The sequence below is a fragment of the Phyllobates terribilis genome, unplaced genomic scaffold, assembly GCF_046119375.1.
Source record: "Phyllobates terribilis strain yellow unplaced genomic scaffold, ASM4611937v1 Scaffold_5__5_contigs__length_657084704, whole genome shotgun sequence".
Lineage (NCBI taxonomy): Eukaryota > Metazoa > Chordata > Amphibia > Anura > Dendrobatidae > Phyllobates > Phyllobates terribilis.
The window spans coordinates 220,089,577-220,153,119 of record NW_027362765.1 but is presented as its reverse complement, the minus strand read 5'-3'; the positions used below and the strand labels follow the sequence as shown (position 1 = coordinate 220,153,119).

Below are 63,543 nucleotides of genomic sequence, written 5' to 3'. Positions count from 1 at the left end.
GGAAGTGGTCATCCGAGCGGGAGAAGGAGGTATGTGGGGTTAGGGGACCTTAGTCTTTGTCCCATTCCTTTACTTGGAGGCTTAGTGTTCATCGGGGTGGGGGCAGAGGGGGGATCGTGGGCACCATTGACTTAATCTGTCTAGGGCACCAAAAATACTTTGTCCCAGCCCGAACTACAGGGTATGACTCAACTCCAAAAAAGAAAGCCGATTGATGTGCTACATGTAATTGGAAACTACCAGAAGCATATAAGAAGCAGTTATATCCAGATTTCATTGCCACAATTGTCAGGAATAAACAATCCTCTTATGGCAGACATGATGTCGATGATAAGGGCAGAGGGGCAGAGCACGGTGTCCAATCTTGTTTCCCCTCAGCCAATCCAGATTATGCCCTGTCATAAGAGGACTCAAATGGAAGATATAGTTGAGCTCAAAAGAGGGTGAAGTTATACTATTCTAACTAAGACCTAGAAAAGGGAGTAAGTGAAACTGCAGTAGTTCCGGAAGAGAAGAAAAAAAAAAAAATACTACTTTTCGTCAGAAAATATGGATGAGCTGCTGCAGGCGGTTAGCAGCACCGTAAAAATTGAGGAAACTCATGATGCCCAGTCAATTCAGGATGAAATGTTTGTGGCCTTAGGACTCAAAGAAATAGGATCTTGTCAATAAGCACATTAAGACTATGATACTCGAGGAATAGGAGGATGCGGAGAAAAGGCTGGTTATACCAAAATATTTTAAAATCAGTCTCCCCTTTGAATCTGAGGCTATCATGGTTTGCGAAGAAATACAATCCTGAAAATTGATGTCCTGGTGGTTAGAGTGGCAAAAAACACATCTATCTTGTTTGAAGATTCCTCGAGCCTTAGAGACCCTATTGATAGGAAGGCAGAAGGTTTACTTAAAAGGACCTGGGAAGCCTCTGCTGCCATAATCAGGGCGAATACAACTGCCACCTCTGTGGTTAGATCTATGCATCGACGAACTGGAAAATCAATCAAGATGCCGAGAGAAGTTCTATTGGAACCTATCTCGAAATTGCAACAGGTTTCATGGCTGATGCTGCAGCAGAGTCTGTTAGATTCGTTGCTAGAAACAGTGCACTTTACAAATCAGTTCGACGGGCCATGTGGCTTAGAATCTGGTCTGTTACAACCATTCCAAGAACAAATCATGTTTAATTCCCTTCTCAGGTCTTTAAGTGTCCAGTCCGGTGCTAGATGAGATCCTCGGATAACAAAAAAGGTTTCCTGGAGGAAAGACCAAAGAGATTTCCTTTCTTTTGTAGATCCTGTCCATTTTAGAGACAGGACTAAAAGAGGAAAGACCTTCAGAGGGAGCTACACAAAGGGGGGTACAGGTAGAGGATCCCTGTTTGGTTCAGGCCCTAGCACAAGAAGACCATGATACCAGAGAGGTATAGGCAGTAGGCTTCGTTATGTTTTGAGGGGATGGCAGGAAATTACTCTAAATCATTGGGTACTGCACACTATTTTACAGGGCTACAAAACAGAATTTACCTAGTTTCCACCGGAAAGGTTTCAACTAACAACTACTCATTCCCCAAAGATCCTTCAAAGACTAATAAGGGACATAGGGAAACCATTAAAATTCGGAGCAATCATACCCATTCCTCAATCAGAATGATTCCAGAACCATCACTCAGCCTCTCCTCCAAAAAGAAACCCGCAGGCGACTTTCGAACTATAATAAACCTAAAACCCTTGAAACAGTGGGTTTCATACAAGAGATTCAGAATAGAATCAATAAGATTGGCAGTGTCCTTGATAAGGAAGAATGCGGTAATGTGTATTCTGGACTTAAAAGATGCCTATTACCATATAGCCATTCATCCCTCTCTTCAGAAGTACCTGCGGTTTGCAATAAAGGATCAGGATGTGATTCCGCACTTTCAGTTACAGTGCCTCCCATTTGGTCTACCCTCCACTCCGCATATCTTCACCAAACTGATTACCGAACTTGTGGCCTTTCTGAGAGAGACTTGAGTACTCATCATTCCATATCTGGACAGCTTCCTCTTAGTAGCAGACTCTATACAAGAATTGGAGAGCCATCTAGCTATTACCATCTCCTCTTTGAAGAGATTGGGCTGGATAATAAACTGGAAGAAGTCGGATTTAAGGTTATGTGCCCACGTAGCGTTTTACAAGCGTATTTGATGCGGAATTTCCGCAGCGGAAATGCTTGTAAAACGCTTGGTATTCCGCACCCCATGGTCCCCAATGAGAATCCGTAAGTTCTATGCCCATGCTGCGGATTTTTCCACAGCGTTTTTGATGCGCACAAAAATCCGCAGCATGTCAATTAATTTTGTGTTTCCGCATGCGGAATTGCCTTTGCAATGCAATAAAAAACGCAAGGCAATTCCGCATGTCGAAAACGCGCGATAAACGCATGCGTTTTTCCGGGAAAGGACATGCGGAAATGAAGCGCAAATTTTCCGCTTCATTTCCGCAACGTGGGCACATCCCTAAGTCCGGAAAGGCAAAAGGTTTTTCTAGGGGTCCTCTTGGATTTGCACTGCAATTCATCTTTGTTCCTCTACCTGCTTGGTTTCTGGAAGTAGATTTCAGTCCTTTCAAAGGAAATGACAAAGTTCTGTCAGATCTGCAATGAGTACTTTGGGTATTTAATGATATCCTGTATGCCCATTGTACGATGGAGCCAATACCATACAAGAGAGCTTCAGTAGGCAATTCTATCCTCCTGGGACAGATGGCTGTTGGGTCTAAACAAGAAAATAAGACTCTGCGACAGTAAAAAATTCCCTAATTTGGTGGATTTCTCTGAAAAATCTTCAGAGAGGAAGTCGCTGGGTATTGTTTCTCTGTGTCACAGCCACCACTGATGCAAATCTAGGCGGTTGGGGAGCTCAAATAGAGAGGATCAATACCTGCAGGGCATCAGGCCCATCAAGATTCTGTCAGAAACATCACAGTATAATTTTTTCCTTACTGTTGGGCCTGAAGCATTCTCTTCTCCAATCTTTGGCCTTAGAGATAGTCCCCTGGGCAAAAAGGACAGTTCTTTCACTCTTAGCAGTGCACCTAAAGGTATGGCAAAATCAGGTGGTGGGTTTCCTCAGCAGAGAGAGAATGCGGTCTTTGGAATGGGCGTTGAACACAGCAATGTTCCAAGAGTTAACTCAGCATTAGGGTGTCCCTCATGTGGATCTATTCGCCTCTAAGAAGAATGCAAAGGTAAAGAGATTATTTTCCCTACATCCAGGAGACAATCCTGTGGGGGGGTAGATGGATCTATCATGCGCCCTTCCACCATTTACCATTATAACGAAGGTACTAAGGAAAGTTCAAGGGGACTAGGCTAGAGTAATCTTGATAGGCCGAAAAGGAGCTGGTTTCCCGTTCTGAACAAGATGGCTCTGGAGAACCCCATCCGGCTACCTTTGAGAGATGTTTTCCTGTTTTAGGGCCCTCTACATTATCACAACATGAAGCTATTACATCTGTCAGCTTGGATCCTTAGAGCCAGAGCCTAAGGGCACAAGGCCTCTCAGATCCAGTAATATCTACAGTTCAGGAGAGTAGGAAGCTGGTAACCTCTGCCATATATGCCAAGGTTTGGAATACGTTTTGTTCTCAATACGAAGAAAACATCACAAACATCTCCAGTCCAAATATTCCAAAGATCTTAGACTTCCTTCAATCAGTGTTCAACAAAGGTCTGAAGCCTAGTACTCTGAATGTCAATTAGCTTTGAGCATCTTTTTTGATTACCCTCTGGCCAGTTATCCCTGGGTCACCAGATTCACTAAAGCTGTCATCAGGCTGAGGGCCACAATATTGATTTCCGTTCCCCCATTGGACTTAAACCTAGTGTTGAACGCTCTTTGTAAAGCCCCTTATGAGCCTTCAGATGAAGCAATCCTTAAAGATAACCTACCATCAAGATCAGGCATGATAAACTAAAGATGTGGGTATAAAGTCGCTGTTCTTCTGATTTAATAGTTGCATTCATTGTAGAAATGTGCAGCCTGGTGATTCTTTAATCAACAATAGAAGTTTTGGTGCAATAAGCTGTTTGTGTATCGGGGCGGGACTGTGGGTAGGGTCTTCATCTCTGCCACGACCCTCAGCTGCCTGTGGTATAAGGATCTACATACTGTTTAAAATTCCGTGCCGACGCAAACCTAGCCAAAGTGCATGTGTGACGCCCAGCTGCGCTTGGTATCACAAATCCTAGAAGGGTGTATTGAAGGATTCCTCCACCAGAGGGCTCTCTAAGCATTCACACACCTCCACCTTCCACCTCAGACCACCAGAGGGAGCCTGTTTTGGATATTTAAAGGGAAGGTGGAGCCAGGCAGCTCAGTGAGTGATTCAGCAAGTTCCTGCTCAGACACAAAAGCAATCAGTGCAGTCAAGCCAGAGCCTAGCAGTTCCTGCAGAAAGAGTTCAGTACAGTCTGTAGAGTGTGTCCAGACTAGAACTCACAGAGCTCAGGATAGAAAGCTAGGAGTGTGCCGACACTCTGAGAGCGGCGAAGAAGAGCAGTGTCCCGGCTGCAGTGTGTGTAGCCTAGTGAGGGCCCAGAGTAGGCCGAAGGCTAGTGGAAAGTGAGTAACATAGGGGGCAGAGGAGCTTAACCAGCTCACCCCGAAGTTATAGCGGACACCGGGTCCGAATCTACGTGGATCTCCATGACCAGTAGAAAACTACCGGAACCCCTGGCGAACTACATGTCCCAGGATCACCAAAAGCTGATACGTACCAGGGTCAGGAATCACAGAGACCCCAAAGAATAGGGAGAGTGATCTCCAACAGAAGGCCCTACCACAAGGTCGGCAGGTGCAGAACAGAGACTAAGTTAGGCCTAGCTCCAGGCAGGTCAGAAACTTACCACACAAAGACCAGAGACAGGAGGCCCTATCCCCGCTCCGTGGGGGGGGAAAATCCGGCAATGCACCCTTCACCCTATAGTGCTCCGGGATGTGCCTGAACTTCCATCAGTAAAAGGTACGGAAGTGACTATCGTGTCTGTCCCTGTTCTTGCTCTGACCCGGCGGGTCCCGTCTGTCCTGCATCCTTACATCATAAGCTGCCCTGAGGCCTAGCTCTACCTGTGGGGAGCTATACCACCAAGCTGCCTTACCACCGGCCTCAATGGACTGCCGCAGCGCTGGTGATTTTCACCAGATACCACAGGTGGCGTCACGAACTCTCCCATATAAACTATTCCCTTTTTGTTTTGTCCCTTTCTTTTTACTGACCACCCTGGGTCACGAACCGGGCCAGCCACCGTGATAATCCCCGCAAGCAGCCATCGGCCCGGCTGTCGAGTACCCCACGGCCCAGGGGGCGCGTCACATGCGGAGAGGAACGAATGCTCATCAGACAATGGTTTGTTCTAGCTTAACCCTCAACTATCAACTGATTTAGATAAAATGAATATGGCCATTTTGTGTCTACCTGTTTCTTTACTTATTAGTCACTCAACATCTTCCGTAACCTACTACTCTGCACATATATTTAAAGAGTGGGGAAGAGGTAGTAGAGGGATCTGCTGTAGAGACACTTACTCTTTTAGTAAGTGTTCTGCTATGTTACCCTCAGTGCTGGATTCTCAGCTGCCCTGCTTACTGCTGATACTTCTGACTATGTGAAAGAGTAAGCAGTATCTCCTCTTATCTGTGTATGCTGTGTATTGGATACAACATAGTAGTAAGACTTTATGTATCATAGTGCCGTAATCCTTTTTTCTTTTGTCCATTCTTTTCTAGTTTTCTAAATGTACCCAGTCATAAATGTTCTCAATCACTGACATCAATAGTCTTGGCAGAACATGCAGGTATCAGTGCTGAGGTCATTGCTTTCCTGCAGCATATATAGCACGTCATCACTATAGGACAGGGATGTGAAACTCAAATACACAGGGGTCCAAAATTAAAAACTTGGACAAAGTCTCTGGCCAACCTTGATATTTCTAAAAAAAAAATGTCTAAAATTGAAGTTTTTCCTTATCAAATAAAACAATGAATCTTTTCATATGGAAACAAACTTAAAGGGGTTATCCAAAGAGCAAAGTACATTTTAATTAATAGATCTTAGAATAAAATAAACAGATAATCACAAATGGGGCATTCTGGAATAATATATGTAATGTAAGAGCAGTAAAAAGCATATGACCCAGTGGCCTAATCTAAATATGCAATAAAGGATAAAAAAAAACCCTTAAATTAATAAATACAGTAGGATGCCAACAAATTTACCCCCCAAACACAGTATGATACTCCCACAGTGAATTAGTCCACAGTACCCTCCACACGCACAGTATGATGACCCTACTGTACTCCACAGAAAAGTATAGTGACTCCCAAACAACTGATCCCCACACAGCCCTCCATACAGTATAACGGCCCCACATAGTCCTCCATACAGTATAAAGGCCCCACATAGTCCTCCATACAGTATAATGGCCTCACATAACCTTTATAGAGGACTAACAGTCCACATTACCTTCCATACAGTATAATGGGCCCCACATAGTCCTCCATACAGAATAATGGGCCTCACATAGTCCTCCATACAGTATAATGGGCCTCACATAGCCCTTCATACAGTATAATGGACCCACATAGTCCTCCATACAGAATAATGGCCCCACATAGTTCTTCATACAGTATAATGGTCCCCACATAGTCCTCCCTACAGTATAATGGGCCCCACATAGTACTTCATACAGTATAATGGGCCCCCCACATAGTCCTCTATACAGTATAACGGCACTACATTGCCCTTCATACAGTATAGTGGGTCCCACATAGTCCTCCATACAGTATCATGGCCCCACATAGTCCTCCATACAATTTAACGGCCTCACATTGCCTTCCATACAATATAATGGTCCCACATTGCCTTCCACGGGCAAGAGTTTGACATGTGTGCTGTAGGACAAGTCAAAATTACTCTTATGATCACTGATGCGCCTGCATTCTTGTGAGTGAGGATTTACCACAACAATTCCCGACAAATACCCTTTAACTGCATTTTTAACAGGTAACACATATTTTGCAAAAAAGTTAAAAGCAAAACCTCTGACATTATATATCGGGTGACATAAATATATAACAGGTTGAAGGTCTGCATTTCTTTTAGACCTGTAAATTCCATATGGTTTTATCCTGAAAAAACTAAGATCAAGGAGAGAACTGTCTCAGCAGACCAGTAATGCTATTATCACTAAGCACAAACTGTCTGATGTTGGTCTTCTCAAACTCCTGAGGCTGGCATCTCCATTGACGTGTCTCCTAGTTGTTGGTGAGGCACAGATGGGGAAGCCGTTTTCGCAGTAGTGATCATATATTTCACAGTCCTTTCTTTAGCTGCTGAAATTTGGTTAATCAACATAATTGTCTATTTCTATACCTTGTGACAAAGTCTCCAGCAAAATGCTGGAGGGGAGGTATATTTCACTGACCCTATTAGCTTCAGTAATTTGAAACCCAGAAGTTTTGCTAAGTGCTGTGAGGGGTCAAGCTGACATTTTAAGGGGTGGGTTTTTGAGAACAACCATAGAGCGGGTGGGAGGTTGTTCTCCATATCTCCACCCCAGGGTGTGGTCTGCGGTTTAAATAGACGGCTTGCTGAGGCATTCAGTGTTTAGTGTCTATGGAGAGGTTAGCTCCAGAGAGGTGGTCGTGGTTTGTTGGTAACCTGAACCGTTTGTTTGCTAAACCCTGAGCGGGCGGATCCCCGCTACTACAAGGACTGTGCTTTGTGTTTTGTTTTCCTTTTTGCCCAAAGGGCAGTGTTTATTTTTACTTCACCATGGTTTATGTCGCCTGTATAATAAACCAGGGAAGGATTTAAAGAGACAGTGTTTCTGTGTCTGCCTCCGTGTACAGCTCAGCGAGCCGATCTACACGATCGTATTTTTGGTTCGAGTGCTGTCCGTGAAAAAAAATTAGACAGAACTTAAATCAATGTTATTCAATGGGGCAGTGCAGATGGGTGATTTTTTTCACTGACTGAATCTGTGTATGAAAAAACTTGCAGCATGCAGTAGTTTCTTCTGTAAATTGAATGAGACTCACTCATTCAAGTCTATGAGTGTGAGAAAAAAAATCAGATGCCATATGGAGCCACAGTATAGAAAATTATTTTCTCTGATACATTTCAATTCTGTAACATAGGAAACTATAAATGGTCTTGTAAATGATTAATAGCCGCTGCTGTAAAGAAGTGGATTGCATATGAGTGACAAGTGAGAAAGAAATTGTCCCAACTTTCTGGATGAAACTCTGAATGATTTTTCAAATGCTTGTATGAACCTACCCTAAAAAAGGCAAATTGTGAGATTTTTAATTTGAGCATCAGCTTCCACTACCAATAGTGGGGCCCAGCCATTATATTGGTATATTTGGTGTGGCCCCATTAGAAAAAGTTTGAGAAGCCTTGATTTAAAGGGTACATGACTATTTCAAAAGACCATAGCATCCCGACTTCAACAGATCGAAATGCTATTAAGAATTTTGTGCCTCATAGACTGGGCAAAAACCTTCCATGATGTGCTTAAAAGAGAAAGCTAAATTGCATGGTGAGACACAGCCATTACGCAGTACACAGCAGGGGCACATTTATAAGATTATCTCAGCACAGGAACATTTTTGTTTATACATCTAATTGTGGAACTTATTATTCCAAGATCTATTGATTAAAATGTACTTTATTTGTAGGAAAACCCCTTTAAGATTTGTCTTCTCTAGAACTAAGGGACCTGGGTCTTCTCCTGGAAAACAAACCCATAGCATTATCCCTCCACCAGTGCACATTTCTGTGCTAATGTTAATGCCAAATGAGGCCTGGAACTCCAGAACTATGAGTGACAACTTTTTTAAGTGGAATTTAAAGTAGTTTTAGTAATACAATATTTAAAGGCAATTTAACATTGAGCACCTTGTTTCACATTTTTGCAGCCCATCTTAACTGCATGTTGTATGTGTGTTTTTATTAAACTTTTATTAATATATTTATACTGTGTATGTATATGTGTGTGTATATATATAAATTAATATATTTATACTGTGTGTATATATAGTTTATTTATTTATTTAAGTATATTAGAGTTGGTGAGTATGGGTTGACATGACCCTGGACCTGGTCCATCGACCATGTCCGTAGTCTGGCTGCTCGACGGGAGCCCTGTGAATCGCCTCCTACCTCCTGACATCTGCAGCTCTTCTTTACATTAACCAGCCTGCCTCAATGTCACATATGTGTGATGCTGCAATGATGACATTGCCCCAGGCAGACTAATCAAAAGAAGATCCATGGATGCCTGGAGGTAAGAGGCGGTTCTCAGAACTCCCACCCAGCGGCCACAGACTACTGATGTGACTCATGGACCAAGTCCTATGAACTGATTTGCACCAAGTTTTAGAGAAATGTAAAAATTCTGCTACAAAGTAAGAATGCTTTAAAAAATACAAATGTTAATAGTTTATTTTCGTTATCAATCAACAAAATGCAAGACCATTTTTGAAGGAACTAGGCAGGGAGGTTTTTCCAAACAACTTGGAGGACTAACCACAGATCTTCTATGGATGTAGGTTTGTGCAAAACCTTCTGTGTCTTCATGTTATCGAAGACAGACTTGATACTGTTGAGATCATGGTCTGTGGGGGCCATATTACCACTTCCAGGACTCCTTGTTCTTTATGCTGAAGATAGTTCTTAATTACGTTAGCAGTATGTTTGGGGTTGTTGTCCTGCTGCAGAATATATTTGGAGCCAGACGCCTCCCTGATGGTATTGCATGATGTACAATTATCTGTCTGTATTCACTTTGATGGGCTGGGAAAGAACTACGGTAACTATAACTAATGTATGATATTCATTTGAAAACACTGTTGCCTTGATGCTATCTGACCACTAGATGGCAGCTTTGTCCAACTTCTCAACATATTTAGTAAAAAGAAAAGCTTTTGCATATGAGCTTGAATCCGTAATTTATGCCGTTACAGGGATTTGCACCTCTCTTGGACACAGCTGACGTCCGTATACTTTATTGCATCTCTAATTTGTTGTTTTGATATTTTCTTTCTATCATTTTCCATTATCATTATAATTGTATTGGTGAGGTAGCCTGAAAATGATGTATTATTTGTGTGTGTTCCTTGGCTTTGAGTCACATTGTGTTTCTTTTTAATTTTTTATTTGTCCTAAGGCAACTGAAAGTTTCTGCTCATTGACATCATTATCTGGCAGAATCTGAATTATAGGGCATGATCTATGCCAATATTCCCCACCATCAAAAATTCCCATTTGGCCGTGCTCCAGAAGAGATCAGATGGACACCTGTTATGTATGAAGCCATGAAAAGTCATCATATGCCATCCTACCTTTTATTTTTTATTTTTTGCAGACGTTTAAGATTCCATTTGATGTGTGTTCAAATTTCGGGAGCACAGTAACAAGAAAAGAGATGGAATGAACAAAACTGCAAGCTGTCTTAGAGCATCAATCTACTTCGAGAACCCAAGAGAGAAATGTAGGGATTTATGTCATTATTAATATAATTTCTGTACTATATTGTGGAAAGATGGAAGACATTCTTACATCTGGGAAGATGCACATTTTACGTTTTGAATTGACACCTCTGACCTGTACCAGTTCTCCACTCATTGGTCATAGAAATACTTTGGGGATCTTCACATGGAGGGTTGTTTCTTCATGCCGGAGCAACTGTCTATAGAATGGCTCCCACTGTTTTAAATGGGAAATCCATGTTGCCATTCGTACACTAAGGCCACGGCCCCACTAGCAGTATTCGGTCAGTATTTTTTCTCAGGAGTGGGAGCCAAAACCAGGTGAGGAACAATCAGAGAAAAAGGTATAATAGAAACAAGTCACCAATTCTGCATTTATCACCTGCTCCTGGTGTTGTCTCCCACTCCTGAGAAAAATACTGACCAAATACTGATACTGGGGCCGTGGCCTTGGAATCCAAGTCGATGTAATGATGAAATAGACATTATTTTTACGCGTTTCGTGGTGATCACACCACTTCCTCTGGACTGACGTATAGACCATAGATCACCACGAAACGCGTAGAAATAAAGTCTATTTCATCATTACATGGACTTGGATTCCTCTGGTACATAATTCTGACAGGCGAGCAGCGCTGTCTGATGCCCCATTCTCTTCACCCAACAAAGGATCATTGCTTCAGAGGTTTGCTGCAGCCGCCAATGCTAAGCACAGTGCTTGTGTCTTACACAACCCTAATAAGTGAGTGAATTTGAATTATCTTTCATGAATATTCCTTTTATCGCGGATAAGACCCTATGTGCGCTCTATATTCCTTCTAGTTACCTTGTTTCACAGATGTGTGAGACTCTATGAGACAGGACGTGGAGATTTCACATGGATGTGTGAATGCACCTTTAGTTTTTACTATCAATGTTTCATACGTTTTTGTCATATGCCCCTCAAAACTGATGATGGAGGCTTTACAAACTTCTCAGGAAAAACGGACAGGAATAGGGTGTAACAAGGTTGGCATCGGTGGCTGTCCGGGTTTTTTTTTACGCCACGTCTCAGTTTTTTCCTTTTTTTGGGACACTCATTCCTCAAAAAAACACTGATTTGAGAACAGCCCCATCTGCGACAAACATGGATAGAATATGTGGATGAAACACAGATATCTGAAGGAGTCTTAGGCTAAGGTGAGTAGAAAAAGGTATATGTGTATAGTTCATGTTGCAGGTTATAGTATAGGCCAAGAACATCGCATCTGATATTTTTGGAGGAAGAAAAGGAAAAGTAGGGAGTCAGAGATCAACCATTCAACGTCTGGTTTCGTATACTTACTGCTGACTTATCCATAAAGCATTGACTGCAAAGAGATGGTGTCATCCATAGTCCTTCCCAAATAACCCTACACCATGACTCTGCACTGTCATCCCTTTGTGACATTAATCTTTTGCTTACTAGTGATAATGAAGTGAAACATTGAATTTCACGGTAGACTGTAAAATGAGATGTTTTTCTAGATTCTGTCTGCAGTGTGGCTGTATGACCACCAGATGGCAGCACATGAGACCATGTCACTCATATTATTTCCTATGCAGAACAAAATACGTACAACTTGCAGTTATTGCTAAAAAATACGGTATGGATGAGGATGTATTCTACTGAGCATAATCATTGCGGTACTACCGTACCAAGAGGGCATAAAGTATTTCGGAATCTTCCAGATCCTAATGGATGAGCTTATCAATAGAGATTAGTATAGATGAGGGGAGCCAGGGGAATAATATAATTGACAAGTTGGGGCTAAATTATCTTCAATATCCATAGTATTAAGCAACTTTGGCCACGACACAGGCCAAATACTGCTACGTGTTACTGCTACATCAAAGCATAATGAGGGTACAGCGACCGTAATGAGAAAATCACAAGACATCCAACTTGGTCCAGCCTAAGAATATACTGGAAATTGCTGGTGGGCACATTAAAAGTATATATTTTGAAAATACAGTAAACCTGATTACTACTAAATATTATGTATACATTAAATCCACTTACATTGTACAGTTCATTGCATTTTTAGGATCCAATGATCCTGTTGATTTTTTAGAATAGACTTTTTGACAGCAGTGGTCAGGGGATGTTAAGGGTTATTCTCAGATAGGAAAAGTTATCCCTTATCCAAAAGATAGTGGATAACATACTGATTGCTGGGGGTTGGGAACCAGGCTCTGCAGAGCCCAGTCTTGAATGGATGCTTGACCTCCGCTTCATTCATTGCCTATGGGACTGCTGGAGAAAGATGAATACAGTCCTCTGATATTTACGGCACTCTCACAGGCAATGAATGGAGTGAAGTTTGAACATGTGCACCTCCGATCCATTCAAGAAGGGTCTCTGCAGAGTCTGGTTCTTCCCGGGATCCAGAGCCCTTTTCTTAGGATCATTGATGCTTCTTGCAGTATACGATCACCCCAGATCTCCCAGTCTGTACTGGACTCTACCCAGCCTGTGCTCTAACCTGCCTGTTCCTGTATTCCCCGGTGTGGGTCAACAGCCGTGTCCGGGGTCTGACCTGGAGTCGCACCTGGTCCCTCTGCTCGGTTTCTCCCTGGTGCACGGCGTCGTAGCCGTCGTGCTACCTGGGTCCGATCGGGTTGATACTTAGTTACGCAGACGTCCTTCCTAATGGTAGGGTTACACTCTAAATGCACAAATCATCTATAAAACGCAAGGATGATGTTGGATAGATGGTACTTTACACCATATAGATTATCGCAGATCTACCGCAACTCCCCAGGCGTGTGCAGGAGGTGCGGAGACGCTAACGCAGACATGATGCTTATCTGGTGGAGCTGCGACAAAGTAAAACAACTATGGGACGTAATCTCCTATTTAATATCTCAAATTAGCAGAATCCCAATCCAAATCATTAAGGAGCCTGCACTTCTTGCCATTGACCTGGATTTATTTCCGTACGAATTTCGAACAGTGATCGTGCAGATCCTCACAGCTACAAAAATAAAAATAGCAGGTTATTGGATAAAATCCTAAATGTCCATCACTAGCTGAAATCATAGCATTATTAAATGATAACTGCCTTTCTGGGAGAATAATTGCCTTATCTACTAACAACTCGCTATCATTCCTTAAAAAAAATGGGATAGTTGGCTATCATTCAGACTAAATACTGTGAATATAAAGATGTAAAGTGGTACTATGTGTAATGTGTGTGTAACATACCTGGTGGCGGGCTTGAAGAAGAGGGGGCGCAAGCGGGGGGGGTACTGTAACATACCTGGTGGCGGGCTTGCATGGTGCACCATCTCTCACTATGCAAGATCGCAAACTTGATCTTCAGTCCAGTCTGCTAGCCTGGCTTCTATTCATGCTGTCTGTTTGTCTCTGTTCTGACTGCTTAGGGCGGCGGCCCGGTTACTTCCTGTTTCTTGTAGCTGCTGTGGGCACACCCCTAATGCGTCCTCAGCCTATTGCTGTCTGTCACTGGATATTTAAACCAGCTCCACCTGGAAGCTGATGCCTGAGCAACTCTAACATTCAGTGTGCTCCTTGACTCTGAATGTGCCAGGTCCTGTTCTGTTCTTGCCTGTCCGCCAACCTGGGGGCTGTACTCCCAGGCCTGTCTGAACTATCTCCTAGCCTGTTGTCTGTCCGCCTTCCTGAAGGCTGTATTTCCAGGCCAGTCTGAATACGCTCCTAGCTTGTTCGTCCCGCCTTCTGGGGGCCGCATACCCAGACTCGCTCCTGTATCTCGCTGCAGTGTCAGTTCCTGTCTGAACACTCAGTTCCTGTCTGAACACTCTCCTAGTCTGTTATCTGTTTTTCTCTATGTCCATACCTTCCCTTTTTCTGCAGAATCTGAACCTGCACCTAACTCCTACTCGTTGTCGCTGTACTTCCGTTTGTGAGTTTGGAGTCCACTCGTTACTTCTTTGTAAGTACCTTGTGTGTATCTGGTTCTGCCTTTCCCTTCCAGTCTGTTCCGTGTGAACAGAGCCCTGTCCCCTCTGCTCTCTCTTTGCTCACCGCTTTGGCGGTTTTCCCCTTGCTCTGCCTTGCTTACCGCCCCGGCGGTTTATCTCTGCTCTGCCTTACTTACCGCTCTGGCGGTTCCTGCCCGCTCAGCCTTGTCTACCGCATCTGCGATTTCGCTCTGCTCAGCCCTGTCCACCGCGCCTGCGGTTTCGCTCTGCTCAGCCCTGTCCACCGCACCTGTGGTTTCGCTCTGCTAAGCCTTGTCCACCGCACCTGCGGTTTCGCTCTGCTCAGCCTTGTCCACCGCACCTGCGGTTTCTCTCTGCTCTGCCTTGTCCACCGCACCTGCGGTTTCGCTCTGCTCAGCCTTGTCCACCGCACCTGCGGTTTTGCTCTGCTCAGCCTTGTCCACCGCACCTGCGGTTTCGCTCTGCTCAGCCGTGTCCACAGCACCTACGGTTTCACTCTGCTCAGCCCTGTCCACCGCACCTGCGGTTTCGCTCTGCTCAGCCGTGTCCACAGCACCTACGGTTTCACTCTGCTCAGCCCTGTCCACCGCACCTGCGGTTTCGCTCTGCTCAGCCTTGTCCACCGCACCTGCGGTTTCGCTCTGCTCAGCCTTGTCCACCGCACCTGCGGTTTCGCTCTGCTCAGCCGTGTCCACCGCACCTACGGTTTCGCTCTACTCAGCCGTGTCCACCGCACCTGCGGTTTCGCTCTGCTCAGCCTTGTCCACCGCACCTGCGGTTTTGCGTTACTCTGCTTGATTACCGCATCTGCGGCTCTGAACCCGTCTCCCAGTCTGTACTGGACTCTACCCAGCCTGTGCTCTAACCTGCCTGTTCCTGTATTCCCCGGTGTGGGTCAACAGCCGTGTCCGGGGTCTGACCTGGAGTCGCACCTGGTCCCTCTGCTCGGTTTCTCCCTGGTGCACGGCGTCGTAGCCGTCGTGCTACCTGGGTCCGATCGGGTTGATACTTAGTTACGCCCCTCCAGGCACTCTCCGGTTCATGGCACAGTGGGATCACTAATCACGCACACGCCAGTCAGTCCGGGCTTGTGCATAACAGTGTGGATATGATTAATCTGTTGTCATCACTAGTGTTGAGCGATACCTTCCGATATCGGGAAATATCGGATCGGATTGGATCGGACCGATACCGAAAAAGTATCGGATATCGCCGATTCCGATACCGGAAACCAATGCAAGTCAATGGGACATAAATATCGGAATTAAAATAAACCCTTTCTTTCCTTGTAGGTTATTTCTACATGAAGGAAAACAACTAAGAATAATGTAGAATGTATTGGGGGAGGTGGGGGAGACAATAAAGGCATAGAGGTTTAGCCCAGTCAAATGGAATAGCAGGAATTAATATTTTTTTATTATGTTCTGAGTTACGGAAATATTAACTATGTTAAGTATTTTTATATTTTGTCAGATATTTATGTTTCACTACTTCCATGCTCTTCACCTTCTTTTTTACTTCTCCCACACTTTCTCCTTCATCATCCTCAGCATCTTTTTCATCCACTTCTTCTTCACCTTCTTCTTCTTCACCTTCTTCGTATTATTCTTTTTTTTACATTCTTCATATTCTACTTCTTCATCTTCTTCATATTCTTCTTCTTCATCATATTCTTATTTGTGACAGGCATTCCTGTAGTTGTTATCTATAAAAGGTTGGACATTACACCTTTCGTTCTGCCCGTCACAAAAGATTTACAACAGGATTTGTCCGCGTTCAGTTTGGCCTGCAGCAGCAGGTCTTTTCCAGGGGCACCACGAGGAGGAACGGACTCACCCCCATACACTGCTTAGTCATCTTCTGCTTATAATTTAGATATTATCTTTTGCTCTGATTTTTAGTCTTATGCTTAATGTTCTTCCGCTTTTTGTTCTGCAGCTTCTTGTATTTCTGCTTCTTGGTTTTCTGTCTCTTGTTTTTCTGTATCTTGGTGCTTGTCTTCTCTTCTTTGTCTTCTTGGTCAACTTCTTCAGGGTCATCTTCTTGGTCTTCTTCGGGGTGGTCTTCAGGGTCGTCGTCTTCGGGGGTCCTCGTCTTCGGGGTCCTCGTCTTCTTCGGGTTGGTCTTCTGGGTCCTCGTCTTCGGGGTCCTCGTCTTCTTCGGGGTGGTCTTCAGGGTCCTCGTCTTCTTCGGGGTGGTCTTCAGGGTCCTCGTCTTCTTCGGGGTGGTCTTCAGGGTCCTCGTCTTCAGGGTCATTGTCTTCGGGGTCCTCGTCTTCTTAGGGTTGGTCTTCAGGGTCCTCGTCTTCAGGGTCCTCGTCAGGGAGATCCAGAGTGATTACCAAGAACCATTTCAAAAAGCTTGAACTTGGAAATGTAGCAGAAGGTACAAGAAAGCTGAGGAACTACCGAGGACCAGCTGACGGTACTGGAACCCGGATGGATAGCAGAAGGTACAAGAGCCAATGGAACTACCGAGGACCAGCTGATGTTACTGGAACTCGGTTACTAAGCAGGAGGTACCTGTGCCAGAAAGCACTACCAAGGACCAGCAGACGTTGGTGGAACTTGGATACCGAGAAGGAGGCACCTAATCCAAAGGCACTGCCGAGAACCAGCTGACGGTACTGGAACCCGGATGGGTAGCAGAAGGTACAAGAGCCAATGGAACTACCGAGGACCAGCTGATGTTACTGGAACCCGGATGGGTAGCAGAAGGTACAAGAGCCAATGGAACTACCGAGGACCAGCTGATGTTACTGGAACTCGGTTACTAAGCAGGAGGTACCTGTGCCAGAAAGCACTACCAAGGACCAGCAGACGTTGGTGGAACTTGGATACCGAGAAGGAGGCACCTAATCCAAAGGCACTGCCGAGAACCAGCTGACGGTACTGGAACCCGGATGGGTAGCAGAAGGTACCCATGTAAAAAAAAAGTTCAAGGCCGCGAGCCGGCCGCAGTTACCAAAACCCACAGTCCTACAGAGGGTGCTTGTCCTATTGGCACTATGGAACCAGCCTTCATTGCCAGATCCCGCAGCCCACATAGGAGTCACCTAAACTGCAGGCACCATAGAGTCGGCTAACCCGACCGCAACACGACAGGACAACGCATTGGAGGCAAAGTGACGTTGACACTACCCGGAAACAGCTGGCGTGCTGGAACCAGGCTGGGCAGGAGGGAGTACCCGTGCCAAAGACACTGCCGAGAACCAGCTGACGGTACTGGAACCCGGATGGGTAGCAGAAGATACAAGAGCAAATGGAACTACCGAGGACCAGCTGATGTTACTGGAACCCGGATGGGTAGCAGAAGGTACAAGAGCCAATGGAACTACCGAGGACCAGCTGATGTTACTGGAACTCGGTTACTAAGCAGGAGGTACCTGTGCCAGAAAGCACTACCAAGGACCAGCAGACGTTGGTGGAACTTGGATACCGAGAAGGAGGCACCTAATCCAAAGGCACTGCCGAGAACCAGCTGACGGTACTGGAACCCGGATGGGTAGCAGAAGGTACCCATGTAAAAAAAAAGTTCAAGGCCGCGAGCCGGCCGCAGTTACCAAAACCCACAGTCCTACAGAGGGTGCTTGTCCTATTGGCACTATGGAACCAGCCTTCATTGCCAGATCCCGCAGCCCACATAGGAGTCACCTAAACTGCAGGCACCATAGAGTCGGCTAACCCGACCGCAACACGACAGGACAACGCATTGGAGGCAAAGTGACGTTGACACTACCCGGAAACAGCTGGCGTGCTGGAACCAGGCTGGGCAGGAGGGAGTACCCGTGCCAAAGACACTGCCGAGAACCAGCTGACGGTACTGGAACCCGGATGGGTAGCAGAAGATACAAGAGCAAATGGAACTACCGAGGACCAGCTGACGGTACTGGAACCCGGATGGGTAGCAGAAGGTACAAGAGCCAATGGAACTACCGAGGACCAGCTGATGTTACTGGAACTCGGTTACTAAGCAGGAGGTACCTGTGCCAGAAAGCACTACCAAGGACCAGCAGACGTTGGTGGAACTTGGATACCGAGAAGGAGGCACCTAATCCAAAGGCACTGCCGAGAACCAGCTGACGGTACTGGAACCCGGATGGGTAGCAGAAGATACAAGAGCAAATGGAACTACCGAGGACCAGCTGACGGTACTGGAACCCGGATGGGTAGCAGAAGATACAAGAGCAAATGGAACTACCGAGGACCAGCTGACGGTACTGGAACCCGGATGGGTAGCAGAAGGTACAAGAGCCAATGGAACTACCGAGGACCAGCTGATGTTACTGGAACTCGGTTACTAAGCAGGAGGTACCTGTGCCAGAAAGCACTACCAAGGACCAGCAGACGTTGGTGGAACTTGGATACCGAGAAGGAGGCACCTAATCCAAAGGCACTGCCGAGAACCAGCTGACGGTACTGGAACCCGGATGGGTAGCAGAAGATACAAGAGCAAATGGAACTACCGAGGACCAGCTGACGGTACTGGAACCCGGATGGGTAGCAGAAGGTACAAGAGCCAATGGAACTACCGAGGACCAGCTGATGTTACTGGAACTCGGTTACTAAGCAGGAGGTACCTGTGCCAGAAAGCACTACCAAGGACCAGCAGACGTTGGTGGAACTTGGATACCGAGAAGGAGGCACCTAATCCAAAGGCACTGCCGAGAACCAGCTGACGGTACTGGAACCCGGATGGGTAGCAGAAGATACAAGAGCAAATGGAACTACCGAGGACCAGCTGACGGTACTGGAACCCGGATGGGTAGCAGAAGATACAAGAGCAAATGGAACTACCGAGGACCAGCTGACGGTACTGGAACCCGGATGGGTAGCAGAAGGTACAAGAGCCAATGGAACTACCGAGGACCAGCTGATGTTACTGGAACTCGGTTACTAAGCAGGAGGTACCTGTGCCAGAAAGCACTACCAAGGACCAGCAGACGTTGGTGGAACTTGGATACCGAGAAGGAGGCACCTAATCCAAAGGCACTGCCGAGAACCAGCTGACGGTACTGGAACCCGGATGGGTAGCAGAAGGTACCCATGTAAAAAAAAAGTTCAAGGCCGCGAGCCGGCCGCAGTTACCAAAACCCACAGTCCTACAGAGGGTGCTTGTCCTATTGGCACTATGGAACCAGCCTTCATTGCCAGATCCCGCAGCCCACATAGGAGTCACCTAAACTGCAGGCACCATAGAGTCGGCTAACCCGACCGCAACACGACAGGACAACGCATTGGAGGCAAAGTGACGTTGACACTACCCGGAAACAGCTGGCGTGCTGGAACCAGGCTGGGCAGGAGGGAGTACCCGTGCCAAAGACACTGCCGAGAACCAGCTGACGGTACTGGAACCCGGATGGGTAGCAGAAGGTACAAGAGCCAATGGAACTGCCGAGAACCAGCTGGCGGTGCTGGAGCCCAGGGTAAATACTAAAAACAGAAGAGCCAGAGGTGTATTTGGAGGAGGTTTTAAATCCGTACTACAGTGGATGTGGACAAAGCAGGAGAATTTGCCGGACACACAGCTGGGGATCAGCTGACGTTACTGAATCCCAATAACACTGGAGCAAGCGTTGACTGTGCAGACGGCACTTCTGAGCAGCAACTAGCGGTATTGGAGCCCAGGGTAAATACTAAAAACGGAGGAGCCAGAGGTGTAATTGGAGCAAGTTTTAAATAAGTAGCACAGTGAATATGGACAGAGCAGGAGAAATTGCCGTGAACACAGCAGGGGAACAGCTGACGTTACCGAACCCCAATAACACCGCAGCAAGTGTTGACTGTGCAGACGGCACTTCCGAGCGCCAACTGGCGGTGCTGGAGCCCAGGGATAAGAATGAAAACAGAGGAGCCAGAGGTGTAATTCGAGCAACTTTAAAATGTGTAGTACAGTGGATGTGGACAGAGCAGGAGAAATTGCCGTCCGCACAGCAGGAGAACAGCTGACGTTACTGAACCCCAATAACACGGCAGCAAGTGTTGACTGTGCAGACAGCACTTCCGAGCGCCAACTGGCGGTGTTGGAGCCCAGGGTAAATACTAAAAACGGAGGAGCCAGAGGTGTAATTGGAGCAAGTTTTAAATAAGTAGCACAGTGAATATGGACAGAGCAGGAGAAATTGCCGTGAACACAGCAGGGGAACAGCTGACGTTACCGAACCCCAATAACACCGCAGCAAGTGTTGACTGTGCAGACGGCACTTCCGAGCGCCAACTGGCGGTGCTGGAGCCCAGGGATAAGAATGAAAACAGAGGAGCCAGAGGTGTAATTGGAGCAACTTTAAAATCTGTAGTAGTGAGAATGTGGACAGAGCAGGAGAAATTGCCGTCCGCACAGCAGGGGAACAGCTGACGTTACTGAACCCCAATAACATGGTAGCAAGTGTTGACTGTGCAGACAGCACTTCCGAGCGCCAACTGGCGGTGCTGGAGCCCAGGGATAAGAATGAAAACAGAGGAGCCAGAGGTGTAATTGGAGCAACTTTAAAATCTGTAGTAGTGAGAATGTGGACAGAGCAGGAGAAATTGCCGTCCGCACAGCAGGGGAACAGCTGACGTTACTGAACCCCAATAACACGGCAGCAAGTGTTGACTGTGCAGACAGCACTTCCGAGCGCCAACTGGCGGTGTTGGAGCCCAGGGTAAATACTAAAAACGGAGGAGCCAGAGGTGTAATTGGAGCAAGTTTTAAATAAGTAGCACAGTGAATATGGACAGAGCAGGAGAAATTGCCGTGAACACAGCAGGGGAACAGCTGACGTTACTGAACCCCAATAACATGGTAGCAAGTGTTGACTGTGCAGACGGCACTTCCGAGCGCCAACTGGCGGTGCTGGAGCCCAGGGATAAGAATGAAAACAGAGGAGCCAGAGGTGTAATTCGAGCAACTTTAAAATGTGTAGTACAGTGGATGTGGACAAAGCAGGAGAAATTGCCGTCCGCACAGCAGGAGAACAGCTGACGTTACTGAACCCCAATAACACGGCAGCAAGTGTTGACTGTGCAGACGGCACTTCCGAGCGCCAACTGGCGGTGCTGGAGCCCAGGGATAAGAATGAAAACAGAGGAGCCAGAGGTGTAATTCGAGCAACTTTAAAATGTGTAGTACAGTGGATGTGGACAAAGCAGGAGAAATTGCCGTCCGCACAGCAGGAGAACAGCTGACGTTACTGAACCCCAATAACACGGCAGCAAGTGTTGACTGTGCAGACAGCACTTCCGAGCGCCAACTGGCGGTGTTGGAGCCCAGGGTAAATACTAAAAACGGAGGAGCCAGAGGTGTAATTGGAGCAAGTTTTAAATAAGTAGCACAGTGAATATGGACAGAGCAGGAGAAATTGCCGTGAACACAGCAGGGGAACAGCTGACGTTACCGAACCCCAATAACACCGCAGCAAGTGTTGACTGTGCAGACGGCACTTCCGAGCGCCAACTGGCGGTGCTGGAGCCCAGGGATAAGAATGAAAACAGAGGAGCCAGAGGTGTAATTGGAGCAACTTTAAAATCTGTAGTAGTGAGAATGTGGACAGAGCAGGAGAAATTGCCGTCCGCACAGCAGGGGAACAGCTGACGTTACTGAACCCCAATAACATGGTAGCAAGTGTTGACTGTGCAGACAGCACTTCCGAGCGCCAACTGGCGGTGCTGGAGCCCAGGGATAAGAATGAAAACAGAGGAGCCAGAGGAGTAATTGGAGCAACTTTAAAATGTGTAGTACAGTGGATGTGGACAAATCAGGAGAAATTGCCGTCCGCACAGCAGGAGAACAGCTGACGTTACTGAACCCCAATAACACGGCAGCAAGTGTTGACTGTGCAGACGGCACTTCCGAGCGCCAACTGGCGGTGTTGGAGCTCAGGGATTACAGTTCAGGTGGTAGAAACATGAACAGAACAGGAGACCTGGATACTGTTGCCAACCAATTATTTATTCTGGAAGAGGACTGGCAAATTCATGAGAGATCCAGGCCTTGTTCATTTTGAGAAAAGTAAGCCGGTCAACGTTATCGGAGGATAGTCGCATGCGACGGTCTGTTAGTACACCACCTGCGGCACTAAAGACGCGTTCCGATAATACACTAGCAGCAGGGCAAGCTAGCACCTCCAGTGCATACTGACTAAGCTCTGGCCATGTATCCAGCTTACAGACCCAAAACTTGAAGGGAGAAGAGCCGTCTGGGAGTACACTAAGAGGGCAAGACATGTAGTCTGTCACCATCTGACGGAAACGTTGCCTCCTGCTGACTGGAGCTGTCTGTGATGGTGTAGACATTTGTGGCGGCGGGGACACAAAACTTTGCCACATTTCGGCCATACTGGTCTTGCCTTGTGCTGAGGCGCTGCTTCTGCTCCCTCTTTGTGCAGAGCTTCCTCCACTGCCTCGACGCACTGAGCTGCTTTGTAAAGCACTAGCAGCACTGCTCTCGGTTGGAATGGAGAACATGATGGAATGCACCAGTGCGTCTTGGTACTCCCGCATTTTACGCTCCCGGTTCAATGGTGTTATGAGGCTTTGTAAGTTGTCCCGGTAGCGAGGATCTAGGAGGGTGGACACCCAATAATCAGCCGTGTTGAGAATGTGGGCGATGCGGCGGTCGTTTCTGAGGCACTGCAGCATGAAATCAACCATGTGCTGCAGACTGCCAACTGGCCAAGAAACGCTGTCCCCTGCTTGAGGCGTGATCTCTGCCTGCTCTGCATCACCCCACCCTCGCTCTAGATACTGACTACTAGAGCATTGTGTACCTCCCTCCTCTGGACAGATGTCTTCCTCATCCATTGACTCCTCCTCATCCTCCTCACAAAGTGTCCCCTGCCTAGGCCTTTGTGAGGAACCACGTTGCGCAGACTGTAGATCAGCAGATGGCATTTGTGACTCCTCATCCTCCACCTCTTCCAAAACCTCGTCCCTTAGTGCTTGCAGTGTTTTTTCAAGCAGGCAGATAAGGGGGATAGTCATGCTGACTAGTGCATCATCTGCACTCGCCATCCGCGTGGAATAATCGAAGGCACGCAAAACGTGGCAAATGTCCTTCATAGAGGCCCACTCAGTGGTGGTGAAGTGTGAACGGCGCGCACTGCGACTTGTTTGCGCCTGCTGCAGCTGGTACTCCATTACTGCTGCCTGCTGCTCACACAACCTCTCCAACATATGTAACGTTGAATTCCACCTGGTGGGTAGGTCACATATGATGCGATGTTCCGGAAGACATAATCGGCGCTGCAGAGCTGCAATGCGTGATCTTGCATTGCTGGAACGCCGCAAGTGAGCGCACTCTATGCGGACCTTGTGAAGCAGTGCATCAAGATCCGGATAGTCCCTCAAAAAACTCTGCACGACCAAGTTGAGCACATGTGCCAGACATGGGATGTGAGTGAGGTTGCCTAGGCCCAGAGCTGCCACCAGATTTCGGCCATTGTCACACACTACCATGCCTGGCTGGAGATTCGCTGGCACAAACCACACGTCACTCTGCTGCTTGATGGCATTCCAGAGCTCCTGCGCTGTGTGGCTTCGATTCCCCAAAGAAATTAATTTTAATACGGCCTGTTGACGTTTGGCCACGGCTGTGCTCATATCGGTCATCATAACAGGTAACCGTTCACGGGTCGATGTGGAGGTAGACCGTGACGGCTCCTGCAGCGCTGATTCAGAGGAACTGGAGTATGAGGAGGAGTCAATGTGTACAGACTGGATTCCTGCAATCCTTGGAGTTGGCAGAACACGTACAGCGCCACTCTCAAGATCTGTACCCGGCTCCACAACATTTACCCAATGGGCAGTGAGGGAAAGGTATCGTCCCTGTCCATGCTTACTGGTCCACGCATCAGTGGTCAGGTGGACCTTGCTACTGACGGCGTTTTGTAGCGCATGTTTAATTTTTCCCTCCACATGATGTTGCAGGGCAGGGACGGCTTGCCTGCTGAAATAAAAGCGGCTGGGCACGTTGTATTGTGGGACTGCCAATGCCATAAAGTTACGGAATGTGTCAGTCTCCACCAGCCTGAATGATAGCATTTCAAGGGCCAGTAGTTTAGCAATGCCAGCATTCAGAGCCTGTGCTCGGGGGTGGTTTGCCGAGTATGGGCGCCTTTTCTCCCATGCCTGTGCTAACGATGGCTGTAGACTGGCCTGGGAGTGTGAGGATGACTGGGAAAGTGGTGCTGTGGGTGGAATTACACTGTGTCTCTGTACAACAGTGCCAGAGATTCTTCCATGGCGATCCTGTGAGGAAGCCGAACCAGCTGTGTGTGAGCTGGAGGAAGAGGCTACAACACGAGCTGAAGAGGTGGTAGGTGGCGCTGTAGGTTGGCCTAGGTCTTCAGTGTGTTTGTGTAACTCCACCACGTGCTTGGTCCGCACATGTTTCCACATATTTGTGGTATTGAGGTTGCTGACACTTTTCCCTCTTTTCACCTTCTGATTACACAGCTTGCATTTGACAAAGCAAATGTCATCTGCAACTGTGTCAAAAAAGGACCAGGCACTGCAAGTCTTGGGAGCGCCCGCTTTGGATTTTGGAAGAGCCATGCTCCTAATGGGTGCCGAAGTGGAGGCTACAGGCAACCAAGTCTGCCCCCTCCCTCTCCCTCCTTTTTGGGCCGTTCGGGGAATCTCTTCCTCAGAGCTGCTCCCACCACCTTCCTGTCCCTCACGCCATGATGGGTCAAGGACCTCATCATCTACACCACCCTCTTCAAACAACTGCTTCTCCTGGGTAGTCTCGACAGCACAGTACGCACCAGAAAGTGGCACCTGAGTCTCATCATCAGATGCGTACTGAGGTGTGCTGCTGACCATAGGCACTGGCCCACCCGCCTCTTCAGATTCAGAGAGACAAAACGGTTGCGCATCACTGCATACTACCTCTTCTTCAAATTCTCGAATTCTGCTTGGCTGGCCCCCTCTTTCCAAGCCAAGAGATTCAGAGAACAGAAGTAGAGTTGGCTCCTGTCCAGGGCTCTCTGACTGCCTGGGCAATTTGGCAGGTGGTGAAGAGACAGATGGGTGCTCTTCAGTGCTCAGGACCTGAGAGGATCTGGAACTAATTGAAGTCGATGCGTTAGCTGCCATCCATCCGACAACGGCTTCAATTTGGTCCTCGCGCAGCAGTGGGGTACGGCTAGCTCCTACAAAGCTGCGCATAAAGGACTGTTCCCTGGTAAAACTGGGGGATGCTGAGTCACTGGTGCCCGCAGCAGGCACAGAATCCCCACGTCCTCTCCCTGCAGGCACAGAATCCTCACGTCCTCTCCCTGCAGAAACTCCACGCCCACGCCCACGACCACGACCACATGCCTTACTCCCTGCCTTCTTCATCTTGGTAGACTGATAAAGATAGGCAGAAAAGTACTAAGGGCTTAGTGTGCTTATTCCTGAACAGCTGCTAACAGGTATAAGAAACACTAATTTTATAAAGTGTGGACTAGACTTTAATATGAGCTAATGTGGCCTACACAACTGTAAAGTGGAGTGTTTGGTGAACTTTATTTAGGTTTTTTTTGTCACAAAAAGACACTGGATGTGCCTAAAGATGTAATAACGATAGTATCACAAACTTTTTGTAGCTATTACAATGTAGGAAGGTAACCTACAATGCAATAGATGAGGCTGCAAAAAATAGGCTAATACTAATCTGGCTGGGGCTGCAGGGCCCAATGCTGCAGAAAGGCTCCTCTATCTACTCCTATATAGTGTGTTTGGAATCAATTTAGCTGAATATGGATGGAACCACCACACTAATAGGAGATATCAGGAAAAATTATGAATTGGCAATAAAGGACAATGTATGAGGCAGTGACACACACTGAGTGCACTACAACCAGACGGGGTTGAAGCACACACTACAGGGTGAGCTGCACTCACACACCAGACCTTGCAGACAGCGGTGAACAGTACAGATGCAGAGCACTGTGCACTAGTGCTGCAAGACGGAAAAAAATTTCTCTATCTACTCCTATATAGTGTGTTTGGAACCAATTTAGCTGAATACAGATGGAACCACCACACTAATAGGAGATATCAGGAAAAATTATGAATTGGCAAAAAAGGACAATGTATGAGGCAGTGACACACACTGAGTGCACTACAACCAGACTTGGCTGAAGCACACACTACAGGGTGAGCTGCACTCACACACACAGACCTTGCAGATAGCGGTGAACAGCACAGGGAACTGTGCACTAGCACTGCAAGGCACAGTGATTTAGAAAGTAGCTTGGGTAAAGCAGTATAGAGCAAATAGGTAGCTAAAACTGTCCCTCAGAACAACAGCGTCCTATCCCTAACTGAATTCACAGCAGAGTGAGCTCAAAATGGCGGCGGTGGCTTTTATAGTGCATCATGACATCATTTCAGCAGCCAATCACAGCCATGCCATTAGTTAAGATGCCTACATGCCTAACAGGATGTGCCCACACTTCTTAGGATCCTCATTGGCTGAATAAAATGAAAATGTCTCATTGCATTATGGGAACTTCCGATTCCGGTATACGATATTGCAATAGTATCGGAATTAAGTATCGGAATTCCGATACCGCGAATATCGGCCGATACCCGATATTTCAGTATCGGAATGCTCAACACTAGTCATCACCCCTTCCCTTTCCCTTTTTACCTTTTATACTTTATTATGATAAAAAGTTATTAATGTTTTCTACTTATATTCTACAATGTCACAACGATATACATTGGTTACCAATATGTTGTAAAATATGACATTTCAGTTTAATAAAAATTTATGGTTTAAAAAAAAAAAGAAGATGCTCCTTGTAGTCAGACCACCAACAATCAGTTCGTGATTCCCTATCCAATGACACTGCCAGAACTCATTGGACAGTTAAGAATTTTCAGGGTCTGACAAAAGAAATCGTAAAGTCCACTGAGAAGATTTGATGCTTTGGAAGAGGTGTAACTCAGGGACATTGTAGAGATGTAGGGAAATTCTTTTATGGAGAGTACCAGTGTTTACTCTATCAGATTTGTCAGTTGACCTGCATGACTATATAAGTGTATCTTTTTTTAATTTCATTTGTATGAAAGCTGCCCATAAACTGACCTCCATTGTGTTCAATGGAGAATCCACATTAATATTCACGTGAAATTTTCTATGGTAAATTCAAAAACTGCTTTAATGGGTAAGATGTCGCTTATTGAAGTAGATTCAGCCCAATAAAAAAACAGCCACACAATGATTATCTGTACTTAAAGGACTGTTCTTATAAGCACAGCACTCTCCAGCCTCCTGTCTTCCTGCCCACTGGGGGTTGTACACCCCTGTGGATGCATTCCCACGTTCAGGATTTGCTGTGGGTTTGAAGCTGAGTGTTTATACAGCGTCAAAACCTCAGCGGCCAAATGTTACAGCATAGTGGATGAATTTCTAGAAATCCCATGTCCACTATGAGTCTCCGTACACCTGTGGATCACCCGTGGAATCTGACATGTGGTGCGTCTTTCAGATCCGCAGCATGTCAATTTCTCTTGTGGGTCCGCATGCGGACATTCCCCATAGACTTGCTTATATAGGGAAAATCTGCATGTGTAAAAAAAAAGTCCGCTAAGTTGCATAAAATAATGTGGGAATTCTGCAGCGTTGGGGCCACAGCGGGTTCTGAAGGTGGGAACGCACCCTTAATGACTAATGACTTGGACCAACTGCATTGTCATGCCTCTGGCCCGAGCTGTGCACGCTCCCATACAGCAAGCAGAGGTGCAGGGACACTGATGCTTGTCTGATTCAGTGATCCCTTGCTTCAGAGCAGCACTTGCAAACTCTAAGACAAAGAGCTTAGAAGAATGCACTCCTTGCCAATAAAACCAGCCACCTCTAAAATACAGCAGCGAACAATAAAATTAAAAATCCCCCTTATTCTCTAGAATGGAGAGGACTTTTAATAGGAAGTAAACTGCAAAGTTTCTTGTTTTTACTAGGACATTGGAATTTTCCCCATTTATAATGAGAAAACCACTTTAATGAGGTTTAACCACATTCAGATTCACGACACATATGTATGATTATCCACTGTCTTTGAATTCTCTGTCAAATCAAGGTCATATTTTTCCGACTTTTAAAACCTCAGTGTGAATGTGCTTGTAAGATGGCAAACACCTTTTCCACTTTCTATTTCCCATTTGCAGCAGTTGCTAAAGAAACAGAAGTAGGGATCGTACCAGATAACAGTAATCCTATGTAATATTCCCTTACTTAACAGTAAGACCAGAACTCTATTAAAATGGTTTATATAAGGTCACAGTCAACCTATTAATAAAGCCTTTTTATATAAAAGCTCTGTCTGAATATTTTTATATACAAATTATGGCTTGTTCTTTAACGTAAGGGCACTTTTTTGTGCTGTTTTGTTCCCATTCTCAAATCCTGATGCAGAAGTTTTGTGTTCTATTAAAACCTGAAATCCCATTAGTTGGTGGAATCATGCAACACTTTTAAAATACCCTGAAAATGTTCTTTGTACTAGCCAAACCAATTATTAAAGGGACCGTGTCTTATAATAATGCTTATACTGATGAGAGCTGCTGGACAGGCCGAGCATTGCGGTCTGATCTTGGTCCGATTTATACTGCCTTTCGACTGCGCCCTAATAGTGCATAGTGATTAAAAGGTCTAGATACAATGCATGAGCTGTGATTTTTATCAAAACTGCAGCAAGCAGCCCAATAAGTGATATATCGCTAGAATTAGGGTCTTTGCCCCTACATCATGCTGCTCTCAGATGGGTTAGCTAAAACCTGGTGTCAAATTCCCTTTAACAGAGACCTATATTTAGTCTGTCCATATACTTAAAACAGCTCTTGACCAAAAACTTCCCCAACCTCCCATAAAAACGTATGATTAGCCATGACAAGCCATTTATTAAATACACTTGAGTCTCAGTGTGTCAAAGGGGTCTGACAAGAGAAAGCAATACCTACAGCCTCAAACGTGATCAAAGATATTGTAGGGATTCACTCTCTCTGGTAGTCGGTAGTGTTCACATAGGCAAGGGGGTGTGGTCCAAACATCTGACGTTTTATCATAAGACTCCAGTGGTTACAAAAACATAATAGCCTCTTCACACAAAGTTATGACAGGAAAACAGTTTGTGTATCAGCAGACAAATAACATCAGGGCAGGCACGACCGTTCAAAATACAGTCATTTCCCTCTCAGCTTCTGGCTGAGGCAGCCAACACTAGAGGACTTTTCTTCCTCCCACATATAGACCACAGCCCCTCACCCGTGTGGCAATCCTAACACTACCCCTGGCAAAGTTTGGTCAGCAACAAACAATCCTCTGCAGCTCCCAGCAGAATTCACACACTGCTCTGTTCCCCCCAGTACACTGAACGTCAAGTGAACCCATTTCCTGGTTCTAGACAAAAACCATGCTGGTGCCTTTAATCAAATTCTGCAGAGATGGTATTTAATCCTATCCTTCAAAGTTTTCCTACATACCCTCCTCCTTTGTCCATCTGTCAAACCACACTACCTACAGAGGCCAGTTTTTTGTTTTTTTTAGTGAGGGGTCGTGGCCAGTTCTGTATCGCTTCTCCCACCTTTTCCAACACTTTATACGGTCCCTGCCACTGTACCTGATCCCAAGGCCTAAAATGTCTCACTTGAGCCAACTAATTATTTCCTGGGTTTTTCTTCCTGTGCCTTGAGGAAGTGCTCTTTTACCTGGCCCTTCAATTTGGTCCCTTGACACAACAGATCATTATGCCTTGCCAGATGTGAAGACCAAACATCGGTTCTCGGCTCCTGGGGAACAACATTTACCACCCTTAAATTTTCCAGGGTACCTTTCAAAGTTAAGTTTCTGAGTTGGACTGTTCTAAAGTTTTCCCTGGACACCTCCAGCTCAGGGATATTGACTTTCGGGGATGCTTCCACATCCTTATTGCTAACCTGTATAGACAATGGCAACTCGTCAGCCTTGGCATGTGACAAGGTTTTTATCGCCGTAACCTGGTTGTCAGCCTAGCACCAGTCAGTATCACTTTCCCCCACAAATGGCAAAACAGAGGAAAATCATCACTGAAGATTATAGGATGCAACAAGTTTTTGACCACTCCCATTTTGTGGGTCACGGAATCAGTCTGTGTCATTGTTGACCCTGGCCACAGTAAAGTTCTTGGCGTCTCCATGAATACACTTGAACCACACCACATTCCCAGGAACTAGTACATGTAAAAGTGTGGCTCTACCAGGGTCACCAAACTCCCAGAGTCCAGAAGTCCCATCACTTGGACACTGTTCACAGTCACCTGGCATACCTTTGGCCCCTTAACATGATGAGGAACCGCACTGCAGATGGGATAGGTGAAGTAGGAGCAGCACTGGCCTACAGAGCAGTCCATCGGCTCTAAGGTCAAAAGACAAATGTCTAATATACAGTTAGGTCCATATATATTTGGACAGAGACAACATTTTTCTAATTTTGGTTCTAGACATTACCACAATGAATTTTAAAAAAAGCAATTCAGATGCAGTTGAAGTTCAGACATTCAGCTTTCATTTGAGGGTATCCACATTAAAATTGGATGAAGGGTTTAGGAGTTTCAGCTCCTTAACATGTGCCACCCTGTTTTTAAAGGGACCAAAAGTAATTGGACAGATTAAATAATTGTAAATAAAATGTTCATTTCTAGTACTTGGTTGAAAACCCTTTGTTGGCAATGACTGCCTGAAGTCTTGAACTCATGGACATCACCAGTCGCTGTGTTTCCTCCTTTTTGATGCTCTGCCAGGCCTTCACTGCGGTGGTTTTCAGTTGCTGTTTGTTTGTGGGCCTTTCTGTCTGAAGTTTAGTCTTTAACAAGTGAAATGCATGCTCAATTGGGTTGAGATCAGGTGACTGACTTGCCCATTCAAGAATATTCCACTTCTTCTGCTTTAATAAACTCCTGGGTTGCTTTGGCTTTATGTTTTGGGTCATTGTCCATCTGTAGTATGAAACGACGACCAATCAGTTTGGCTGCATTTGGCAGGATCTGAGCACACAGTATTGCTCTGAATACATCAGAATTCATTCGGCTGCTTCTGTCCTGTGTCACATCATCAATAAACATTAGTGACCCAGTACCACTGGCAGCCATGCATGCCCAAGCCATCACACTGCCTCCGCCGTGTTTTACAGATGATGTGGTATGCTTTGGATCATGAGCTGTAGCACGCCTTCGCCATACTTTTCTCTTTCCATCATTCTGCTAGAGGTTGATCTTGGTTTCATCTGTCCAAAGAATGTTCTTCCAGAACTGTGCTGGCTTTTTTAGATGTTTTTTAGCAAAGTCCAGTCTAGCCTTTTTATTCTTGATGCTTATGAGTGGCTTGCACCGTGAAGTGAACCCTCTGTATTTACTTTCATGCAGTCTTCTCTTTATGGTAGATTTGGATATTGATACGCCTACCTCCTGGAGAGTGTTGTTCACTTGGTTGGTTGTTGTGAAGGGGTTTCTCTTCACCATGGAGATTATTCTGCGATCATCCACCACTGTTGTCTTCCGTGGGCGCCCAGGTCTTTTTGCATTGATGAGTTCACCAGTGCTTTCTTTCTTTCTCAGGATGTACCAAACTGTAGATTTTGCCACTCCTAATATTGTAGCAATTTCTCGGATGGGTTTTTTCTGTTTTTGCAGCTTAAGGATGGCTTGTTTCACCTGCATGAAGAGCTCCTTTGACCGCATGTTTACTTCACAGCAAAAACCTTCCAAATGCAAGCACCACACCTCAAATCAACTCCAGGCCTTTTATCTGCTTAATTGAGAATGACATAACAAAGGGATTACCCACACCTGTCCATGAAATAGCCTTGGAGTCAATTGTCCAATTACTTTTGGTCTCTTTAAAAACAGGGTGGCACATGTTAAGGAGCTGAAACTCCTAAACCCTTCATCCAATTTTACTGTGGATACCCTCAAATGAAAGCTGAAAGTCAGAACTTCAACTGCATCTGAATTGTTTTGTTTAAAATTCATTGTGGTAATGTCTAGAACCAAAATTAGAAAAATGTTGTCTCTGTCCAAATATATATGGACCTAACTGCATGACCCAGGGCACGGCACGGCACCTCCAACAGACAATGTTATAAGTTGTACCCCTTGAACCTGGCTCTGAGCCCTCCTGGTACCTTAGGCGCTCCTGAGAGGGTAATCTTGGGCCCCTTCTTTTGGATATCCCTGAAAGATGAACTCAGGCTCCCTTCACTGCTAAGGGAGTTCTCTGCTGGCAAGTATCTTTCCACCAAGCTTACTAGGTCATCTGCATTCTGTGGATTTCCCAGGGCAACCCAGTTTTATACGGATTTAGGTAGTGAGTGTATAAATCTGTCCACTAACACTCTTTCCACCATTTGTGCCGGAGAGCAGCTCTTAGGCTACAGCCATTTCTGGACCAGGTGTAAGAGATCAAACATCTGGGACCAGGGAGGCTTGTCCTTTTGGTAGCTCCAGAGGTGCACCTGTTTCACCCTGACGGTCTGGGTTACTCCCAAATATGCTAGAATCTCCATCTTCAGCTTGCCGTACTCCTTGACATCTTACAGGGCGAAGTCATAGTATGCTTTCTGCTGTTCCCCAGTAAGGTATGGAGCCAGAACCATAGCCCATTGATCTGGGGGCAGTTTCTCCCTGTCTGCTACTTTCTCAAAGACAATCAGGAAAGCCTGCAGACATTTTCTGCAAGGCCTCTCCTACTGTTCTCCTCACACGGATACTGTCCCATTGGATGTAAGAAAGCACCTTGTCTCTGGCCTGGACAGCTTCTGCCAAGAGCCATTTACTGCTGATGTTGCTGTATCTGCTGCTGTATCTGCTGCTGTATCTGCTGCTGCACCTTGTCTAATTGCTTAACAAGCGTCTCTATGCTTTCAGCCTGTGTTTGTAATGGTGTGGCTACTTTTACCCATGAATTCAATCTTTACACAGCAATCATCTGTGCTTTCTGGGACTTCACACCTGCATTTCATCCACCAATTGTGTGGCTTCACTCTCTCTTGTAGTCGGTAGCATTCAGACAGGCAATGTAGTCTGATACAAACATCTAAAGTTTTATTAGTTTCACAAGACTCCAGTGGTTACAAAAACAAAATAGCCTCTTCCGGGCACAAAGGTATGACAGGAAAACAGTTTATGTACCAGCAGACAAGTAAAACCAGTGCAAGCTCATCCGTTCAAACCACAGTCCTTTCCCTTTCAGCTTCTGGCTGAGGCTGCCAACACTATAGGACTTGTCTTCTTCCCACACATAAACCATGGTCTCTCACCAGTGCGGCAATCCTGGCGCTCCCCCTGGCTCCGTTTGGTCAGCAATAAATGATTCTTTGTAGCTCCCAGCAGAATCCACACACCACTTTGTTCCGCCAGCACACTGAACACTAAGTGAACCCATTTCCTGGTTCTAGACAAAAACTAGGTTGGTGCCTCTAATCAAACCCAGCAGTGCTGGGAATTAACCCTTTGCTTCCCAGCTTTCCTACAATATATAAAATATCATAAATAATATATATAAATATATATTAATGTAATCCTAAGTACCAGAACCAAGCTTAGTACATGAATACAAGCACCAGGAATAACCTCAGTATGTATGTATGCTATAAAAACCAAGCTCATTAAGCAGATACGACACAAGAACCAAGTTCAATCTAGAGATTAATTGCAAGGGCATGCTCGGTGTTATCTTACAAACAAGACTGGTAGCAGCCATCATCCTACTCCGCAAATCTTACGGTCAATCCAGTACTGATAGAAGTCAGTGGCAGAATACACAATTACATTCAATGACTTTGGCCATAAATTTTCTGATTGGAGTCAGGGTGTTTCCTATTCTTCTCTGTCTGGCCCAGACTGCCATGACTTGTTTCTGCAGGGTTTGTTGCATAGGCATCTAAGACTCTTCACTTTCCTTCCTAAGGCCTTATTCAGATGGCTATGATGTAGCATTGTCTTATCATTCACATTATTATTTTTGCAAGTACTGGCTTTTCGCCAAGACTGATGACTTTAGAGGGAATCTGTCACCAGGCTTTTGATACCCCATCTGAGAGCAGCATGCTGTAGTGGCAGAGATCCTGATTCCAGTGATATGTGACTTACAGGGCTACATGTTGTAGTTTTGATAAAGTGCGCACGTTCAGGATTTGAAGCAGAAATTTCCTGAGCGTTTCTGCATCTCTTTGGCAGGAAAAACGCTGTGGAAAAAACGCGCGTTTTTGAAGCGGGATTTGAAGTGTTTTTTTTGTCCAGAAATGTATGTGGATGGGAACTAATAAACTGAGTTGAAAAAAAACTTTTTATGATGTCATTTCCTTGCCCAACCCCTCTTTTCCATTCTGCATTTTGCAAGTGACAATGCCACATGAAGAGCAGCCCCTGCGTCTCTGCAGCCCGTATATGTGTAAGGGGGAAGACCGGGGTGTAAGTGCTTTCAGAGCAAGGGATCCGGAACTGCTGGGGCCGTACCTCTTGTTGCAGGGGGAAGACAGACTGCAAGCAGAGGAGTCATGTGACAGGGAAGCAGGGGGTGTGTCGAGAGAGAGAGCTGGGAGGTCAGGTGACAGAAGGACTCCTGGTGTGATGAGAGAGAGGGAGAGACAAGGACGTTTGCGCGGGAAAGCGGAGCTGAGTCCTGCAGAGCAGTGTGAGAGGGTCCAGGCTCCTGGCTACAGGAATTGGAGCAAGGGATCCGAGTGCAGTGGACCGGAGGAGTCAAGCTGACTGTAGGGAGAAGAGACGCAGGGTCTGTGGAGCTGAGCAAGTGAGGTGCCGTGTTATGGACTAGGGGCTCAGCGGGTAAAACTGGAGACCACCTGCTGCCGCCAGAAGACGGAGCATTGTTTGGGCAGGGAAGCCTGAAGACAGCGTCACCAGCACCAGCTGGCAACTGCCTTGTAGAGGATACAAGTCAGCCAAGTGAAAAAACTGTCATTTGTTACCGGTTTGACTCTGCTACATCTAGTTAAACTGTAAACTGTCAGTTACAGACTAATATCTGCTATTTCCCCATATTTTCCCCTGTTACTCCCTGCGTGGAGATTCATCTTATCATAAACTTTCCCTGTTTATTAACCCTGTATTGGCTGCTCTGTGCTTCTGTGTCACTGCATCTAAAGTACCTGTGTTACATTTGGCGTAGTCGGCAGGATGCAGTCGTTAGACACAGACACTGTAGAGCAGTCCATCCTGGGAGCCCCTAAATCTAGCTTGCTGCTGGGGGACAATATGATGCTGTGGGACTGGATTGAGAGAGTTAGGAGTATGTTACGTATGCACCCGATGACCCCAGCTATGCAAGCTGAAATAGCCTTACTGACCCTGGATGGCGAGGCCCGACAGTCCGTGATGTACCGCCCTCCCCATGACTGGGATACTGTAGAAAAAGTGGTGCGGAAATGCATGGGGATCCCACCAATGTAGGAGAGCTGAGGATACGACTGTTTCACCAAGTGCAGCAGGAGGGGGAGACTGTGATGCAGAATGTTAATGCCTTACAGAGGGTGCATGCCTATATCACTAGAAGAGACGACATGGGGAATTTGGGAATGGGCCCCCCTGACGTGATCTTAAGGGACCAGTTTGTGGCAGGCCTCAGGGATGTGCAGCTGAAGCAGGCCTTGCGGGAGCGCCTGCGTGCCAACCCACATATGACTTTTCTAGAAGTGGGGGCGAAGGCACGTGTGAGAGAGCAGGAGATGGGGGTGACGGCCCTGGCAGGGATGGTCCGGAGTAATGAGGTACCCACCCCGCCAGCAGCTGAACCGGATGGGGCTTGAGAGATGCGGAAGGAGATACAGGAGGTGCGGGATGAATGGTCCAGTCTCAAGAAGACCCCTGCCCCGACACCAGAGATACCCAGATCGATTGCCCCAGTTATGGAAAGAATTGAATTCAGGCCCCTTCCTGCAGGAGAGTTCCATAGAGGAGGGAGGCAGCCCTACACAGACAGAGACACGACCTGCTGGAAGTGTGGAGGCGCAGGACATTACGCTAGGGGCTGTGCTAGCCGAGGGCGGCCCCTGTAGCGACAGCCGTTAAACTAGCGGGCTCCGTGTTCGGGGGACACAGCACGGAGCCTGAGGAAGGGGAAAGAAAAAAAGGAAGTCCCAAGGACCTAGTTTCCAGCAGCCCGACTGTCTGGTCCGAAATAAGCGGTCGGGCTGTTCACTGCTTGGTTGACACGGGATCCCAGGTGACTACAATGACAGAAGCCTACTTTCAACATCGATTTCCAGAGATAGCGCGGCCTGAATGGGGACCAGTAATTAGACTCACGGCATCTAATCAATTACCCATCCCGGTCGCAGGGGTGGTGTGGATGAAGATACGAGTGTGTGGAAAAGATGTGGGAAAAAAAGGAGTCGTCCTGGTCGCAGGGGGAACCGGAAGTGGACCCCCGGTGACCCTCGTAATGAATGTGCTGAAAGTGATCGGGCAAATTCTGCTTAGTGAGCCGAAGGAGATTCCTCTAGACCAGTGAGACCCGCAAACTCCTCAAAGGAGAGTCTTTCAACAGCTAATCCGAGCTGCCCAGTTTCAGGAGATGTCGAGTGAAAGATCCTGGGGAAAATAATAGTGCCAGCGGCTGCGGCGCTCACCTTACCGCCCGGACAAACTGTACTCACATTACCCTCACAGGCCTGCACACCTCTTGAGGGGGTTGAAGTTCACATAGAACCAACATCAATGGACAAAGTACCCCCCGGACTCTTGGTGGCTCGGACACCAAGGGTGGCAATGTTATAGTGCGGTGTGTTAATCTGGGCGAAGATGATCTCACACTCCCTCCCAGGGCGGAAATAGCCCAGATTCTGGGAATGCCAGAGAAGTTGGTACAGCTTTCCGCTGTACGAGGAGACCCCTGGACTCGGGCGGTCACCGTGCCGCCGGAACCCCACCGGGCTAGTGCAAAGAGGGGACGAAGAATCCTAGAATGAATGCGAGCTGAATTGACGGGACTTACACCTCGACAGGTGCAGCAGGTTGAGGATGTGCTGGAGCGGTACCAGGAAGTCTTTGCTCGCCATGAGGATGATTTTGGTTGCACCGAAGCCATTACCCACGAGATTCCTACTGGGAGCGCTGCCCCAGTGCGGGAGAGATATCGGCAGATACCTCCCCAGATGTATAAAGAGGTTAAGGAGATGCTAGCCCATATGTTACAGAATGGTGTGATGCGAGAGAGTCAGAGTCCGTGGGCAGCTCCGATTGTCCTGGTCCGGAAGAAAGATGGGACCCTGCGGTTCTGTGTGGACTATAGACGACTGAATGCCTGTACAGTACGGGACTCTTACCCACTACCCCGAATCGAAGAGTCCCTTTCGCCCTTAGGGAAGGCAAGATACTTCTCCTCCTTGGATCTGGCCAGTGGGTACTGGCAGGTGCCCGTGGCCGAACATGACCGTGCGAAGACGGCGTTCATATTACCTATGGGACTGTTCAAGTTCAATCGGGTGCCCTTCGGCCTGACTAACGCCCCCGGGATGTTCCAGCGTCTGATGGAGAGGTGCCTGGGCGATTTGAACTTCGAGGAGACACTGATTTACCTTGACGACATAATTGTCTATGCCGCCACCTTCGAGGAGCACCTCCAGCGACTGGAGCAAGTACTGAGTCGCCTACAGAGTCATGGCCTAAAGGTGAAGCCCCAGAAGTGCCACCTATTCCGCAAACAGATCGAATATCTCGGTCATACTGTGTCCGGTGCAGGAGTCAGGCCCACCCAGGAAAAGGTGGCCGCCGTACAGGAGTGGCCTACTCCGAAGACAGTGAAGAACGTTCGGGCCTTCCTGGGACTTGCCGGGTACTACTGAAGATTCATGAAGAACTTCACCCGCATAGCCAACCCATTGCTGGAGCTACTTAAGGGAGTGCCGGCGGGCTCCAAGAATCAGACGATTCAGTGGGGAAGTAGCCAGGAAGAGGCCTTCCATGCCCTAAAAATGGCCCTGACCGAGGCCCCAATACTTGCCTATGCGGATTTCTCCCAACCCTTCATACTCCACACTGATGGGAGCCTACATGGTCTGGGAGCCGTGTTATCTCAAGTACAGGAGGGGAAAGAACACGTGATTGCGTACGCCAGCCGCTCCCTTCATGACTCCGAGAGGAACCCAGATAATTATAGCTCTTTCAAATTAGAGTTGCTGGCTCTGCTTTGGGCAATGACCGAGAAGTTTGCGGAGTATTTGTCCGGGTCCGAAGTACTGGTGAGAACTGATAACAACCCGCTGGCCCACCTGGAGAATGCGAAATTTGGGGCCCTGGAGCAGCGGTGGGTGGCCCGCATGGCCAGGTACCGGTATAAGATCGCCTACCGGTCTAAGGCAGAGAATACTCATGCCGACGCCCTCTCCAGAGTGACATATGAACGGCCTGATCATGACCGCGATGAAGATTTGGAGGCGGATGAGACCCCTAGCTTCCGAAGTTTCATCGGACCGCTGGCTGTGGCGCAAGGACAGATCGGAGAGACGTCGGAAGAACAAGTGCTAGGACAGCCAAGAGATGACTGGATCTGACTTCAACAGACTGACAGAGAAGTTGCTCAATTACGTCAATGGGTGGCTTTGCGGCAAGTCCCCAGTCGAGAAGAGAGGAGTACCCTGTCCTCGGGAGCACTGAAAATGCTGGGACAATGGGAGAGACTGTGTTTGCGAGACGGCCTGCTGTACCGATGGGTGCAGTTACTGTGAGAGTTCGGGACCACCTGGCAAGTGGTGATCCCAGAGAAGTTGGTCGGAGTAGTGGCTAAGGAAGCTCATGAACGAGGGGCTCACTTCGGACCAGAGAAGACGTTTCAGTGGTTGCAGAGGCTGGTGTATCATCCCCGACTGCGAGCAACAATAGAAGACACTTGTCGAAGATGTCGGAGCTGTGAACTTGTAAAGCCCCTGGAGCAGTGGGTTCCCATACAAACTATTGTGACTTCTGCCCCCTTGGAGGTGCTGATGATCAACTATTTGTTGGACCGGCGCATCTCGGGTATGAACATTGCCTGGTAATGACAGACCACTTCACCAAGTTTGCGGTAGTGACCCCGACCAGAGACCAGACCGCCGAGTCAGCTGCGCAGGCCATCTGCCGAGACTTAATTCGGGTGTACGGCTGCCCAAAGAGGATTCATTCCGATCAAGGCGCCTGCTTCCCAGGCCGGGTGATGGAAGCGCTGCACCGGTTGTACAAGATTGAGAAGTCACGGACTACTCCTTACCACCCTCAAGGAAATGGGGCCTGTGAACGCTTTAATCGGACACTGATCCAAATGCTCCGCACGTTGGAGGAAGATCGGAAGGTACGATGGCCTGAGTTTGTGGCCGAGCTGGTGTGGGTCTACAACAACCGAGTGAATAGTACAACGGGGTTCACTCCCTTATACCTTGCTGTTCGGACGAAAGGGGCAAGAGATCACCGAGTTAGAGCTGGACCCCGAGGAGGACTACCCACGGACGGGGGTGTCGTCCTGGGTCCGAGAACATCGTCATCGACTGCAGACCCTCCAATGGTTGGTACAACAAAAGTTTCAGGAGCTCAAACATCATGAGATATTGCCTCTTCGAGGGACAGCTCTGAGGCCCGGGGAGCGGGTGTTGGTTCGGGACAGGCGGCCCCGGGTCAAATTGAGTAGGCGGTGGGAACGGACCCCACACCGAGTGAAGCGCAGGATTGGCGGTGAAGGACCTGTGTATGAAGTTCAACCCGAGGGGGCTGAAGGAGCCCCTACCAGAGTGGTTCATCGTAGTATGCTGCTACCCTGTCTGTCTAAAGATGACGAGCATGGAGAAGAATCACCTGCTTCTAGAGAGGGACCTGTCACAGTTGCCCCAAGCCACAACGTGGACGAAGAAGAGTTGTTGATTCTACCTCCGAGCCCCAGCACTCGATTACCTGCAGTCCCCAGTGCAGGCGGCGAGGGAACAACATCGGTTGAAGCCACCGGGCAGGCGGAGATTGGTAATCCGAGTGACCCTGCACCCCCCATCGGTCAAACTGAGTTACGCCGGTCAGAACGGACAACAGCAGGAGTGCCTCCTCATCATTACGAACAAGATCAATTCATATGGTACCGTATCATCCAGGAAGTCCAAGAATGTGAACGTTTGATGAAGGAACTCTCGCCCGTGGAAGGGCGAGTTAAAGGAGAGCGGGAGTGTAAGGGGGAAGACCGGGGTGTAAGTGCTTTCAGAGCAAGGGATCCGGAACTACCGGGGCCGTACCTCTTGTTGCAGGGGGAAGACAGACTGCAAGCAGAGGAGTCATGTGACAGGGAAGCAGGGGGTGTGTTGAGAGAGAGAGCTGGGAGGTCAGGTGACAGAAGGACTCCTGGTGTGACGAGAGAGAGGGAGAGACGAGGACGTTTGCGCGGGAAAGCGGAGCTGAGTCCTGCGGAGCAGAGCAGTGTGAAAGGGTCCAGGCTCCTGGCTACAGGAATTGGAGCCAGGGATCCGAGTGCAGTGGACCGGAGGAGTCAAGCTGACTGTAGGGAGAAGAGACGCAGGGTCCGTGGAGCTGAGCAAGTGAGGTGCCGTGTTATGGACTAGGGGCTCAGCGTGTAAAACCGGAGACCGCCCGCTGCCGCCAGAAGACGGAGCATTGTTTGGGCGGGGAAGCCTGAAGACAGCGTCACCAACACCAGCTGGCAACTGCCTTGTAGAGGATACAAGTCAGCTAAGTGAAAAAACTGTCATTTGTTACCGGTTTGACTCTGCTACATCTAGTTAAACTGTAAACTGCCAGTTACAGACTAATATCTGCTATTTCCCCATATTTTCCCCTGTTACTCCCTGCGTGGAGATTCATCTTGTTATTATAAATTTTCCCTGTTTATTAACCCTGTATTGGCTGCTCTGTGCTTCTGTGTCACTGCATCTAAAGTACCTGTGTTACATTAGCCCGTATATGAACCTGCTCTTAATTAGTGTGCTAAATATCCTACGTCTGCACAGCGAGCAGGTAAGATAAATGTAGCTAGAATGTACATTTCATTTTATTTTTTTTATTGTTCCATAGGAGGAGTCTAGAAGAAGACCGAAAAAACTCTGGGTACACCCTATAGTGCAGGAGAGATGTGACAAGGGGCACTTCTATGTGCTAAATCAAGATCTAAGGAGGTAAGTTATTATTGGAAAAAAGTATATTGTCATCTGTGTGTACCTAATGTTTTTTTTTTCCAGATATCCGGAAAACTTTCTGGCATTTTGTTGCATTCTTATCCATGCATTTGACCGCCTGCTGCATATTCTATCACCCCAGTTGGACTACTGCGACACTGTAATGAGAAAGGCCATCTCTGCTGAGGAAAGGCTGCTCATCACCTTGCGGTAAGTAAAAAAAAATAGAAACGAACATCTCCTTTGAATAGCGTCCACGGGCCGCTGTTCACAGGATGGTGTTCATGACAGCAACAGAGGTCATCATGTGACGCCAATAATGTTATGGCAATGCATTAGTGCCACTTCATCACATCATGGGTGCACCAATGCTTGTCTACAAGAATGCGCTTCCAGCCGCCACATGTTAAATCCCGCTGTCACGGTTTGTCAGCGGCATTTAACTGCAGCCATTACCTGCATCTGATAACTTCATCGGTCATTTCATGTGTTAATTTCTTTTTTGTGATTTCTAATAAAAAAAATTAGGTAATCTACATATGATTTTAGGCCATGGCTACACTATCAGTATTTGGTCAGTATTATTTCTGAATATTTGGTCAGTATTTTTTATCAGCAGTGGGAGCCAAAACCAGGTGAGGAGCAATCAGAGAAAAGATATAATAGAAACAAGTCACCAATTCTGCATTTATCACCCACTCCTGTTGTCTCCCACTCCTGAGAAAAAATACTGACCAAATACTGATAGTGGGGCCGTGGCATTAATGTAATAATGTTGTCTTGTATTCCTTTTTATTGGTTTTTCTAATCATCTTATTTTTTATTTTGCAGCTTTCTGATCCCCAATGAAAAAACAAGATAATCAAGAAAAGTGTATATTATTTCTAATAATTTTTTTAAAAAAAATTGTTCTTTTTCCATAATAAACCTAAATTTGTTTGATTTTCAATACAGTCTCCATCAGTTATTGAATTATCGCCTTCTACATGGTGTTCTGGTCAATCGACAACTCACAACTGTATGTAAGTCTACGACAGCCACAACAAGGCTAGAACGTGGCTATCATACACTTACACTGTGTGCAGAATTATTAGGCAAGTTGTATTTTAGAGGATTATTTTTATTATTGATCAACAACTATGTTCTCAATCAACCCAAAAGACTCAAAAATATCCAAGCTTAATATTTTTGGAAGTTGGAGTGTTTTTTTTTTAGATTTGGCTATCTTAGGAGGATATCTGTTTGTGCAGGTAACTATTACTGTGCGGAATTATTAGGCAACTTAATAAAAACCAAATATAATCCCATCTCACTTGTTTATTTTCACCAGGTAAACCAATATCAGTGCACAAAATTTAGAAATAAACATTTCTGACATTCAAAAACAAAACCCAAAAAATTAGTGATCAATATAGCTACCTTTCTTGATGACACTCAACAGCCTTCCATCCATAAATTCTGTCAGTTGCTTGATCTGTTTTCGATCAACATTGCGTGCAGCCGTCACCACAGCCTCCCAGACACTGTTCCGAGAGGTGTACTGTTTTCCCTCCCTGTAGATCTCACATTTTATGATGGACCACAGGTTCTCTATGGGGTTCAGATCAGGTGAACAAGGGGGCCATGTCATTATTTTTTCTTCTTTTAGACCTTTACTGGCCAGCCACGCTGTGGAGTAGTTGGATGCATGCTGGCGTCTGAGTCGGAGTGGAGCTCTCTGCCCTTTACTGATCCAGCCTCTGGCTCATCAAGAGTCACTCTCATTTCATCAGTCCATAAAACCTTTGAAAAATCAGTCTTAAGATATTTCTTGGCCCATTCTTGACATTTTATCTTGTGTTTCTTGTTCAAAAGTGGTCGTTTTTCAGCCTTCCTTACCTTGGCCATGTCCCTGAGTATCGCACACCTTGTGCTTTTTGACACTCCAGTAACGTTGCAGCTCTGAAATATGGCAAAACTGGTGGCGAATGGCATCTTGGCAGCTTCACTCTTGATTTTCCTCAATTCATAGGCAGTTGTTTTGCGCCTTTTTTGGCCAACACGCTTCTTGCGACCCTGTTGGCTATTTGCCATGAAACGCTTGATTGTTCGGTGATCACGCTTCAAAAGTTTGGAAATTTCAAGACTGCTGCATCCCTCTGCAAGACATCTCACAATTTTGGACTTTTCAGAGCCCGTCAAATCTCTCTTCTGACCCATTTTGCCAAAGGAAAAGAAGTTGCCTAATAATTAAGCACACCTTATATAGGGTGTTGATGTCATTAGTCAACACCCCTCCTCATTACAGAGATGCACATCACCAGATTTACTTCATTGGTAGTTGGCTCTCAAGCCTATGCAGCTTGGAGTAGGACAACATGTATAAAAAGTATCATGTGATCAAAATACTCATTTGCCTAATAATTCTGCACGCAGTGTACATTGTGACCGTTACCTCTGATTATGCTCAGTCAGAAGTACTGGTCACAAGATGGCATTGCAGTGCGGGATAGGCCCCAGTAAACGATATTTCAAACATCGTGATATTTCAGGTAGTGCCAAAAAAACGTACCTGAGATGTCCGTGTTTGTGTGGAACTGTTTTGCATACGTGTGTGGTAACACTCACACGTACCGATGCCTGGGGATCTGCGATACAATAGCGCTCTTCCCAAGTACTGGGTGCTGAAGTAATCACTCACCATTGTCCCCTGCTTGCGCTGTTGTGCTATGAGCAGCACTAGCAACGGACAATGTTGAGAGTAGTATTCATCCCCTGTTTTTTCTAAACCATGTGAAAATGACAAAAAAAACATAAAAACATTGCAACCATGCACGTTCATGAGCAGAGTAATTTACTCGCTGCAGCGAGCGGTCTGGGGCCCACTATTTTTTTTTTTTTACCACCAACCAAGCACAAACAAGATGAAATAGCTGTAGTTGGGACTCAAATATCTCTTGTATTGGAGAATACATGTCATGTATATACCCTTTTTATTTCTTTCTGAAAAATCAACACAAATGTTTAAATATAATTTTATTTTAGAAAAAAAAACCTGGAATAAATAATGACAAACATTGTCAATGTAAACATTAAACCAAAAGTAAAACATAATAAACTAATGATGGCAATACATTGTCATTAAACCTGAAGCCAATTATTCCTAAACTACTATTGACAAAATTGTCATACAACCCACTAGCTTTTCCAAACAGGAAAAAAAATGTTTTGAAACCTGTCAACAGTTTTGGTCCATATAACGTACTGCCAGCATCTGTAGGCACTTTCTGTTTAGAGGATATAAAACTAAACACCTTTTATTATAATCATCTACGCCATAATCCAGTTTGATGAGTGTTGCCTGCTTTGGTCTGACACCTCCTCCAGCCCCACAGTGGCTGTCCTTCTTCATGTGGATGATGCTTCTTGTATGGCGCTGAAAGCTGGCTCACTTTCGACCCTCCTCAGCACAGCGAAGCATCATCAACATGAAGGAGGATGGACATGACAAGCAGAGAGGAGGCGTCGGATCAAGAACTGTGACACATCTGCCTGGAGCCTGGTGTAGGTGACTATAATAAAAGGTGTTTTTTTCATGCAGTCTTTACAGCATTCCAAAATGGTGGATATAAGGAACTACAGGTGCTGGCCGTAGATTTTATGGGCCAAAACTGGTGACAGGTGGAATACCATTTTAATTAAACTGGTGGTATTCCGGGTTATACCCATAATTCCCATAACCGGGGAACATATCCTGGGAATAGCTGACATTTGGGGAGGGGCCGGCACGCTGCACAGCACTTCCAGGGGGTGGCGTGTTTCCAAAGAAGCCAGACTCCTCACCACCTTCTGGCTGATAGGTTGCTGCTTGGGGATGTCGCTGTGGTATTCCAGCTGCCGGTGGTTGTCCAGTTGGATGGAATAAACTGAACAGACCACTGATTATGGTTGGCACAGGGGCCAGGGGAAATGGGCTCTCCAGAGCAATGAGCATTGATGTGCACGCTGCCATGTAAATGGGCTGTCTGTCCCGTGGCATTGCTCGAAGTCGACCTGCAACCATTGCCTCAAAATGGTCCAAGTCGTCCTCCCGGTTGGCCAGAATTAACAGAATTGGTGAGCTGCTTCTTCAGTTAACCTGTGAAGAATTGAGATCAGTAGCACACAACCGCAGGCAACTGTTAGCTGCCATTAATGCAAAAATGGATGAGCTGGGGGAGAAAGAAGCTGAAGATGTCATGGGGACATTCCTCCAGGAGCTAACACAGTTTCTAACCAACTTTAAGTTGGAGGATGGAGGGGCGGCTCCAATTACCAAAAGGGGGAATCTCCATCCTCAGACAGAACTACAGGAATTGAAAGAACAATTCAAAGCCCTAACAGCTCTGCAGGAATCTACTAAAACCTTCTGAACGGGTGACAGATTCAGACAGAACCTTCACCCTACTCGGGTTAGATAAATCAGGAAGACAGTCCTCTCTAACACCACAAATCACCATAAGGAAAGAATTCAAGATCCTGGGACAGATTGGAGAGTGTGAACAGAAAGAGAAACTGTCTTATATGAACCTGTTGCACCAGATCGATGCAGGCTTACAGAAAGGCTACCAGCCAGGTGAGATTGTTGAGGGAGTGTTGAAAGCGATCAGCCCAGAACTGAGCCTCCGTAATATGCTAGAAATGAAGAGTCAATTGACCTTGCAACAGCTGAAGATGATTTTAAAAGGGCACTATAAAGAAGAGAGTACTTCAGAATTGTTCCACTGACTCAGAAAAATAATGAATCCCCCTAAAATTCCTTGTTCAGGACAATTGAACTGAAGGATAGACTGTTGTTTGTATCCAGAGGTGTAGAAGCGGAAGAGAAGTTTGATGCTGGACTAGTCCAGAAGAAGTTCTTAAGATCATTGGGAACGAGGTTAATCAGCAAAAACATCAAGTTGCAGCTGAAACAGTTCCTAGAAGATCCTGGCATTCTGGACGAAGTCCTAATTGAAAAAATGAATGAGGCAGCTAGTTTGGAGTCAGAGAGCGAACATAAGTTAAAGAAAGGCTCTGCTCCTAAAATCATCAGCATGAGTCAGCTAAAGTTGGAGACCCCCAGTGGCCAGTCCGAAGATCATCACAGAGACCCTCCAGTGCCACCTTCGAGAGGGAACCTTAAATCACCAAAAAAAAGAGAGGACCGCCAGCACTGACTGGGAGGAAGTAATAGAACTGCGAGCCGAGTTGATTGAGGTGAAAAAGTTGATTCATTCCAGGCCAGAACCTGTATCCCTCAGACCCAGGAGTGGGTTCCAAAACGGAAGATACCCGGCTTGTGAAGCGTGCCATTCATCAAATCAGAGTAAAGTGTGTGTCCACTGTCCAAGATGTGGTGAGGAAGAACATTATGCCAAGGAATGCCAATGGTCACGGTCGTTTGGGTTAAAAGACAGGAGGTTGCCAATGCGGGGCGACTGGTAACCGCGACACGGAGGAGGCCCCAGAAGCAAATCCAAATTTTACCAAACCCCAGAACGGCGCATGAGCTAAAACGGCTGCATCAGTACTATCCCCAAGTGTGTTCCTGTCTACAACAGCTGCAAGAGAGACAGGGGCATCAGTTACTTATTGCCCAGTGTGGAGGTCAAACAATGTACTCCTGGGAGGAGGATTCCTCGATCAGTAAAGATAGCCTCATCAGCCTAATCGGTGAAAGGTGCTTTATACAGTGACAGCTAGATGGACTCCTGGTAAAAGCACTGTGGGACACAGGAGCCCAAGCGAGCCTTTTAAATGAAGAATGGAGAAGGCGCTACCTGCCACACACTTGCCTTCAGTCGCTAAAAGAACTCTTAGGACCAGTGGAACTCCACGGCAAAGCTGTCAACCAGACCGAAATCCCTTTCATAGGCTGGGTGGAAGTGACTTTCCAACTGAGGGCCATGAAGAACAGCAACACCCATTGAGCTTTTGGTACCTTTTCTTGTGACCAGTGATCAGAATGTGGCAGAGGACCCTATCCTGGGTTATAATGTAATCAGTGAGGTCATCACGAAACACAAGTCAGGGACGCTGGTGGTGGATGCAATTGTCACATCACTTGCCATACCCAAAGCCATGGTAGAAAATGTGATTCATAGAGTAAAGAAAGCACAGAATACAATGGACCTAAAAGAAGTCAAGGTAGGCTGGCGCCCAACCATCATCCCTGCAAACCAAATGGTGGGGATGAGGTGTGGAGTCCGGGTAGAACCGGGAAGAAAAGTCCAGAAAAGACTGTTCGTGTCAAAAGACTCCTCAGAACTTCCGGAAGGCCTAGTTCAAGGTGAGTCTGTGCTTACGATTCCTACTGGTGGGTTTGCTCGAGTGACAGTACCGGTGATGAATACTAAACACGAAATTAGACTGGATCCAAAGACTGTGTTAGGTCACATTGAAACCATTAAAATGGTATATCCAGCCAGTGTGAGACCCACCGAGGGGTCTACCGTGAATTAAATCTCCCCACCAACGAACAGGAGTTGCCCAGGGGAGAAAATTGCATTACCCACCTCAGGGTCCTGGGATTCCCCAGTATCCCTGGAACACTTGTGTGCTGAAGATACAGCGATAGCAAAACAGATGCTGAGAGCAGAGTGTCATGCATTCCCTAAAGATGACTCTGATATAGGCTGTATCCCGTCATTGCAATTGAAAATCAATTTGAAAGCCATGACCCCAGTAACCAGAAGTTACATGTCTGTGCCGAAACCATTACACCGTGAAGTGAAAGAGTATTTACAAGATCTAATCAACAGAGGTTTGGTCCAAAAGTCAAAGTCTTCTTTGTTTGTGTTAAAAAGGAGGACGGTCCATTGAGACTCTGCTGTAATTACCGGGAACTAAACCGAAAGTCAGTACCTAATTGGCACCTGATACCAAAGATCCAAGATATGCTGGATAGCCTAACAGGAAGTACCTGGTTCTCTGTCCTCGATCAGGGTAAAGCATACCATCAAGGGTTTGTTGAAAAATCCAGTAGACCCTTGACAGCATCCATCACACCGTGGGGGTTATATGAGTGGATCCGCATACCGTTTGGGCTCAGTTCAGCTCCAGCAGAATTTCAGAGGAGCATGGAGACCTGTTTGGAAGGACGGAGGGACGATACGTATCTGCCAGCCGTACTTGGATGACAATGTGGTAAACAGCAAAACCTTCCGGGAGCATGTTGAACACGTGAGGACCGTATTACAGCGGTATCAACAACACAGCATTAAGTTGATGCCAAAGAAGTGTGAACTGTTCAAACGGCAAGTCCGATTTCTAGGGAAAATTGTCTCCGGAGAAGGATATACCATGGACCCAGCAGAAATCGCTCAGGAACTGGCCTTAAAAGACAAGCGGCCCTCTACTGTCGGCAGATCTTAGGGTTCCTCTCCTACTATCGTACTTACTTTCGGAACTTCTCCAGGATTGCAGCCCCACTATACCTCCTCTTGGGGGTCACGAGAGCGTTAACAACACCCAAGGAAAAAAAGAAGAACGCGGGTAGGACCGGGCTTAAAAGAAACAACACTGTTTCATCCCAACAGCCCATTCTCTGGACAGAAGACCACCATGAGGTATTGGAAGAACTAGTAGATTACCTGGTAAAATCACCCATCTTGGGATATCCTGATTTCAACTTACCATTTGTTCTTCATTGTGACACTTCTCAAGTAGGACTGGGAGTTGCCCTGTATCAGCATCAAGATGGAAAATTGAGAGTCATCGGTTATGGTTCTAAAACGTTGACAGACGCCGAGAAGAATTACCATCTACATTCCGGAAAATTGGAATTCCTGGCTTTGAAATGGGCTATCTGTGAACGATTTAGAGATTATCTCTACTACAGCAAAGAGTTTGAGGTATACTCTGACAACAACCCTTTGACCTATGTCCTCACTACAGCCAAACTGAATGCAACGGGTCAGAGATGGGTCACTGAACTAGCTGACTTCAATTTCAGCATCAAGTACAGGCCAGGAAAATGCAATGCGGATGCTGACGGATTGTCGAGAATGCCACTAGAGCCTGAGGAGTTCATACAAGAATTCTCAGTGGAAGTCAGTCTGGAAGCAATTGAGAGCACTACCCAAGCAGTGAAAGCTTATCAAGAGGAAGACACACCATTGTGGTGTCCGTGTACGGTGGAAATCACCATAAAAGCGAGAGAACAGGATCACCCCCTGTCCATTCAACAACTACCAAAAGGAAAAATCTGTAAAGCACAACAGGAAGATCAGATAATTGGTAGAATACTACTTTATGTGGATCAAAATCGATTTCTAAGTAAACGGGAGAGAGATAATGCGTCACCAGAAGTATCTGTTTTAGTTAAAGAATGGACGAAGCTCTACCTCAGTGAAGACGGTATCCTGTATCGTAAAGGAGGACAAAACCTGCAGTTGGTACTACCCAGAGTATTCAATAGGTTGGTCTTCAAAGAACTCCATGAAAACATGGGACACCATGGGATTGAAGCTTGAAGAGAACAATTTGCATATTCCAGGTGCCTTCTGGGAAAAGCAAAGAGTCTCCTTCAGCTAGAAGATCGTTGGGTACAGCCGGGACCAGCTGCTTGGAAAGCATCGCCAAACCGCGCGCCTAACGGCGCACGAATTTGTTTCATTTGTTTATCCTAGGGTATCACAAGAAAGAAGACAGACATCAAGTCAGCAGGGACAAGGAGCAGCATGGCAGATGTGACAACCTACATGGTGAGCTGCAACATGTGCTACATGTTTACAGATCGACCAGAAGCTGAAACCAACTTCACCTGCCAGAAGTGTAGACTACTGGCTCTTTTAGAAGAAAAGGTGCAGGGACTGGAAGAAAGAATTGCGACATTAAAACTCATCAAGGAAAATGAAGACTTCTTGGACAGAACAGAAGCGTCACTACTGGTCACGGAAAGTCAAGGAAGCATCAGAGAACCTCCAGAGGCAGACAAGTGGAGTCAAGTGACCAAAAGAAGCAAGAAGACCATGGAGACACCACCAACCACACAACTGAGAAACAGATTCCAAGGACTTGTGGAGGATGAAGATGGCACACCTAAGGATGAGGAACTACCAGCAAGCAAAAAAGAAAAGAGCACCCAGAAATACCCAGAAGCGACAAGAAAAAGGACAGCCAAGAAGGGAAGAAGAGTGGTGGTGGTGGGAGACTCACTACTGAGAGGAACAGAAGCAGCTATCTGCAGACCGGACATAACCGCAAGAGAAGTTAGCTGCCTCCCAGGGGCGAAGATCAAGGATGTTACCGATAGGATACCGAAGCTCATCAGGTCCAAGGATGTCCACCCATTTCTTCTGATACATGTTGGCACCAATGACACGGCAAAGAAGGACCTACCGACAATCTGCAAGGACTTTGAAGCATTGGGGAAGAAAGTAAAAGAACTGGATGCGCAGGTAGTTTTTTCTTCTATCCTTCCAGTAGACGGGCATGGCGTCAGGAGATGGAACAGGATCCTTGATGTGAACAACTGGCTGAGACGATGGTGCAGACAACAAGGATTTGGATTCCTGGACCACGGTGTGAATTACCTCTATGACGGACTCCTTGCCAGAGACGGACTACACCTCAGCAAACCCGGGAAACACACATTCGCCAGGAGACTCGCAACACTCATCAGGAGGGCGTTAAACTAGAAGAAGAGGGGATGGGAAGAAAAACGCCGGACACGAACATGAAACCAGAGAACATACTAATGAAAGATATGAAGCGCGACAAAGAAGGTCCAAGACAAGATGCTTGGAAGGGCGGTAAGAAAATTTCTAATACAATCCACAGGGAGAAGATTGGAACAAAACAAAATCGTGTAAACTGCGTGCTAGCAAATGCCAGGAGCCTGACAAACAAGATGGATGAACTGGAAGCAGAAATATCTACAGGTAACTATGACATAGTGGGAATAACCGAGACATGGTTAGATGAAAGCTATGACTGGGCAGTTAACTTATAGGGTTACAGTCTGTTTAGAAGGGATCGAAGAAGTCGGAAAGGGGGTGGAGTCTGTCTATATGTAAAGACGTGTCTAAAGCCTACAATACGGGAGGATGTATGGGAGGGAAATGAGGAGGTCGAGTCCTTATGGGTGGAGATACATGGGGCAAAAAACAATAATAAAATTATCATAGGAGTCTGTTATAAACCACCAAATATAGCAGAAGCCACGGAAAGTCTATTAATGAGACAAATAGACGAAGTAGCAAAAATAACGAGGTGATTATTATGGGGGACTTCAACTACCCCGATATAGACTGGGAAACCGAAAGCTGTAGATCTCAGAAAGGAAACAGGTTTCTGTCAATTATCAAAGACAATTATTTGTCACAACTTGTGCAGGAACCAACTAGAGGGACGGCCCTTTTAGACTTAATATTAACTAGCAGGCCAGACAGAATAACTGAGGTGCAGGTCGGGGGGCACCTGGGAAATAGTGACCACAACATTATACAATTCCACATGTGCTTCAGTAGGGTGCCCAGCAAGGGAGTCACAAAAACACTGAACTTCAGGAGGGCAAAGTTTGATCAGCTAAGAGATGCCCTTCACCTTATAGACTGGGATAGTATCTTTAGTAATAGGAGCACGGATAGAAAATGGGAAATTTTCAAAACAGTCCTACATAGTCACTGTAGAAGGTACATACCTTATGGGAATAAAAGGGCTAGGAATAGGAGGAAGCCAATGTGGCTAAATAAGGAAGTCAAGAGGGCAATGAAAAACAAAAAAAGGGCTTTCGGTAAACTTAAACAAGAAGGCAGCGAGGAAGCGCTAATATCTTATAGGGAAAAAAACAAAATCTGTAAGAAACAAATAAGAATAGCAAAAGAGGAGACAGAGAGACTAATTGCCAAGGAAAGTAAAACGAATCCCAAACTGTTCTTTAACTATATAAACAGTAAAAGGATTAAAACTGATGGAGTTGGCCCATTGAAAAATAACCTGGGTAAAATCATAGAGGGCGATGAGGGTAAAGCAAACCTACTCAATAGCTTCTTCTCCACTGTTTTCACAAAAGAAAACAATTTATCGGAGGAAATGCAGAGTGATAAAGTAAACCCTCCGCTAAATATCACCCACCTAACCCAGGAGGAAGTTCAGAAACGCCTAAATAATATCAAAATAGACAAGTCACCAGGCCCAGATGGCATACACCCCCGGGTACTAAAAGAATTAAGTAATGTGATAGACAGACCGCTGTATCTTATATTCAAGCACTCTTTATGGACAGGGACTGTCCCACTAGACTGGCGCCAAGCAAATGTGGTACCAATATTCAAAAAGGGGTCTAAAAGTGACCCTGGGAACTATAGACCAGTAAGCTTAACGTCTGTTGTGGGTAAATTGTTTGAAGGATTTCTTAGAGATGCTATTGTAGAATATCTTAATGATAATAACTGTCTAACTCCATATCAACATGGATTCATGAGGGATCGCTCCTGCCAAACAAACCTGATGGCCTTCTACGAGGAGGTGAGCTCACAGCTGGACCGGGGAGAGTCAGTGGATGTTGTATACCTTGACTTCTCCAAAGCGTTTGATACCGTGCCACACAAAAGGTTGGTATATAAAATGAGAATGCTTGGTCTGGGGGATAATGTGTGCAAGTGGGTAAATAGCTGGCTGAGTGATAGAAAGCAGAGGGTGGTTATCAATGGAGTAAGCTCAGGGTGTGTCAGGGTTACTAGCGGGGTGCCTCAAGGGTCTGTCTTGGGCCCTATATTATTTAATATATTTATTAATGATCTAGTGGAAGGGTTGCATAGTAAAATAGCAATATTTGCAGATGATACTAAACTTTGTAAAGTAGTTAATACAGATGAGGATAGGGCACAGCTACAGGAGGATTTAGATAAATTGGGGAGTTGGGCCAAAAAATGGCAAATGGGGTTCAATGCCGATAAATGTAAGGTCATGCACATGGGAAAGAAAAACAGCAGTCACCCATACATATTAAATGGGAAACCGTTGGGGAAATCTGACATGGAGAAGGACCTGGGCGTCTTGGTTAATAGCAAATTAAATTGGAGTGCCCAGTGTCAGGCAGCAGCTGCGAAGGCAAATAGAGTCATGGCATGCATCAGAAGAGGAATAGGGGCATATGATGAGAACATTGTTCTTCCTCTGTATAAAGCGCTGGTAAGGCCGCACTTAGAATATTGTGCACAGTTCTGGGCTCCTGTGCTCAGGAAAGACATATTGGAGCTAGAGAGGGTACAAAGGAGGGCGACTAAGGTAATAAAGGGAATGGAGGGACTAGAATACCCAGAGAGGTTGTCAAAATTAGGCCTATTTACATTGGAAAAGAGAAGGCTTAGGGGAGACCTCATAAACATGTATAAATACATCAGGGGGCAGTACAGAGATCTCTCCCATGACCTGTTTATACCAAGGATGGTGACAAAGACGAGGGGGCACACTATGCGTCTGGAGGAAAGGAGGTTCCTGCACCATCATAGAAGGGGATTCTTTACGGTCAGAGCCGTGAGACTCTGGAACTCTCTGGGAGAGGAAGTGGTGATGTCCAACTCACTTAAAGAGTTCAAGAGAGGCCTGGACGCCTTTCTTGAGAACAATAAAATTACATCTTATGCTTAGTTAATTAATCCAGGGATTTAATCTGACTGCCAGATTGGTGTCGGGAAGTGAATTTTTCCTCAATGATGTAAATTGGCCTATGCCGCATGTTTTTTTGTTGCCTTTCCCTGGATCAATGCTGCGGAATAGCTGCAGTGCACAAGAAATAGGCTGAACTGGATGGACGCTTGTCTTTTTTCGGCCTTATAAACTATGTAACTATGTAACTATGTAACCAGGGAGTGGAAAGGACAACCAACTTTATCTGTGAACGTTTCTTCAGGCCATACATGCAGAGAGATATTGAGAGGTACGTGACCAAGGAGTGTGGGTGTCTGAAAGATAAACGTCCCAACACATCAACCCGGGCACCTATGGACAACATCTAAACTACGCATCCGTTTGAGATGGTCTCTGTCAAAAGTGGTACATGCCTATAACTGTACAAAGAGCGATGCAACAGGTTACTCGCCCTTCTTCCTATTCTATAGACGATCGACAAGACTGCCAATCGGCATCATGTTTGATACTCCGGTGTCAGAGACTTACAGAATGTATCCGGAGTACGTTCGGAAATGGAAGGAATGGATGGCAGAGGCATACAACATAGCTCCCAAAGTGGTTACGCAAGGACAGAGCAAGAGTAAGCAGTACTATGATCAAAAATGTTATGGAGCAGAATTGGCACCGGGAAGCCAGATGCTAGTCAAGAACGTACGTGAGAAAGGCGGTCCAGGAAAACTTTGTTCGTACTAGGAAGACAAGGTGTATGTGGTCGTAAAGAGGAAAGCCGCTGACAATCCAGTGTATGAAATCCGATTAGAAAGAGGGGACAAGAAAACCAGAATAATCCATTGGAATTTACTACTACCCTGTGATTATCTCCCACCACAACAAGACTTCCCAGAAGCAGACCGACATCAACCGAGATCGACTAAGGGACCACCACAGATTGAAGCTCCGGTAGTGGAAAGTGACCTTGAAAGTTCCGATGAAGAAGAGCACACCATTGTATTTCTCGGACCGTCAAGGAGAGGGATGTACCATCCTCAGGAGAGTGAACTAAGTCCCGAGGCTCCAGAGTTTGTACCAAGGAGTACAGATGAAGTCCAATTCAGATCTGATGATCGAACACCGGTCACTGGAGAGACCGATCGACACTCAGGAGAACCAGAATTACCAGACCATGTGGAAACAGGCGATTCTGGAGAAGTACAGGAACTTACAGAGGCAGTTCCAGGAGCATCTGAGGAAGCACGAGAAATGAGTGCGGCGGAAGAAAGTCCTGTAACCGAAGAACCCGTGGTATCTGAGGAACAACCCACCAGGAGGATGTCGACTCGAGAAGTGAGGAGGCCCGTGATGCTGATGTATGAGACACTTGGTGAACCGAGTCAAGTGCCAAGGACTGTCGACTGGAAACAGGTATCTCTGCCTACGGACCAGGTAAGCCCTCTGGAGTGGTGTTCACCACCGAGAGTCATTATGGAAGATGTTGCCTGGTGGAAAGACTTGTTTTCATGCTTTGATTTTCCTTAAAAGACTTTGTAGAAACAAAGAACTGTTAAGGCCTAGTGAGAGAGAGAGCTGGTTGAAGACGTACGAAAAGCTCCAGCTGAAGAGACGCTGATTGTGTTAATTGTTTATTTCGTACAGGAGTACTACAAGAAAAAGGTCGCAGAATAGGTTGTTATAAATGTTATGCCAATTTGTATATAAAATTACTCAACTTTCACCACTGTCTCAGAATTGGTCACATTGACCAATTAAGACGAATGTCGAGGACGACATTCAAAAAGGAGGGAAGAGTGTGACATGCAAAAGTAGTGCTGTTGCTTCAAAAGCATCCAGCAACTGTTACAAATAACACAATCACAGGAGACAGGAAGTGTTGTGCTTCAGAAGCATCCAGCAACTAGAGGGGTTAACACAGTCACAGGAGACAGGGAGTGTTTAAGCAGAGCCCCAGGGGGATTGTGGGGAACTTGTTATTGTAGTGTGGTTGAAGCCGAAGAGAAAGGTGGTGTGTTATCTGGATCTGACCAAAGGCTACTGAATAGGAGAGAAACTAAACACAGGTCAGATAAACTCCCTGAACTAACAGTGCATAGTATTATTGGGCAGGAAGATAAGGACTGAAAGGAATTTTGTCACAGGGATCACAGTATTGTTACTGGAGCCGGTTGCTCAAGAAACTCAGACTGTACTGTAATGAAGATTGATGCTGTAATATCCCTTAATTACACTGGCCATGCATCAGATTAAATTCCACTGTTAAACTGTTGAAAAAGACTCTTGTCAGATGTGTCTGGTCAGCAATTGAATCTATCGTGAGCCTGAGAGAAGCTGCAGCCTATGGTCGCCCTGAGTAACGGTTCCCCCAGGATTCCAAAGAATTCATGAAACCCGTCTCACCCTATCTGATCCAAGTGGCGTGCGTGTAACATCTGTCTATAAGACTCAGGGTGTGAAATGTCAGAGCGTGAACGTAGCTCACACCCTCTTGGCCTTTTTGTTTTTTTGTTTCCCTTTGGTTAGGTCCCTTTTTTGTGCCACAGGATGGGCAGTGCTTGTGCCCATCACTGTGGCCCCTGACGCAATGACAGCAGCTGTACCAGCAGCGGCAGAAGTCGAAGCAGCAGCAGCGTCAGGATCCGGAGAGGATGGTGAGGAAGATGTCATCAGAATCCTGGCCTGCTGCAACATCCATCGCAACATCCTCTTCCTCACCCTCAGCGTTAACAGCGGCAGCAATATTTCCTTCCGTACTGTGAGAAATAGAAAAAAAGCATGCATGTTAATAAAAATCTACATTTAAAAAAATAATTAATAAAAAATAAGTATAAAATTACCTCCATAAACTCTGGCTAGTAGCAGTGAACCGCAGCAGATGCGCATAAGGAATTTTAGATTTGGAGGGCGGGGCGCCGCTTTTCACCAGCTGGGACTTCATGTAGCAGTCTGTTACCTACCACCACCTGTTTTTTACTTCCTTTTCTGCAGTACAAAACCACTGTTTATTTACTGCATAGAAATTTTTTTACATTAAAAAAAAAAAAAAATTACCAATTTCTTGCTGGACAGGTTTGTCGGCGCCCTCCCATTCCGGATAAAGTCTTGTGATGACTTTGTTCCAGCACTGTTCCCCCTTCAGTTTTTCCTTATATCTCAGACTTGCGGGATCCCAGATCTCTGGATATTGCTCCACCTAAAATGTATAACGCAACATCATTAAAACAATTTCTAATTATTATATATACATTATTTATATATATACATATACACACACACATACATACATACACATAGACACACACAACAGATGTGCAGATATATAGGCATGTGTGTAGATGCGCACACACACACACACGGTAAGGGCTCTTTCACACATCAGTGTCTACGGTACGAGAGGTGACAGTTTCCACACATACCGAAGACACTGACACAGGCAGACCCATTCATCTCCCACACATCTCAGTGTGTTTTCACGGACTGTGTGTCCGTGTGCTCGACACAGAGACAAGTCCGTTTTTTGGAAAACACAGTCTGCAAATCGTACCACACGGATGACATCCATGTGTCATCCGTGTGACATGTACCGGCGGCTGGGAATGGTGCTGTTCCCAGGCGCTGGTACTGAACACTGCTCTCATCATGGTTCCCTGCTGGCGCTGCGATCAGCATCAGCAGAGACCATGATGAGGGTAGTGGTAGTCTGCTCCCGGTGTCCACCTGTAAAAATAAGAATAAGCTGCAGCTCAGGAGCGACTCATTCTCCCCGGCTCCTCGGCAACAGCGGTCACAAAGATTACAGCGGTGGACACCTAGGAGAGGTGAGTATATGGATTTTATTATTCTATTCTTATTTTTACAGGTGGACACCGGGAGCAGACTACCACTACCCTCATCATGGTCTCTATTGGTGCTGATCGCAGCGCCGACAGGGAGCCATGATGAGTGCAGTGTTCAACACCGGCGCCTGGGAACAGCGCTACCTATAGCGCTGATTTCCAGGCGCTGGTCCGTGTGATCCTGATGCGGTACACGGGCGGCACACTGTTGCCACACATATGATACACTCGGACACACGGGACACGGATATGTCCGGTACCATTTTTTCCGGTACCGGAGATATGCGGATGTGTGAAACTGGTCTTACAGCCTATGTAGTTGCTTTCACTGAATGAACCTACATACGCTGTACACTACATGAATCTGTGTGCACCGCTATACCTGTTCATTTAAATATGTTAAAAAAAAAAATAACGTGGGCTCCCGCGTAATTTTAATACCCAGCAGAGGGAAAGCAGACGGTTGAGGGCTGATGTTATAGTCTGGGAATTAGCCAATAGTCATGGCGCCTTCCCTGGCTATTGATTCAAGCCCGCAGCTATTTGCTTAGCCTTTCCTCGCTACTATACAGGGGGACCCCAGAAAAATAATGATGTGGGGTCCCCCTATAAATTGTAACCAGCAAAGGCTAGACAGACAGCTGCAAGCTGATATTAATAGTCTAGAAAGGGGCCATGGATATTGGCCCCCTTCCAGACTATAATATCAGCTCTCAGCCGCCCCAGATTTGGTGCATCAATTTTGTGCACCAAATCTGGCGCTTAGCCTCGCTGTTCCCACTGCCCTGTAGTGGTGGCGAGTGGGGTAATGTGGTTGTGGTTCATGTCAGCCACGGCTGGCATGAATCCAAGTTAGTAATGGAGGGCATCTATAAGACGCCCCCATTGCTAACCTAAAGAAAGAGTTAAAAATAAATAAATAAATAAAAACACCAAGACCCAGAAAAAATTAATTTATTGAAATAGATGACACAATTTTTAAATTAATTCTTAATTTACTTAAAAAAATACTTACCTAACGCTCAATCCTCGATTCCCTTGTCTGATTAAAAAAGCACAAAAATACTAACTTGTCATGTTCCCATGCAGATCTCACATGAACAGCTGTCACATCTGGAGATGTGACAGCTGTTCATGCCTGTAGAAGCACAATTTTTTTTATTATGGCCACTAGAGCAGGAGCATGCTGATGGGAACTACTGCTCCCATCGAGCTGCTCCTGCCCTCACTGCAGCACGGGGGACAGACGTAGGCCGATGGGAGTAGTAATCTCTCATGGGCGTACGTCTGGTTGCCTGCAAAGCCGGAAACCGGACCCCATGACATGACCGGACAGACCAGGACAGACCCAGACAGACCCATACAGACCCCATACACCCACACATGGACACCACAGGAACCCCACACGGACGGACGGACACACACACACACACACAGGGACGCTTACCAGTTGGATCAGCTGGGAGACATCGCTTCTCATTTGGCTGTACCAGGCGGGAAGTGGGGAATCTTCTATGGGATTCTCCACTTCCTTATTATGGGATGTCCCCTTCCCGCCCACTGAGGTCACTTCCTATTTGCTGCGTTTTTGTGGAACAAGAACGCAGCAAATGCGCAGCAAATCCGCAAATATTTTTAATACTTTCGGATTCGCTGCGGTTCAATAGACCGCAATGGGCGCAAATTTGTAGCGGAAAAGCCCAAAGAATGGACAAAAGTGCTTCATGTGCACATAACCTTATTCTAGATGTGAGCTGTATGTGTTCATGGTACTGTTCTCTTCACATCAGCAGAACTCTGTAATGTACTTATCTCTTCTCTATATGCTTCCCTCCATAGACTGTTTTCTCTGCTCTCCATAAAACTGTAGATAATTTTCCCTCTCTAAGGGCAGATTCAAATGACCGTAGATTGTCTCATCCAAGAAAATCGGGCCGATTATGAAAATGACACTCTAATCAAATTCTGATCACAGTGGGATCTGATTTTCTCAGATGAGGAGATGATGGAGAAGAAACCATCAGAGGGGCCCACTTGCTGTCGGGGCCCCCTTCCCTGGCATCTGTGCAGCCCGGACCGCTGGCGCTGCTTGATTGCCAGGATGTTACACGCACGCCTCTAGGTTCAGATAGGGCGAGACGGGTTTCAGGAATTCTTTGGAATCCTGGGGGAATCGTTACTCAGGGCGACCATAGGCCAGTGCAAATACAGCAACAATCTTCATTACAGTACAGTATGAGTTTCTTGAGCAACCGGCTCCAGTAACAATACAGTAGTTTCTTCACAACACACAGTATTACAGTCTCTTCAGTAGCATAATTCAGCATAGAGTACACAATAGTGCACAGCATTCTTTATCCTGCATGAAGATGGAAGGGGGGAGGGTTTGATGAGGGAGATGATCCCTATGACACGATTCCTTGCAGTCTTTATCTTCCTGCCCGATAATACTCTGCACTGTTAGTTCAGGGAGTTTATCTGACCTGTGTTTAGTTTCTCTCCTGTTCAGTTGCCTTCGGTCAGATCCAGATAACACACCACCTTTCTCTTCGGCTTCAGCCACACTACAATAATAGGTCCCCCACAATCCCCCTGTGGCTCTGCTAAAACACTCCCTGTCGCCTGTGACTCTGTTAACCCCTCCAGTTGCTGGATGCTTCTGAAGCACAACACTTCCTGTCTCCTGCGCTTGTGTTATTTGTAACAGTTGCTGGATGCTTTTGAAGCAACAACACTACTTCTGCATGTCACAAGGACTTCACCAGACATGGCGGTGCCCAGTGCGCTGTGCGGCTGTGTCTGGTAGTAATGACACTGCAGGGGCGACACTGCACCTTTAATTGTGCTTGTGTGTCGCTCCTGTCATGTCATTGCTAGCAGACACAGGAGCACAGCGCACTGATATGTGTAACACAAGCGATCAGATGATCTCAGCTTCTAGGCCATGAAAAATCCTTTCATTTTTGAGAACACAGAAGAGTTAATAAAACTATAAATTGCAAAGTTACTTGTTTTTAAAAAGACTTTACTTTGTGCTTTTACCCATTTATGATGATGAGAAAACCATCTGCCACTTGCGCTCAGAAAGGAAGGTTTGCTTTCATGTAAAATAGCGCCACTCTAATGGCTGTGTCTTGTATTGCATCTTAGGACTATGCTGTTTAGACTCATTATAAAATTAGATGTAGTAGAAGAAATCATGAAATGTAATATCGATCTAAATTAATTAAAGAAAAAAAGTTTGTTGGAGGTAGTGTTGTATGTGCTTCAGCATAGCAATCAGTGGGCATGGCATGAATGTCCACTAAGGTTTAACAAAAAAATAAAATAATGAACATCTGAATACATTTTATAGATCAGTGAATGGTTCAGGGATGTGGAGGGTTGCCTGATATATTTGGATGAACTGTAGAAGTGATTAAATGTGATTTCCATTCATCATGAACCATAGAACATTTCCACAGGCTGAGAGTAGATGAAAGACATTCTTAAAAATGATCTAAGGGTAATCTAAACGTTAGCACAAAAGTGATGATTGTCAGCCATTGTGATTGAGCTTCTTTTATGGGAATATGGAGATATGGACAAGAGTGCGGCAACTACGCTCTAATGTATAGAGAGCACAAAGTATTCCACCTGGGTCATAAAATTCCAGAATTCAGAATTAATGGCTCTATAATGTCAACTGCTACAGAAGGAAGGATCCAGGGAGCCATTATTTCAAATGACTTAGAGCTAAGCAAGCAGTGCAGCAAAGCAAAGGGGAAAACCAGCAGGATACTAAATTGTATAGGAAGAGGCATTAGCTACACCGGGAGGGAGGTAGTAATATCACTCCATAGATCACTGGTTAAATCCAGGACTGGATGGTGTGCACTAAAATAAGCCTCCTGGTCTATTATCCAACTTATAGGCCAAATAGAAATGACTAAGATTCTGGCTATCAATATGTCTATTCATCCATTCATCCATCTTCTATCCGTATTTACTCTAGACACCCTGCCTGCCACAAAACTCATGTCTCTTTATAGTAAAGACATGGACAAAGAACTTTTCTGAAGATAGTAGCATGGTATGCTTGAAACTGGAAAATGAAATCCAATTCATGGAGGCCTGACCTCGCAACTTACAGGACTTTATTGATTTGCTGATATCGTAATGATATGGCATCCTAGAGGTCTTATGGAGTTCAGGCCTCGAAATGTCAGTGCTGTTTTGGGGCACAAGAAGGACCTAAAAAATATAAGAAGGACATAGAAAACTCATACAGACCCTGGCAAAGTGTGTGCAGTAGTTAAAATCCAGGAGAGGTGTTAACTCCTAACTTCCCAATCAGCTCTCTCTTGATTTCTATGCAATGATAACTTTTATCTTACATAGAGTACAGCTTGTTTCCAGACCCTGGCTGAAGTTGGGCAGTAATTACAATCCATTAGAGGTCTTAACTCCTAACATCACAGTCAGCTCTCTACAGCGAATTGATTTATATGCAATTGATTTCTATGCAATAGTTATCTGCTCAGCTGCTGATGACAGTGAATCACAATTTGCTCAACATCAGCAGTTTCCAGAACTGTCTCCTAATCATAGCTCTCACTCTCTTCAGCTGTGTGCTTTTTCAAATAACCTGTTATCTCTGTATGCAAATATAGTGATAACAGATCAGACTCAGAGCAAGCACTGACAGACTGTTAATGCATAGTAGCAGGACGAAACTCCTGACCAGAACTCTCATTCAAGGAGGAGTGCCTAACCCCAAGCACCAACGAAGTAAAGAGACTGAAGAACTGTGTGTTCTTCAAGAGACAACTTGAGACTACCCCTTTAGTGGATGACAATTTGTCCTCATATAAGGAGAAAAATAGTTCCTGATTAAACATAAGTAGTAATTACATTTTTTAGGATGATTTTCAGCTTTCTTATACAGATAATTTATCATGCATGTTATTTTAGGGGATAAAAGAGAAATACTTTTAAATTTATTGCAGCTATTTTTAAAGCTTTCCTGGGGGCTGCCATATAGGATGCACCCACATCTACTTGCATTTCAACAAAGGCATAAAAAAAATGATCTCAATGCTTCTGGAAGCTATCACATTGTCCGGATATCCACTTTGTTCAGCAGGCTTGTAATCAGGGACACAACATTAATCCGGTAACAACGTGCAGCTTTCTTAAAAACGTGACTTTTATTTCTTCAATAATTAAAACATTGAACACAATAATTAAACCCAAACAGGAGTCACAGATGTGGTCAACATCTTTCTGCAGATATACCATTGTCTATAGGCAGTTCAGCAAGGTGTGTGTGCGCGCCATATGCAATAAATGGGGATTAATGGTCAGCAAAGTGTCAATGCATTAACCCCTTCAGGTCTGACCAATTATGGGTCTTCAGGGCAGAGCATTTTTTATTTTTTACTGTTGCATTCAAACAAACAAATATTTTTAATTCTTAATTTTCGAGGGATGAGTTATATTTATTTATCCCTCGTAGATTGTGAGCCCTCGCGGGCAGGGTCCTCGCTCCTC

At 46.0% G+C, this 63,543-nt stretch overlaps 1 long non-coding RNA gene across 1 annotated transcript; it reads left to right on the top strand.

The window, feature by feature from the left end:
• Nucleotides 1-4,360: 4,360 nt before the first annotated feature.
• Nucleotides 4,361-42,452, top strand: LOC141271061 (uncharacterized). Its single transcript, XR_012321816.1, has 5 exons — nucleotides 4,361-5,000; nucleotides 10,408-10,533; nucleotides 41,484-41,584; nucleotides 41,648-41,794; nucleotides 42,416-42,452. It is a non-coding gene; the product is annotated as an uncharacterized lncRNA (long non-coding RNA).
• The last annotated feature ends 21,091 nt before the right edge of the window (nucleotides 42,453-63,543 follow it).